At 41.2% G+C, this 72,089-nt stretch overlaps 1 protein-coding gene across 2 annotated transcripts; it reads right to left on the bottom strand.

The window, feature by feature from the left end:
• Positions 1-12,328: 12,328 nt before the first annotated feature.
• On the bottom strand, positions 12,329-53,516 carry KIAA1211L (KIAA1211 like). 2 transcript variants are annotated; one of them, XM_008934179.4, is made up of 12 exons: positions 53,263-53,516; positions 53,117-53,180; positions 35,951-36,027; positions 34,852-35,017; positions 32,070-32,205; positions 31,495-31,659; positions 30,809-30,877; positions 27,386-27,604; positions 23,771-25,352; positions 15,473-15,666; positions 13,628-13,763; positions 12,329-12,802 (listed from the first exon to the last, which is right to left on the bottom strand). In XM_008934179.4, the coding sequence occupies exons 3-12, from the start codon at positions 36,015-36,017 to the stop codon at positions 12,657-12,659; spliced, it is 2,880 nt and encodes a 959-aa protein (XP_008932427.1). In that variant the 5' UTR covers positions 36,018-36,027; positions 53,117-53,180; positions 53,263-53,516; the 3' UTR covers positions 12,329-12,656. The 2 variants fall into 2 exon arrangements, with proteins under 2 accessions (XP_008932427.1, XP_017939888.1); XM_018084399.3 differs by having other exon boundaries at positions 12,329-12,799.
• Positions 53,517-72,089: the final 18,573 nt, after the last annotated feature.

Here is a 72,089-nt window from a genome sequence, read left to right as displayed (position 1 = left end):
GGAAGGGAAGGGAAGGGAAGGGAAGGGAAGAGAGTTTTTCTATCCTCTCCCTATGAGTAGGTAAAATGGTGTGTGCATGACAATACAGAATGTTTTCCGATCTCACAGAGATTTCATACTCATGCAAATTCAGATTTCATCACAGTTTTACATACATAAGCTGAACCAAATGAATGGTTCAGTGGCTGAGCTAGTTTGCAAAATACAGTTTCTGGTTTGTACTGTTGTAAACTTATTTTACACACAAAACTGCGAGATGTAGAGTTTGTGTATTAATGTGTGACTTATGCAGCACCTGTTGTAGTGCTAATACTCAACAAGGAAAGGGACATTGAAAATTTCATTAAAATATGATTGTAGATACGAATTCTTAGTAGTCAAAAAATGCTGCATTTAGGTAATCTGTATTCAGTCTTTTCTGTGCCTACATTATGAAATTATCTTCTGCTATATGTTATGCTGCTGCTTTTCCACACACAGCTGTGTCTCAGTAAGACGTCAGGTGTGATGGTACCATGCTTTACTAATAGGTAAATTTTTGTTCCACTTTAACAAGAGGTGGGAGAGAGAGCAAGTAATCTATCCAAGAAGTCTTTTGGGGAAGTAGGAACAGAGCTTGATCTCCAAACTCATAGAATCATAGAATCGGTCAGGTGGAAAAAGACCTTTAAGATCATCAAGTCCATGTTTCTTTACCCTCACCCTCACATCACTGTCATTTTATTCTCTGTGGAGATTCTGTTGAGCTGCAAATGCCTCTGCCATAAGCTCAGAGGTGATGAACATTTACATTTATTCATCTCCTTCTGAAGGCAGAGGCTTTTAAATGCATTTGTACTATTACATAAACATGAACCTGGTAACTGTGAATTTCATACTGTGCCAATATTGCTGATGGTAGCTGACGTCCAGTGGCTGGGTAAAGAGCAGTCAGATACAGTTAGTACTGAAGAGATCGTCCAAGCAAAAGGAAATCACATTAAGAATTAAGGATTTTGATTGCCAGCTCATTTTCCACTTGCCTACTTCATGGTACCTCTCTTCTACAATTAAAAGAAAAAATTTCTGGGAAATTCTGATAACTAGACTTCACACTTTGGACATCATCACTGTGAGCAAAACACACTGTGAAGATGTCTCCTTTAACTTATCTTGGGGTAACTTGGTGGATGGTCCACTGGCGGCTGGGAATCTGCAGTTAAAGGGAAGTCTGAACTAGGTCCTCAGCAAGGGTAGGTTTCTGAAGGTCTTCTTCTTCTGAAGGTCTCTTTCACTGTTTCCTAGCAAAACTAAATATAGGTTCAGACAACACAGGGAAAGAATCCAAGGTAACTTGCACAGGCTAAAATAAGGTATTTTAGAAGGGTCTGTCAAAATCCAGCACATTGCCTCACCAGTAGAAGTTTTGAGAGAGATTGTGGCTCCTGTATAACTCTTAATTACTTTATGCAGAATTGTTATGAACTATAAAGATTTTCTAGCTCCACCCACTGCAAATGCTCAAATACCTGATTGATGGACATTTAAGACTCTAGTATATTTTCCAAAGATATGGAGATTTGTAAAACCTGAGCTAAAATCTGCAAAACCAATGCAGATCTAACCTTATGACTGCCAAGAGACACAAACTACAACTTTAAACTCCAGACTTCTGGCACATGCTCCCTGCCAAAGAGTGGGCTGGTTGCACATTAGTCTTTGCATCACTGCCTTTGTCTCACCTCTCCTCTTGTCTAACCCAGCCTGCCTCTTCGTCACCAATCCTCCTTCCCACAGGAAGATGAGGTTGTGCAGGACGTGGTTCAATCCACTTTGTTAGAACCAGATATTAAGGAGTCAGAACCAGATACCAGACTATTGGCTAAAATATAACTCTGGGGCATGTAGCTCCCTCCTATTCTTACCCTGTCACCCAGCAGATGTCTGATCAGTGGGTGTCTCTTCCTTCCACTGCTGACTGAAGGGCAGATGTGGGCATCTTTTGCAGACCAAACTGCAATAGAGCATTTGCTGCCACATCCCTTCACTTTATGCTCTGTTTCTGATGGGGGTCAAAAGCCTGAAAAAAGCCACATTATGACAAGAGCTCTGCAGATGGAGGAGCAAGAGGAAAGCTTCCTGTGCTTTCTTGCACTGACCTGATCTCTTTCTTTATAGAGGGGGAGCACTAGGATGAACTTGGTCCACATGAAGGGAAGAAGAAACAGATTCATGAGCACCTTGATGAAGCATGATCCTGCAGCATGTATCCTTCTAATCATGTCTGCTCATCAACTTACTTAGTCTAAATTTCACCCTGAACAGCATATTCACTGTGCATATCATTCCATACCACAGCAGGACCATGGACCAGCAGACTCAAATCCAGTCCAGGGAGGATGAGAGCTGTTATTCGAACCCACGGTGTATGCCAAAGTGATTCTTTCAGCTGCTGATTTGAGGTAGTGGAGAGGGAAAATGAGTAAGTGAATTATATCTTTAAACCCCCTTGCTCGACTTACCTATGGTACGTATCATTAACTTGTATCCCTCCAAGACACAGCAAGTGTTAAGACAATCCCTGTGAGCCTGTGAACTGCAGAACTGAAAATAACTATCAAAGCCACTCTCTATTTAAACTAGCAGAGCTGTTGCTCTGCTGTAATGAAAAGATCTCATGCTTTGCCCTATCACAGCAGGGATCCAGGCTGTATTAAGTCATTCTCGCTGGCCTTAAAGGCTTTAGTGATGTTTCTTTCATTTGAGCGTTATCTTTCTGCCAATTTACAATCCCATCTCCTCCCCAAAAAGCAAACCTGTAGTTATCCAAGCAGTAGTGGAGGATATGTGGCAAGGAAAACAGATAGGACAGGACCAGTCTTCACAGCATTTAGAGATAATGAGTGCAATTTTCCAGGTCTTAGGACTTTTTAGACCGTGGCTTTAGGAAAAGGAGAAATGAACCTTAAACAGGAGCCCTAACTGTACAGCTGGAATAGCATGAAAGTAGCAACAAGCTGCACTGCTGCAGCTTCAACAGGCAACAAAAATCATAGTAATAACATAAGAGCCTTGGGACTATCAGACAGCTCCCTCCCCCAGGAAGGACACTGAGGACATACATTTTATAATGAAGCAGTGTATTTCTTTCTTCACCAATTCAAAAGAAGCTTTAGATTCCCATCTCCACATGCAGACTAGGTGTTCAGCCTCCTCTAAATTGCCTCCAGATTACTCTCCTGGCAAACAATGGGAAAACAGCAGTTTAAGAACAATGTGTTGACATTGTATTTTATTCCCAAAAAGTACTTTTCATTATGATAGCTCTTAGTGTGATCCCACGTGCTGTGCAGCCACGTGGGCAAATGCTAATTCCACCCACCAAACGTGCAGGTAATGAGAGTGAATGGGATAGGGGTCAGGGGCAGACTCCAATCAAAGCCATTAAGTACTGCTGGCAGATGGAGCACACTTAGCAGTTGATAAACCCTTTCTGAGGCTTGTACCGTGTGGGTGATGAAGAGTTTGATAACTGCAACAGCTGTATCAGTAGCATATTGCATGTCATGCATAATACTGCTGTTATTCCCATCCTGAGAGAAACAGAGCTGTAACAAATGACAAGGTTGACATATGCAGAATCATTTGGTTTTTAAGGTGATTACAGGCTACAGAGCTAGGCACATGTGTACTGACATGTTCCAAGGACGACTCCTGTTTATGGATAATTGAACCTTGAAACCATCAAGGGCTGAGTGTTGTCCCTGACCACCAGAGCCGAAGGGGGAAAAATGCAAGGACAAACCAAAGAGTATTACAACGGGCTTAAGTGAAGTGGACTTGTGTGGAAAGCCATGGCTTTCCTCCCTGTCTCTCCCATGCTGCAGGATGTGTCTCCTCTTCCCTCTGAATTTAGGTGAGGTTGCCAGGTGCAAAAGTATGAGCCCAGAGCTGGCCTTGTTCCCCAGGGAGCACAACTGGGATGGTATGTGGTTCTTGGAAGGAACACATCTCACCACCTTTGTGCAGAGTGTAGCTGCAGCCTGGCCCTCAGGCTGTGCTTACCATTGTGTCCATCTTGTTTCATTAGAACCTGTTTACATTTTTAATACTGTATCTTCTGCTAATTACAGCCCAACAATACTAACCCAGTGTGCAAACAAGGCCATCATCTAAGTATTGTTTTGTGTAACCAGAACGCTGGGGTTGCAAACATTTGCATAATGTTTAATTATTTAGTCAAAACATAAAATTTGTCTTCCTCTCAAAAGCTTTTTTGTGAAATGTCTCAATAAATAAACACCACTATGTTTATTAATAGCAGGGAAGATTCATAAAATGTATTAGTCAGAAAAAAGCAAATAACTGCATCTCGCTAGAGTAATCAAAATATGCCACTCCAAAATAAGTCCCCAAGCATGGCAAACACCAGCATGAACTTCTTTGTGCAACAAAGCAGAAGACAATTAAAAGCGTAACAGTTCAGCAGCTGTACCTTGGAGGGGTCAGTAAGCCAGAATTCAATGGCTTCATTCACTCATTAATCAATACATAACATTTTGAGAATACTGACTCAATTATATTGAGTCAGCTGAAGTGACCCTTGTAACTATAAAAGGTAAAATTTGGGGTCAGCTGGAGGGCCATGCATGGTGCCACAGCCTGAGGAAGGCGTCTGCAGGCTCCTGCTCCAACATGCTGCCCATTGGAAGGTGTCAGGGACATGCCCCAGGTGACAGGCCCATGTTTGCACCCCTAACGTGGGACCTGGGAGCAGAGGTGCTTCTTCATGGAGTTCCTCTAGGCAGTACTTAACAGGCTGAATAAAGCAAAACAGGATCTAGTGAAGTAGCCAGAGGTGCATAATAAAAACATCTGCCTTGATGGCATAGGAAAGGGGTTCCTTCTGCAGCATTTCTGCACCACTGCTTGCTGATAGGGAAGAAGGGCTGGCTCTGACTTCAGTTGTTTTGGTGTGTAAATAGAAAAATTCCCCTAAAATAAATTGTCAGAGTCAGGGCTGAAGTTGCTGAATGTGTCAGGGCTGGTGTCCCACTCAAGACCAAGAAGTTCTTTCAAGCAAGTAAAACTCACAGGCTTCAGAGGAAGAGACAGACATTGGACTCCAGTTTGATCAAAACAGTTTCTGTGCCCAAGTATAAAAGCTCCAAATTGTACTGGGTTGTTTGAAGGGAAGGCAGAATTCAGGACCTGAAATTGTTTCTTAATTAAAGCAGCAATTGCCCACTAAATTAGGAGGAAGTATGTCTTACATCTTATGTCCTGGGAACAAGCATTCACGTCTAAAATCAAATATTTTAGTAATTTGAAATTATGAGCTTGCATGTCAGAGAAGCATAAAATTAAAGGGTTATTTCATTTTATTTAGACAAGATGGAGGTTTTTATTATCTCTTTTAAATTTGACTTTATACTTCAGTTGTATTTCAATAATGTTATGCAAGAAATTAGCCTCATATCCCTCTGCCCTCTCTGAAACTTGTCTGTTACTTGCTAACAAGAATTCCAAATTACTCAAGCCAATTTCTGAGACATGCATATAGTTAAGAGAATCCCTTTTTTTCCATCAATTATGTAAAAGCTGCTGAGGAAACCAACTCTTCTCCTCCGATATCCTTGGTGTAACTTCCAAGACTCAGTCTGAGTGTTACTGTTCTGTGGCTCTGTGCCAGGGTCACACAGGATCTGGAGAGGGGATGGCTTACTTTGGTAGATGGGTTTGGGGAGGTGTTTGAGCAACAGAGTAAAGCAAATGGGGAAAACAGCATAAGTCTACCAGCTTAAATAACCACCCTCTGCTTTCCCCGCATGAAAACCTAAGCCCACATAAACAGGCTCTGACAGCCAACGCTGCGTTTTTGCTAAGCCAAAGCAAAACCCTCCTTCCCATCCTGCTTTAGGGAAGTAGGTCACAGTAAAATCTGCCTCTCCAATCTCTTGTCCATGATCACAAGGTAAGATAAATTATACCCTCATATTAACTGGGGAAATTGTGGCTTGAAAAGGCAATTCAGAGGCTCAGTGTCTCTCTGGAGAGCAGCTGACAGCACCATCCACCATCAGAAGTGCCTTGCAACCCACTGCCCTGGGCTGCTCATGCTCTGCACTCCACTGACTGACCGAGCTCAGTAACTGGCTCTGTGGGGAAATACAGGCACCCCTGGGTGGCAGGTGGCTCTCTGCAGGCTGCTTCAGCACACCTGGAAAACAGAGAATCACAGAGGAGGAAGCAGCAAAGAATTCCCTGCTGGGGTGGAAAGGTTCCTTCCATTATCTCTGGCTTCAACTTCTTTTCTTTGCATTGCTTCCTTTTCCTTGTGAGACTGTAACACTGCCATAAGCAGGCTGTGCCCACCACAGTGCTGTGCTGCATAAAAGCAGGGGCAGCACATCCGGTGTCGTGAGCATGTCCTGTGAGCGCTGGAGCTGGATTTACTGCACCATTGAACCACCCAGGGGTCTGAAGGAGCATATGAGCAAGCTTTGCAGTGCCACAAGGTTGGGGCAGAGGAAGTGACTCATGACACTACTCCTCTTACTTGGGAGTCTTCTCTGGTTCAAAATGAAGGCATGAACCAAACCACAGGCTTCATTAGGCAAAAAGCAATCCCTTCTGTGCACTTGAGGTGACTGCTGCAGGAAGAGGCAAAGGAGTTAAAAGAAAGCGAGTCTTGTTTAAAGGAGTGGCTGGATGGGGAAGATGATGTCTGTTTTGCCTGGACAGGCTCAGGACCTTATTCTGCTGCCTTGTCTGCAGGCAACCTGCCCATCAAAATTATCTCCGGTGCTGAGTGCAGTGAGGACGAGCCAACAGCTTATTAAATAGGAGTCTGTGTTATTTCTGCTGAGAAAGGTGGCTTTTATTTTCCTGAAGGGTTATTAACTGAATTCTTCTCTTGTCATAACTCCGCTTGTTTTTCTCTGCGTTTTCCAGACCATTCTCCTTGGTTCTTCATTGTAGGCAATGGTTTGCAGGGGTTTACTGGTAGTCTTGTTAAATTTGGGGCAGTGGGAATAAAAATAATATGAAAATCAGGTTTCTTTGTGAGACACGATCACCAGAGCATGACTTTGGGACAAACTCGGCTCTGCAGTTCAGCGACTTCCAGTTTCTGATACAGTGTTGAAATCTTTACAGCAGCTTGGGCTGCCACTTGCACAAACAGTCCTGTGACTGGAGTTGGAGCCCAGAGATATGTAACTACTGTTGCCTCATCTCAACATGGTCTGGTACCAACTGCTGGCTGGGGAGGGCAGCACAGATGGTGGTTTGCAAGAGGAGGGGCTTGCTGGGTTTTTCTGCCTTCTCAGCATCACTGAAGGCACCATAGTTTTCCGTGGCCTGGCCCAAGAGCAGCATGAGTGACCCGTTTGCTTTGTCATCTCAGAGCTGCCAGCACCGGTGACAAGTGACAGTGTGGAAGGCATGCGCTGATAATCATTGCAGGACTCATTGGTGCAAAGTGCCCTTTTTTAGTGGACAGTGAACAGAGAATTCTTTCTTTTTTCCTTCTTTTTAATTAGAAGTTTCTCAGGAAGAGCTGACTCTCAAAGGCAGGGTAGTAATTTATGTGTCAATTCTAAACTTGAGAAATCAAACCATATTTGGGGAAAAAAGGGAACTACTTGCAACCATTAGTTAAGATACCACAATATCTGGCTCAGCATCCTTGAATAGACATCAGTAGAATTATGAACCTAAAACATATACCATTTCATACTTATTTGTATAAGTAAACAAACAAAGCAAAAAGAAATCAACAATAAAAGTACTCAATGTGAAGGTGTGTGAGATGGAAGGAAGAAAAATTACTCTCTATCACTTTGCTTCAGTAATATCTTACATTCTCTTAGTTGCATTCCTAACAGTTTTAAGAACTGTTTGGGATCAGAGAGTGATTTGGTATCCTGGAGAGGGAAATAGTTCACCATTGCCCTGAACGATCTCCATTTAAGCTGCCATAGGTGAGCTAGAGTGGTTTTCTTCTGGGAATACAGCCAGTGTAAATAGAGAGTTGGAATCTGCAGCAAAGGTGCTGCAGGATACTGCAAAGGAAGAAGATGTGAATAGTCTGTGAATACGTGTACCATCAGTCCCCAGCTTCAAAGTGTAACATGATGCTGGGAATTATTTGGGACTAATAGTCCATAAAAAATCTTTATGTGATATTATTTTGTGAAGTCAGACAATAAATGATCCCACAGTATAAAACCTCCATGATTCCTGTCACTTACTGAGCATCTTGGCAAACACTGAATGTGAGCCTGAGACCTGTGCCCACTTGGAACTGAAATGCCTTCTCCTACAAGAGTTAATCCCATGTAGCCACATTGTGCAGGATCACACAGGGCTACATTTCCCCCTAGGGTTTTTAATGATGAGCAGCACTACCCAGTGTTCACAAATGGATTTTTTTTTTTTGACTCTGTAACAGTACAAAATTATCTTCTAAACACAAACACAAAATCCTGTAATTAAACTTTTGTTACCCACAGCAAAGTGCTCATCATGTATACCAAGCAAACATTTTGGCAAGTTTATTGTGCTCCTCGAGACTAAGAGGGAATTAATGGCATTGCAAAATTACAGCAAGCTGCTTCTTATGCTGCTGCTGGATATTTTCACAGGCAACAAAATTCATTTTGAAAAAATGCAACAGATTTAGTAAACATTTTTACTGTCAAAGGCACCGAAGTGCAAAACACCATATCAAAGTAAAGGCCAGGGGGATATTTGGCCTTAAAAAATTATTGCATATCGCTGTCTATTAAAAATTATTTAGTATCAATTTTTCATTTAAAATTACTAAACATTAGGAGGTAGCTGGTTAGGATAATCCAACAAGTAAACTGCATAAGTCATGAAATTTAGAGGGTTTGCACTGAAAGATGGCTGATAGACAATTTCATTTGCATTGTGTGAGGCCCTTCACCCCTGGGAAGACACCTTGCTTGTTAAACAGAAAGCCAAAGATGTCTCATGCAGCACTTCTGGGAGAGGAAACTTCTATTTTTCAAGTCCATTTTGTTGTTCTTTGACTGTAATTCCAGCTCTGTTAGTTTATGTGCATGAGTCATGAACAAAGGGTGAATTTTTACATTTTATTTTCATTAGATGTCATATTCCAACGGTATATATTGCAGCTGCATGAGCAAAATGGACCAGCTGAGTCAGTTATATTGCTTCGCCACTGGAAAAGTACAGTGACGTCCTCAGGAAAGCTGATCAGATCTGAAAGGCTTTTCTGGTGGTACTGAATGTGAAACAAAAATCACTGTTCATACAGAGGAGAGAACTACATTTGTGTTTCCATCTTTCCATTTTCACAAATGAGCCATTTGACCAAAGAAGAATACATGGGCTCTAAAAGTATTTCCTGTCTACCTGTTGACAAGACACCTAGAGCAAGTCCTACCTGCATGACCCTTTCACTTAGAAATCTGGGTACAAACCAACACCGTGAGAAATAAAAATTCACCTGGCCATCATATCAGAGGTTTAAGTAGGCAAGTGTCTTTGCTTGCACAAAGGCAAGGCACATTGGTAGTGCTAAGAGAACATGAAGAAGACCAGTGACATTGCCTGCCAAAGACACAATATCCCAAGCCAAGGCCCCACTTTTTGTGTTGAGCAGCATTTGATGGGTTTTGTCTTCACTTGTTTGCCTATCTGCATTCTGAAGTCAATTAAACCTATGGCGTCTACAACCTCCTGTGGCAATCTGTTCCAATGTAACTCTGCATTGTGTGAAAAGAAGCACATCATGTTACTGCTCCTCTGAAGCACATTTTGAGACACTTGAACTGGTCTGTAATTATGGCAGAATTGGTCAAGATCCTGAGTTTGTTTCCGGTAGGCCTGAGCAGCCTGTGGGGCTGCAGTCCGTTCCCCTGAAGGTCGGATGATGGTCATGGGCTTGAAGGAATCCACAATGCTGGCTGTCACCACTCACAGCAGTCATTCTCACCCACTTGGCACTGAAAACATGGAAGTGAGAAACCCTAAGGCAGCAATACTTGGACCTCATCACAGTCAATGGCAAAATTGTCCAGCCGATGGTTCCTGCCTCAGCATGCTCCCAAATCTAGATCCCAAATGGCACAGGAGGTGTAGGGCAGGTGTGGCACAGGGCTGTGCTCCATGAAGAGCTGGTTGTCCATTCACTTCCTCTCCTTGACATGTCTGCAAGGGAGTTGGACACGGGACTTGTTCCCCTTGACACAGTGCAGGGCTTACCACGATACCTCTGCCTTTCACCTACATTATTCCTGAGCATCTGTCTATGAAAATAGGAGATAGTCCAAGAGATTTGTACTCTTCCCCATACACTGCACAGGTCCTGCTCCAGGAATTCAGTTGTGATTCAACACAGTTTTAACTGTTTTAAACAGGGAGGGAATTGTAAGGAGACAGACCATACCTTTAACTACATTTCCTGGAAACAATGTGCTCTTTTCATGGGGTGACAATAACTAGAGAATACAAATTTGGTCTTTTTTAATATAGTATATTCCTTTAATACAGAAACTATTTGGTTTTTTTCAAGATTGCTACAAAAGGTAACACCATATCTTAAAATTATACTTTATGCTAATTAGTTATTTATTACAGAAAGGGTGTTTTGGAAGGACAGGGAGTTAAAGATGGTTTTTATTGTATCTGAAAAATGTGCCTTTTTCCACTGTAGGTCCTAGAGTATGATTTGAATACCACAAAAAAAATCCAAAAGTCATTTGAAATAAAGGATGCTTGCTCGTGGGGGAGCAGTGTGGAAGTTTTTGCAGAACCAAACTTCAGATAGTTGAGCCCAAGGTTGCACGTCCTGTAATTAACTTCCTATTTGTAATTAAATTACTATTTCTGGTGTGGATCTGTTTAACAGAGAGCTGTCTTGCGGCTTCTGATTTCAGTGGGTATCCCACACTGCTTTCTGTGATCTGCAGGAAGGAGAAAACCCTGGGACAGCTGGCAGAAACCTGTTTGGGTGGGGACCACTGACAGCTGCTGTGATGGGCTGGAGCAGGTCTGTGCAGATGCCCCATCAGGCCTCCAGCAGCCGTGCAGGCGGATTTCGGCAGTGATGCAGGCTGACTGTCTGTGTCCAAAGGCCTTGACAAACAGAAAATTTGTTTTCCCTTCTGGTATTTTCAACGATGAAAGACAACCTGACTGAAAACCTTTAGCAGTGTGCTGGATATTCACATGCTCAACTCTCTGTTTCTTTATTCATTACAAAATGTTGTTGTCATTACCGAGAGGCTTGGGTTTTCCTCCCCATCTCTGAGGAGAAGACAAGGTTTTGAAATTGCAAATCCTATATTTCCTAAAGTCTGCCCACATTTTTCCAAAAAGAACATTAATGTGACAAGAAGAACAAAATTACTGATACAAACATAAAGCCAGGGAGTACAGTACTAATACAGGAGTATTCACCCATGAAATGCTTGCCTTAGCAGTGGGGCATCACAGGGTTTGTCCTTTGCTTATTTAACTCACAGGGAGGTCTTAAAATATGTTCAGAGTGACTTTGGTCAATCGGCAACAAATTATTTATATTGTCAATCTCGTTAGACAAGTGGAAGTGAAGAGCCTAAGAGACTTCATGGGTGGGAGTCCCAAACTGGTGGGGGAGATTCAGGTCAATGAGCATGAGAATCTTATATAAAGGTAGTCAAGTACAGACGTTCTATCTGTATGTTACTGATTTTTATTGAGAAGAATTAAGATTATGTAGGGGATGTTATGTGAAGCTGACACTATGATGAAATTCACAGTTTTTCCAAGCATTTCAGTTTGGACTTTAGTTCAAGGATTTTCAGTTCTTAATTAAATTCATATTGTCCATTGCTACTAATACCATCCTCCTAACTGATTACAAAGCTTTCACAAAAAGGAAAGCCAGTTACAACCAGATAAATTCATGTAGGAAAGCAACTGTGAATGCACTGCTGAGCTTCCAACTGCAGTTCAGTTTCCTTACTGCTCACTTGCTTGCAAACACTGTGCAACCAAGGTTGCTCAGAGAAGGAGACGAGGAATTTTTATTCGTGGTCACGCATAAATGTGGGTATTTGTGCCTCCTGAAATGTAACCCAACCCCAGAAACTGCACCATCGGCTCAGCCAGGCAAACACACCGCTCAAGCAACACGTTTTAATGGAGCACTCGCTAGCAGCTATTGGTGAATACCACCATGGGCCTAACAGCTTTGGTAGGAAGTGTGTCAGGCGATTCCTGTGAAACACATCCACAGAATCGGGCTGTTAGTGCACAATTTGTAAATGTAAACAGAGAAACCCATAAGAAATGGAATTTTCCCGCCACAACAGAAGTTCAGCAAAGTTTAACAAAGATTCTGTTTTGATGCAAACATAATTAAAAGCAGAAAATGCAGGAAATACGTAAGGCAAAAGTTTTATTTTCCAAAGTATAAGTACGTCCTTAGCATAACCGAAGTAATCCATTGCCATTGCAATCCTGATTGCTAAAAAGTTGAAGGTAAACTTTTTGACTGCACCTATTGCACACTTTCTCCACAGTTGTATAATAAAATCCTTCTTCCTTATCAAGAGATTCTTCACTGTGATTAGCTGGTATGTAGAAGTTCAGTTAAGTAGTTGACTTAATTATGAAAGATGCTATTTGTTTGCATCATTCTATTTTATAATCTGCGGCATATCACTCCAAGCTTGAGATTTCTTTTTGGCCAGTTCCATCCACGATGGCTCATCTGGAGCAGCATTGCTAGCTTTCTTCAAGTGGCCTATTTCCTCCTTATCCACCAGTGCAGGTGATGGAGCTACTGTGAATAAAACACATGGGCATTTTACACTTGCTTGCTGTGCAGCTAAACACCCGAGCTCTTTTACTAAATACTTTCCATGCATTGCCCTATGGTAGAATATCTTTACATTTCACATGGAAGCTTCTTCTTCAATAAGTTATTGAGGAAATTACCATTTTGTACTCTAAGTAATACAGTGTTTTTCTTATCACTAATATCTTTTGATCCCTAAATTTACCAAAACACAAACATGATGACCTGGATTCCTTGCTGGGCCCTGTGTTAACGCCCAGGCCAAAGAACAGAGAGTCTTTTCATTAGCAAAAGCATTCACTTGCAAATTCCTTCTTTACCCAGCATCCAACTCACAGGAATTTTATACCTTTCTGCCTTCTTTCAAATTTTAATTTACCAAAGAGATGTACAAAGTTATTGTGGGAGGACTAATGGTCAGACAGTTTGTTATCACATCATTTCAGCTCGCTGAGGAAGTCACATTAAAATTGAATGCTATTGAAAATATTTTTGCTTACATTTTACAGTGGGATGGTGCCTTTGGGTCCTCATCCAGTAAAATGGCCCAGCATTCTCAATTCACCTTACTCGAGTTTTGGCTACTCCTTGTTACTCTTTTGTTTGTAATCAAACTGGTCAAAAGAATATGCCACCCAATAAAACCCCAGATGTTAGAGCTGAGAAAACTCTCTGAGTTTTCATCTGGCTGATGTGGGGCTGAGGAGGAGATTAGGATCTAGCTCCTACTCCTTTTGCAGCACACTCAAGCACACTTTTCTGACAAGGCTGTGAGATAACAGCCAACATTTTAAGCATTTTGTTTCCTACCAGGGACATAATGTGAAAGTGAATTGGTTCTCAGCAGAGGCTCCTTCTCTTCAGACTTTGTGTCTTTCCTCTGCTCCTCAGAAGCGCTTTTAGCTGCCAAGTAGGATGTTTTGCTCCGTTGTTGCTTCGCTGACCCCTAGGCACAGAGAGGGATAAAATCTAAGTAATGCAGGGAGAATGAGTCCAGTTTGGAAGAACACAAGCTAATGGAGTGGATGTGGTGCTGGCCACATTTCAACACACATCGGTCCCAGTCCTCTCCCTTGGGCTGATACCTGTTCAGAACGTTCTAGTGGTTTCACATTAACGTCCATGATACTCAACTTTACAAATTAAAACTATCCATCTGTATCTCTTATTCATAATGGTATCTATGAGTAAGTAAGTATAGTCTTCAATGCAAAATGTATTTCAAGTCCTTTACACATCTCTGCTAGCACATATAGGATTTGGAAACACTCTCGTTCTCTCATGTTTCCCTTCCACCTCTCAGATTTTGTGGGTAAGGGCACTGTATTTTGGGACAGTTGATGGTAAATGGATTTTTCACAAAAAAGAAATCAAACACATCCTCCCATAGATTTTCTTGCCAGTATCAAAAACTATCCTGAAATGATAGTGCCTGGTGCCATGTGGGAGAAAGAGAAAGTGGGAGTAGCACAGTGGCACCAAGCCTCATATGCTGCAGTCAGGAGCATCTTGGCATGTTTCTCTGTTAGCTGCTATAGAGAAATAAAATGCACAGCATGAATTTAGAAATCATTGCCAGATAAAATCTAGAGTTTCTAGTTCTGACATAGAAACTGTATTTTGGGTTCATTTAAGCCCTTGTCTAAGTGCTGTGACCATGTTAGGCATTACTGCAGTTCATAAGCTTGCCTAGACATCTTATTGGGTACTATTTCTTATTAATCTAACCACTGCTATTTTTCATCATCTAGAAATCTTCTCTTATTCTGGGATATGAGACAGCTGCTTGGGTTTCTAACAGTGAAGCAAGAAATGTGAAGCAAGAAAGTAGGCCATTTGCACTGGGAATGCTATACTGGTATAGGACACACATGTTCCTGTATCAGTGCAGGGTTCTTCTTGTGCAGGGTGCAAAACAGGCAGCACTTGCATGCTGCTGCTCCGTGAGATAGTCCAGTACTAGGCAAGCCTTATTAGTGTTCTGGATTCATGCCAAGCACTTCTGCTGGCACAGCTCTGTCATCTGGGAAGATTGCTTCCTACAGGTATCACCCTCTTTTGCATGGGACCTTTGAAAAAGCAGTGTCAGCCCATATTCCATGGCACCACATGTGCTTCTGAATTATCCATATACAGGGAACCAGAATTTATATCTTGGCACTCTCCACAAATACAAAAGTTATTTTCATCCTATTTCAATTCTCAAGGCTCTAAAAATTGTTACCTAGGAGCTTCTGGGAACGAGCTCTTCATTCAGTGTTAAATCAGTCAGGAGGAGGTTCAATGAAATGCTGTGCTTAGAAGGATAGTTAAAGAGAACATATTTCCTCTGCTTTGAGAAGGATCAGAGACTACAGTTTAGCACCTCATTTGCAATATTTTAGCATCCAATACACGTCAGATCTGGTAGGTATGCCAAGAAATTTTACACACTTCACATAGTTCCAGGATTTCCTGGAAATACACAATTACATATCTGAAAAATCAGAGAACTCTGAATCTGTAACATATTTCTGAGAGCACTGTCTTTGTTACTTACGGTTATACTCATTGAGTATCTGTAATCATTACGGCATGACTGCTAATATAGCAGTAGATTCAAAGAATACTATAGGAAGGTGATACAAAAGCATCACAAATTTTTACTATAAGTACCTCTGTTTGTTCCTTTTCTTTATTCTTTTTCTCTGTATCTGACTTCATATCTGGAGCCACAAGCTTTTCTCTGTCCTTCTCCTGCTGCATGCCCCTCTGCTTTTGCCTTGCAATGGAAATCCAGGCTGGTTCTGCTGGAATGCCAGGATCTCTTCCAGAGTCTCCAGTAGCCACAGGGGAAGGCACACTTTTCTCTGTTGACAAATTATTTATGTACATGGTTATAGGAAAAAGAGTTGTAATCAGCTTCAACTCACACTTGCTCAATACTCTGATTGGTCCAAGGACGTGAAAACAGCCTAGATAAACAGGAATTCTGTTTAGTTTGGTCTCCAGAGAGCACTTTTCCTGTGCTTGCTTGTTTAAGTTATCATTCTACTGGTGAAAAGCACTTTGCATCTTTGTTCAGCTGGAATCGCAGGGTCACTGCCCTCATGTGAGGGAGATGCTGAAACATGAATCAAACTTCACTAATCTACCCATTTCCCAAGGTCTCTCCTTCTCTTCCCTCTTCCATAACCTCTTAGAGACTAGCAGATGCTGATTCAGCGCTGGACACAGGTGGACTGTGGTGTTGCAAAGGCAACTTCTTCCCCACTGCGGCTGCCCTCAGCTCCTGTTCTTCTGGAGAAGAGGAGACTGAGGGAAGACCTCATTGCAGTCTACAACTTTCTCTGAGGGGAAGAGTTAGGGGCAGGCACTGATCTCTTCTCTGTGATGACCAGTGACTGGACCCAAGGGAATGGCCTGAAATTGTGTCAGGGGAGGTTTAGGTTGGATTTTAGGAAAAGGTTCTTCACCGAGAGGGGGGTTGGGCACTGGAACAGGCTCCCCAGGGAAGTGGTCACAGCACCAAGCCTGACATCCCTCCGTTTTGCACAGCATGTTACTCCAATTCTCTGCATCCCACCTAACTCTTTACATGACAACAGCTGCTCCTCCCATAATCTTTTTCCCATTGCCAGCTTTTTCTGCCTTTCAATGGCTCTCCTTGCTTCATTTCTGTCTCATTTTACAGGATAGTAGAGAATGAGGCTGGGAGAGATCTCAAGATGTCGTGTAGTCTATCCTTCAGCTGCAAGGCAAGATCAGCTGAAAGATCAATAACACATAAACTGTTTCCTCACAAATATTTATCTATCTAACTCTGCAAAGACAGGACAGGTCTCAGTCTCCCTAGGCAACCTATCCTATAGCATGGCTCTTTTTTTTCTACTATTTTTTTTTTGCCTATACAGTAAGTTAAATCTTCCTTGTTGCAATTTAAATCCTTAACTACTTCTCCTACACACTATGGACACGAGCAGATTACTCATAGACTCCTTGCGGCAGCCTGTTATACATTTGAAGACTAACACAATGTTTTCCCTATTTTTTTAACTATGTTGATTAAAAATATTCTCTAGATCGCTCTTGCTTTTATAGGAATTGTCCTAATTTGGTTCAAATCTTCTGCAAATACACTGCTCAAAACTGACACTTGAGATGAAATGGTGTTAGCATCAGCTGAAGTGGAAGGCCTATGCCACTTCATGGTTTCTTGAAATGGTTTCTTGTACGCATCAGTCAGTGCCCCTTAACTTCCACAGTTCTCCAAGATAACCACTAGCAGCTTAAGGACTGCTAGCCCATCTTCTCTGAGTATCCTAAGACAAACTTCTTCATAAGTTCACCCACAGAGTTGAATTGATGTGATATCTGTTACTGCATCTGCCATCACATTCCCTCCTTTGCTTGCAGGCCCTGCCCTTAAACTCACCTGCACCTTTTAAGGTGGTGAGCAATTTGGGCAGGACCAGGAAAACCAGGTGCTAAGCTCCATCAGTTCCCAAAGCACTACACGGGTATGCAGGTCAGTGCCACTACTGAAGGTGATGTCTAGCATTCCTCGGAGCTGTAAAGAGCTCTCTGGCTGTACACACCACCACACACAAACTATTTGACCATCTTTTCACCTTCCTTCGCCATTTGTAATGTCTTGGTCCTCAAAAACTCCAACATCTTTACCCTGCAAGCCCTTTTCAATCCACTCATCAACTTTTCAATGATACTGGGAACCTGGTATCTCCCTTGATGCTGCTAGTGATGTACAACAGTCATTGTTACTCCAAATCCCCCTTTGTGTTTTGTCCCATTTTCTCTGTCACACCACAGGAGCTTTCTGTAAACATCAACATTCTTCCTCCCCTGCTTCTACCACACAATCAATACCGACAAAATGACTGCTATGTCCAGGTTCTATTTACTGTTCTACATGTAATGGTCTTATTGCTACCTGTGCTTCCATTTCTCTGTCATCCTCATGAATTTAGGATTCATCTTGCTGTTATTTCAATGTGCACTGCCTGGCACAACAGGGTTCCTAGTCCTGCAGCGATATGTCTGGAGGCTGATATTACAACAATGTTTTTCATAAGGCAGATACTCTAACGAAGGCATCAAGCACCTTCAGTCTTTAGAGAAATCTCTCTGATAAGACGCCAGACATCCTAGTCTTGCCAATCAGAAAGCAGCCAAATTAGGGGCAAGTATCATCCCATAAGAGATGGTATCAGAATGCCCCTGTGACAAAAGGGAACAAAAGCTCTTTAACATAATCTAAAAGATTTTATATGTATCTGTATGGGCCTGACTTAGGACAGCAGAGTAGTATCACCTATAGAGGATCAAGAGCTGATCTGCATCTGGGAAAGGCTTTCTTGTATCTTTGAGCAATTAGGTTCTGCCCTTGTTCTTGTGAGATTCTTTGCTGCAGAAAGCCAGAAAGGCAGGCAAAGCAGAGGAAATGCCTTATCTTCAGCAAAAAATCATCACATGCAACCCACGCAGGATTTGCTACCTCGTCTGTCAGCCAGAATTACTGTAAGTGGTAGAAGAGGCATATTCACTATTTATTATCTTTCCCATTGCCCAGAGGTGCTTTACATCCTCCCACCTCCAACTAGATGAGGTTTCTTGGCAGTATACATGCACCATTGTTCCAGCCAGAAGGATGAAAGGTGGTGAAGTAATCCAGGAGATAGCATGGCAGTTGATAGCACGAGTTGGCAGTTTAAGGTGACCTGAGACTGTCGTATGAAGCTCTTGGTACCCTAAGAGACACCAAGAGACAAAAAGCTTTCTCAGGAAATGACTGTTCTCAAGAGAAGTGCTGCTTGCACATCCTCCTCCATTCATAACAGCCTGATCACCTTGAACAAGCTCTTTTAGTCTTATCTCATCCAGTCATGGGATAGCCCCTGTGCTTTTATGATTCACCACGTGGCAAAACACAGTGTTTAAGGAATTGTGTAGCCAGAGTGGAACTAAAAGTACTCAAAAGGACAATTTTAGTTCCTGTTTCTGCTGCATGTCACATGCTCAGCAACAAGCACAGAAGCACCCAGCTGATCAATGCCACTTTTAGGGAGATAACACAGTACAAAATGCAAGCAGTGGCATCCTCTCTCGGAAGCTGTGCAAGTTCAACAGACCACAGTGTTTCACTTCTCCTCTGGCAAAGCAGGGCCGAGCCTCCTGTGTCTGCCTTACACTTGGGAGATTTTCTGAGTAAAACTACAATCTGAATCATATTCTTCAGTTTTTATTACAACGTTATTTTAAACAATGTGCTATTCAACTTGTTACTTAATAACTTCATAAGCTAATAAAGGACATAGCTGGCAGCAATTTTTCTCTCATTCACTCACTGTTTTAACCTCATGATTGCATCTTTCCCTGGTTTCCTTGGAGCTGGCTTGGCCTCAGGCTATTTTGAAAGAGAAAAGCCCCCTCCTCCCCTTGGGTTAAGTTACCAACAACGGAAAGATACCAGGTCAGAACTTGTCAAGCCACTCTGTGCATAATGTCACCAAATATTAAAACCAGAAATTAGTGTAGACTACTAAGGTCTTCTGCTGCCACTGGAAACCGTGCCCAGAGGCTGCTGAAGCTTCCCTTCACATCTTTCCCACAGCCACCAAACACACATGAACAGTCACAAAACCAGCTGCTCTGTTTGCATTCTTCACCACTTCAGTTCCCTCCTGCACATCAGAATCCCCCGAGCTCCCCTCCACTGGTCTGACAGCAGCAGGGCTGGCTGCCTCAGTAGTCTTCTAAAGGGGGAAATTCCCCTGCTGCAACCCCATTTAATGCAGGCATCTATTTCCCTCAGTATCTTATTGAAACAACTTACTTTTTTTTTTTTCCTCAGACTAAAGTTCTGGTCTTACAAAATTTCTTTTGCTTAAATATTGTGGAAATGAATGTGTGCACTTCTCATTGATAGTTAGATATTATCACGCAATATGTGTCAGATTGGTTGTGTGAAGAAGATGAAGATAAAACATTAATCTTTATGTGCAAAAGGAGATCTGTGACTGACTAGTTATTGTGCATCAGTTTATACACACACACAGAGAACGTGAAAGAGAAATACATACCTATTCCTGTCTACTGACAGACAGATATACTCTGTATTCAAATGTATCTCTGTGTGTGTGTTGCTTACATGGATAACCACAGCAAAGACATATTCAAACATTACCCTGAGATTGTCTTTTTTAGAGATGGCCTCAGATATGTACCCATTTTCTTTAAATCTAAAAGCCTCTGTACACAAAGATAATATAGCAGAGGCTCTTTATAACATTTAAATCTCATACCTGGAAAAGAACATTCTATATCTGCAAGTACTGCAAAGAGTGGTTAGTCTTGCTGTATATCTGTGCAGGGGAAAGGTCAGAGGCAGAATATTAGAGCCTTTTGAAAGTCAAACTATTAAAAACAAGCAAAGCTAGCTTGTGATTCCCTGAGTGTTTTAAAAGCAAACATGCTCAAAACTAATCCAAACAACTTTACACAGGGAGATAACACCCTCTGTATGCAAGTATCATTGTTTTATAACACTGCTTATGCATGCATATTTAATTCCACACTGTTTTATCTTTACTCATTTATAAAACACCAGTTATTTAAAGACGGGCTTTACAAATGCATATAGCATGTAGTATATCCTGGCCTACATATTTCCCTTTGTTTATTAAAGCACTACATGCATTTGTTTCAGTACACAGACCTGATTCCTTAATTTCAAAGCTATTCTAAAAGATTTGGCTAAGTATTTCTGTCACTTCCTTCTTCTCTAAGCTGCTCTGTGAGGTATTAGACTTTTGATTGGATCTATACCACAGATGCCAGGAGAGTCCTTTTTACACAAGAAACTACTGTTTGCATCAAAGTGTATCTCATGGCTGGAATACAGCCACGTTGCAAAACAGACTGACACAACTGAGAAAGCAAATTCTTTTGGAAAAAAGAAAAAAATAGAAAGGAAAAGAAAAAGACAGCTTTGTTTTTAGCTGTAGCCAGGACAGCATTAAAGCAATGTCTTTTTGATGTAGATAGAAACATTTTTCTTGTAATTTCAGAGCCTCTATTTACCAGACAATGCACACCAATTTCATTCACTGTTACATCCATTGTCCTTCCCTGATGTCCTTCCTCCTCCTTTTCTCTGTTTAGAGCATGTCTCCCACTACAGCTCCTCAGTGGCTGATTTTTATATATCCTAATATGCACATTCACATAGGTATTGCTTATGGTTTTGCTCTTGTAATAACCTGTTAGCATATGGTAATTGTTTCTGCCCTTTACAGGATTTATAGCAAAGTCTGTCAACTACAAACAACACAGTTTAACCTTTTAAATCTTGCAAGGACTCGTGCCTTTAGCTCTAGAAACTTAAAAATTACTCCTCCTGGGGTGACTAATCACAGAATATTCACACATCCATTAAAGGGCCACCTTGTAGCCCAACAGAGGCCAAACAATCCCCAACTATTTCCTCAGAAAACTCCATGGAGCAGGAGTGTTGCTTTCACCTGCAGTGTTACCAAATTGCTCCTGCTGACCCCATGACACAGCAAACTTTTTCGAGATGAGTATACATGAGAAGGGAACTGCACCCTCTTACATCACCATTTCACAGCTTGTCTTCTTGTTCAGCACAGGGAATTCCTAACACAATGTGGAAAGACAGCATAAAATGTCTCCTGATGGTGACCACAGCTCTGTGAAAGGGCTGATGAACTCAAGGACTAGGAGAGGGCTGGGTGGGTAGAAGGTAGTGCTTGGTCAGATGTCTAAAGAGAAAGTTCTGCCATGGGATAGGAAGGACCTCGAGTCAGTTTGGAGGAAACTGCTTTGTATTTAGAATTAAACTCTGAGTCCTGGCATGCCCTTACATCAGAACCTATTACCAAGCAACTCAAAGCTGGAGATAGGAGGAAACCTGTAGCAGCTCTGCTTCAGTTGATACAATAAGATCAGTGGGGCAGTATATAAGAAAAAAAACTAGTTACCATCACAGACCAATCTGAACCATCATGTTAAACAACCCCAGGTCATACAGATTTGGTGTAATACTCTCAGTACATGTTCAAAACAGGGCTTCTTAACCCTGTTTCAGATTCCAGGTGCATGCACCCCTATCAGGGAGACTAGGGCATGACTCTTGCCCACAGATCCTATTTTGCAGAGGGCAGTCCTGAGCCTGGGAGCAGGAGTCTCCTTCACCCTAGGGCTGAGGAGCCACAGGAGAAGCCTGGAGGAGATATGTCTCCCCAGCTTCATTTCTTTCCCTTCTCCCTTCCCTCAGCACTAATTGTCTCCTGCCCCACTCCATCAGGAGGCACCCTGGGACTCAGCAAGAGGGAAGAGATAAAGGGCTCTGTGCAGGAGCACTGGTGCTCCCACTGCTTTTCTCAATACCCTGCCAGACCAACCTGTGCTAGGTCTCCTCCTCATTGGTTCCCAGTACGACCGTCCCCAAAATCTCAATCCATCAGAGATGTGGGCATCACTGCAAATAATCTACTAGTCAGGGCAGCAGAGAGGGGAAAATGCTTTTAAAGGGAGCACTGAGATTATATACATATGTATTACACACACATATATATGTGTATCTCTTGCCTTGCCTGCAGGATGTGGGGAGGCTCTGGTTAAATGGCTGTAGGGACTCTTACAGCTGTGGATGCCAACGAATCCCCCCCTTTATGACTGCTGGGAGAGCAGGAATCTCTAAACATGGCCAGAGTCTTGCAAAAATATCTGCGATGCTGAGGCAGACGACAGCTGGAATCAGATGCCACTCAGGGCAGCAGCAGTCTCTGAGGCCAGGAAGAGACTTCTGTCACCCTATAGGACAAGTGGCCTCTTGTGCCCTGAGGTCTTCTGCTGCTTGGTGCTTCCCCACTCCAAAGCTCAGAGACTGACCCCAAACAGAGAAGAGCAACCAGAGTAGGGGAGCTCTGCAATGGCACAGAGAAACCTTGTCATTTGCTTGTCCAGCATCTTCTCCTCACATTCTTAACATCAAACCCATGACCAGACACGTCCAGGGCAGGGAATAATTTTCTCCCATATATCAGAAGACCTAAGGATTTATTTTTTCCTCTCTTGGCTGTTCTCTGAAATGAAGAGCAGAGGTCTCCTGCTAGAATTGCTTGAGCGTGCTTCACCGAACTTGTTTACTGTCATTGCAAAGACCTCAGACACTAGTGCCACTTCCAGTCTTCTGTTCCCTGCCTGCAGCCCACAGCATATCAGTCTCCAGAAGACTGATTTTTTTTAAAATGCTAATCCAATTATATAATAGAGACAACAGGGTGAAATTTAAAAATCTGCAGCAGACACAAACTTATGGTCTCTCCTGGCTTTAAACTCCAGGAAGCTGCAGGGTTGTTAATTTTTGTTTTAAACAAGCAATGACTAATGATAAAGGTGGATAAATGAATAAGCAAAGCTCGCAGGAGGCAATAAGTAAATGGTGTGTTGATCATGGAAGGCAAAGATGGGCCTCATTGCATTTCTGTCTCAATGCTATGGTGAAAAGAAGGTCTAGAGGTCTGAGTCACTCATCCCACACAGGACACTACACGTAATATGCACTCCTGGCTTTTGAACTGCCATGCAGCAGCTCTAAATGGGGACAGTTAGTGGTCTGGTATTTCCGTTTCCCAGTACTTGCTAATGCACTTTATTTTTTGAGTGTCACTTTGAACATCCCTTAAACAATGCCCTGAAATGCAAAAATCAGAGGCAAAACCATCTTATTTTGTCTGCTGTTTCTCGCCTGCTGTCTTTCTGATAATCTTTTCAGCAAGGGAGAATCATGGAGTAACACCACTGAAGGCAGAGCCATCAGCTGGTGCTCATTAGTGTCGTGACTGACACAACAGTGCTGCCTCTCACTCTCTCAGGATAAGGTCACTCTTTGCAAGTGAAGGTAATTTTAGAAAATTCTAGGAGTCTTACCAGGCACTTTACCAGAATTTGACTGTTTCTCCAAGTCTTTGTCTTCACTTCTGGATTTGGGAGAATGCATAGATTTGTCCTGCTTCTCCTTGTTTGCAGTAGTGTTTGGGATGGTTATGTTTTGCAATGCTGGCTTTTTAGGCAGTGGAGGTTTGCTGCTAAGTTGTTCAGAGGACTTTGCTTTGGGTTTGATCTTTTCATTTAAAGAATCACCAGTATTTGTATTGGCTGGTTTTTTGATCTCTGCCTTATCACCTTTTAGAAAGGAAGTCAATCCCTCATTTTCTAAATTAAATTCTGCACTGTATCTTTTAATCTCTTTTGATTCTGGTGATGAGTTGTCTTTATGTTTCAAGGACAGTGAGGTGGATCTAAGTTTCACTTGAAAAGGACTTTTATCTTTACAGCTTGGCTGATTCTGGGATACCACCGAAGAATTGCTTGGCATCAGCACTGCATCAACAGCCAGAGAAACATAACCAGCCAAAATCTCTGTAGGTTCTGTGTTCTCAGAGTCAGACTCTGCCAGCGAGGTCTGCTTTTTGTTGCTCCTTTTTTCCTCGTCCAGCTCTGATCCCTTCTGGAAGTCTTCTTTCCACTTCTCATTTCTTGAGGAGACCTTTTCTTTGGACAGGAAGAATCCAGTATTTAATGGGCTTTCCAACTCTGATCTTTCTGGGAAGTGTAGGCTTCTGGTTCTTGGTCTCTCTCGTGCAGAGGAAACAGAAAACTTTCTGAAGGCATTGAGTTCACTGTCTACTTTTTCAGCTTTGTTCCCCAGTAGTTCCTCTTTGTGGACCAGTGACTGACTGTTCTTACCAGAAGCAGCTGCCTCTTGTGCAGTCTTTATTTTCTCTAGAGAGCAGGAAGTAGATGATCCCATCCACACTGAGGAAGCAGGATGTGAAACATGGAACGAGTCTGTGGGTTGGGAAGAACCCACAAAAAACTCCTTGCTGGACTCTGACAATAGAGTAAACTCTTTCTTTGCCTCTTCACTACAGGACATTTCCACAGGTACCTGATCATCCTTCTGTATATTTTCATCTGACCTTCCCAATAATACAACACTATTCTTACTAGTTGGAATATTTTCTTTGGATGGTATTTTATTTACTGGAAACACAGTAGGATGCTCCTTATTTTCTCTATTTAAAATATTGATTGACATATCACTCACATCCCCAGACAAGAGAACCAGTGTTTCTGAGGAATCTTCTTGCCTTTTTACTTTTCTGTCTGGACTGGAGTAGGAAGAAGTTGCGGGCTCTTTGTTTTCTATCAGCAATGAGGACTCAGACTCTTCACGTGTTGTTTCCAGCACTAGTTGGCAGTCCTGTGGCTTATTATCTGGAAGCAGGGCTCCCTGTACAGCAGCAGGCTCAGAAGCAGGCTGAGTCATCACTGGTCTCAAAGCAGGGGGGAGGTCCTCAGGCATTCTGGGCTTTGGCCAGGAAACAGCATCCTGCGTTGCAGCTGCGGTCCATGGCAGTTCTTGATTGCTGGGTTTGAATACAGCATCATCCTCTTCTTCTTCTTCTGGGGTACAGCTCAAATCAGTCAGAGATTCAGACTGGGTCCTCTGCAAGAAAGAAATTCAGAAAGCCCCATCACCATGTACAGCTTCACTTTTTTTCTTATTCATCATTACATTTACAATCGAGATCTTAGAGAGGAAGGCAATACTTGCCTCTGACGCTGAGCTTGCAGTTTTCTTAACCTACAGACTGTATGCTTTTTTACTTAAGCACATCCTGCAATAATGCATTTAACCAATATAAAAGCAATGACTGACACTTCCTTCTGCACAACTAGTGCTTTCATGCCTTTGTAGATGGGAAGTTCATCAAAACAATGCCCATTGGACTGTCCTTAGCAATTGATTCCCTAGAGCATACTGCCTGTGTTGTGTTGCTCTTAGGCAAAAAGTAGCACTTGAAAGTCCCTTTGTATTTTGCTACTCCATACTAGCATTAAAAATGAAACAACCCATTCCTTCTAAAGCATGACTCTGAAGAGGGAAGAGTATACAGAAGGAAGAGCAAAAGCCTAACAAACTCATCCATGCCAGCTGAGTATCTGCCCCATATGGCAATCTTGTGTCTAATCCCACTGCCATGCGGCATTACAACCTTGCTTCCTTTGTGTAAAAGTCTGCTTTTTTTTTTTCCAACAGTTATACTGTTTGAGAAAAGTTTATAAATTCATATGTAGTTACCTGTGAGGTCTTGTGATTAAATTTCAGGTGAGTACTGGCTAAATATGCTGGATTATTTGAAAGCACAGTATTAAGCTGCTGAATATGCTTTTTTCATATGGTGCCTGTATTAGCTCACTGGTTCACTGCAGTTTGTTGGGTAAATATATACTTTGGATGTAGGCCCTAATTCTAAGAACACAAAACCTGCACTTTGAAGATATTTTAGGGTTCTTCCAACTTCTTTTTTTTTTAAATGTAATTGCAAAAAGAGTTGAAATGCCACCTGCATTCACAATCCATATACATAGGAGCATAAAAGCAGAAGACATCAGTTAGCCAGAAGCAAGGTGCACAGATAGAGTTGGGCAAGAAAATATTAAAAATTGTATTATCAAAACATGTGAACGCTCTCCATGGAAAACCAGGAGGGCTCGGTCATCTGGCAGTTTATAGGCAGTCTGGACAAAGCAATTGTATTTTAGTAACTGTTAGAATGGAAGAGGAGGTTTGACCAGTGAATTATTGCTTTACGTGCTTTTCTAAATAATGGGCCTTATCGTTCTGTTGCTCACAGCAATGCTTTACTGAGCTGAAAGGACACTCACAGATTTTGGGAAATACAGAATATCAGCCAAGTCATATTTTGAGACAGAGGGAATAATATTTCTGGTAATAAGCAAACTAAATTAATGGGTTTACTGTTTTTAAAAAGTGGAAAGCCCAATGAGCAATAAAGCAAATATTGTAATAAGAGCTGCAAACTTCAGTGATAAAAGAGAAGGGAGAAAGAATAAAAACTAAGCTATGCCCTTCATAAGATATGACAAAGAATAAGATAAATGGTGTTTAAAAGCATGGTTTAAAAAACAATTTTTTTTAATACTATACAGTTTTTAATGTATTTTTAATAGTATACACTTTGCTTTCCATTGTGCTTTGTTTTTTGTTTGTTTTTGTTTGGTTTGGTTCTTTTTTTTTTTGTTTGTTTGGTTGCTTTGTTTTTTTCCTGTGAAAACTTATTTTAATTCTCTATAATGCACGTAAAGGATTTACAAGTTTTGGGGTGGGAAGATGTCTGAATTTAGGACAGTCTTTATGTACAGAATTTGGCTCCAATTAATAGGTCAGACCAGCTTCTGCACCACAAATAGGATACTAAACTGTATTGCACAGTAAATTTAAGAAGAAATTGTTACACAAAGTGCTGCATCAAGAGTTAACGGGTAAACTCATAATAGTTAATCTGTTCCTAATGTCTACTCCCGATATGCAGCCTCATTAGATAACAGCTATTAAAACCCAATGAAACATCCATGCCACAATATGATTTTATCATATCAGAGTTTGAAATACAAAGTCCAGTAAGAACCTTCTGGGTTTGTGTCAAAGGTGACACTGATTATTTTCACAAGTACCTGAGAAAATCTTCTCATTTTACTGGATCTCTGGTTCCGGGGTTTTATTAAAAGCTTATGTTTAGCAGCAGAATTATCCAAGAAAGTGGAAAGTTCAGGTGGAGTGTCAAAATTGGCTGTAGGTGAGACGGTACTGTCAGATGTCTGCAGAGATCCACTTCCATGCCTAGTGAACAGCTGACCATCTGTAGCACGAACTCTAGAAGGATGCAATGTAACCTGAAAAAAAAATCCCCAAACAGAGAATCAAGCAAAGAAACAAAGACATGAAAATAAAAATTCTACAAATACATGCCCATGTTTATTCGTATTTTAACTGTGCCTCTTTTTCTTTTTGATTCTCTTTAAAATACATTGCATTTCCTAATGTTGCACGTGATGTACTGTTAGCAATTCTGCATTTTTAGCTGTTTGAATATCATGATGTACTATCCAGTGGGAAGGAGCAAGTCATATTTAACTGAAAGATTTAAAGCACACAAATACATGGCCAGCATGTTTTAGAAGACAGATTTATGAAGAGTACTCTGTTACAGAACCTAAAGGGCCATTTTCCTTTCTGGGTGTGTCCTCCAGCATCTCTGTCGAGGCTCCTACACACAGTTGTGCTGTGCTGAGCAACTTTAGCTTCCTGTATGTCATCATGTCCCTTCAAACTCTACAACACCCTCCTAAAGACAAAAGAATCGAACATTAGTGGCACTGACACTTAAGTCAGTTTGTGTTTTCACCTCATGTACCATGGTAGGCTTTGCGAACGAAGATTTGGGAACCTCATGTATATGTATCTGCAAAATAACTAGGCAGTTTATCTGAAATGTAAAATTTCATTTGTAGACTACTCTGGGGAAGGAAGTGATGGACAATTCCTACTTGAGGCAAATAACCCATCCAGAAACAGCTCCTGAGTGCTGAAAGAGGTGTTGTACTTTCATGAAGCTGGAATCCAGCTTACCTTTGAGCTCCATCAAAAACTACCCTAGTCCCAGGGATGATGCAAAAATGAGACTGGAAAATTTATGAAAAATTACTCTGAAAAGAGTTCCTCTTTTCTCTCAGATTCAGTTTTGCAAATAGGCAAAATGTTATTTCCAAACTATCTGTCACAGCATTAACATGATCTCTGACAACTGTGATAGCACTTCCTTTGTAGGCTTAAAATTCTAATTCATTTCCTGCTTTGTCATGCATTCTTCTTCTTTTCTTCTTACTTTTTTCTCTGGAAGTGGTATTTTACTAAGGGGGCTGGATTGGAGATGGGGAGAGCAGGTTAGTGTTTGTTTTATTTTGGGAGAGAAAAAGCATCAGCATTTCCTGCAAGTAGAATTCTGCACTATGCACTGTAGCCAAAAGACACTCTGTAGTGTAGTGAGGGCCTGCTACAGATTCCTCAATGGCCAGGGGAAAACTCCCATTGATTTTAACAGAGGCTGGATCCACAGCTTCTGATCATACTTTCTATTTAAGAAAAAAAAGTAGCACAGCCATTCTGAATAATGGATGCTCTCATTAATTTTCACTCTACAGTATCTGCAGTCTAGTACTCAAACATGACTAATGTACAACAAACGATACGTGGCTGCATTATACGTTAGCACCTAACAGTGAATACATTGACATTTCAGCTCCATGATAAAGATGCAGCACATGTTCTCTTTTAAGGCACGTCATTATTTGCCTGCCTTTCTTCTGGCTCCTGCTTTTCCTTGAGAACTTTGCATGTCTTCTCATTGGCAGTGCTCAGTGTTGGCCATTACGCTGGAAAATCCGAAATCTGGTTTCTTACTTAAATTAAAGCAGATTGAGTGAATGCCAGCTCTGAGCCGGCTGCAGAAGTTGCTGTCCCACAAAGTCTGGCTCTGGCAAAGCCTGCTGAAGAAGGAAACAGCTGGCAGACCCCTTTCTCCAAATCTCATGTGCACATGGCTCAGCTGTCCGTCTGTCAGCTGGTCATGGTGGGTGGTACAAGGTGGGAGGCCGTGAGGAAGCCCCAACCCCAAAGCCTAGACAGGACACTCACAATTCCTTTTTCCTTTCTTGGATTCAGGAAACCTTCGAAGATACAGCAAGGTGTCTCTGCTGTCCAAAACCTCAGGGCTGCATTGTGCAAAATTCCTCAGCCCTGGAAACTAGTCTCCTCTGACTTTTAGAAGGAGGGCTAGTCTCTCCGAAATGCCGCTCCTGTGGTTTGGGAGGAAAGCCTTCAGATGGAGCTACATTCTGGCTGCACTCTGCAACTGGACTGGGATGAAGAGAGCTCTGAGCTAAATGATGGGGCATATGGAAAAAGCTAAGCAACTGTGTAGTCACTACCATGCCTCAGGAGTCAGCAAGTGAGTCAGAAAGTGATGTTAATGGAACAACCGGGAGACGTAAATCCTCCTTTAACAAACATGCATCTGGACTGTACAAAATTACAGTGAGCCCAAATCAGTTTTCAAGAAATACCTTCTTCATGAGTTTTGTTGATTTTCTTTGAAAAATATTAAAATTTCACTGCATATAAACAGGTTTTTTTAAACAGATTGATGTGGAATCTAAAATGTATGGCCAGCAATCTTTGCTGAGCCCTGCTGCAGCTGGCCTTGAAATGCATTTTGCATAATTACCAAGAAATGGTCAGCTCAGGACTAGCTTCTCTATTTATTTCTGCAATTCCCCTTCACCCCTCTTCCTGTTTCTAGAAAACGCTCTTCCCTCTACCCCCTGTGTTGTTTCCACCATGACTCCAGCTGTGGACAGCTAAAAGGGACTCTTCAGAGCTTTTCAAAACAGCCCTTTAATCAGCCAGAACAGCTGGCTGATGATTGAAGAAAGTCATCCATCTGCCTATACTCAAGCCCTGAAAACATCTCTGCAGCAAAATTCACAGCCAGAATCCTGCTGAAGGCTGAGCCTCAGACTCCTAAGCAGTAATGTCAGCCACTAACATCAGGCAAACACTTTCTGTATTAGTGCAAGGTAATTCTGTTCTTAAGGCATGGTCTGGGCAGATTTCAGATGACCAAGAGTTGGTTCACATCTCTTCAATAAGCTTTCTCCCTTACCCTATGCATCTAACTCATGCAGCCTTTACTGTAACTTCCCATCTTTAAAAAAGGGGGATACTGTTTCAGTGTCTGCGGCTCAGAGATTAAATCATATCTGTAAAGTTTGCTAAAGGATATGAGCTATTCTAGACACCCTAACTATTATCAACAGGAGATTACGTGGCATCAGAATTATGTTGATAAATAATCATAGCTTTTATCTTAGATGGACAGGCATTAAAAAAGCACAGTAAACAGACAGATATGCAATTACATACATACGAAGTTGGTTTTTTTGCAGCAGACAGGCAACAAAATAATATTTATGTCTTAAATTCCTTTAAAAAACTACTGTGGGTAATTGCTTGTCCCTTAATACATTGGCAGAAGTTACCTGTTCTTCTTCTTCACTGCCTGTTCCAGCTAAACTCAAAGAGCTAAGGTGCTTGTGAGAGTCAAAGAACTGTGGGATGGAATGAGGAAGAGATTCAGTAAAAGATGACAAACAAGGTGGATATAATCACAGAAACAATCTACACAAAGTGCACAAGGGTACTGACAATGCACATTGTTTTTCTCTATAGTCTTAAAGATTAGCAAGGACACTGCAAACATAAAGTGTAAGACACACAGATAAAGAATGAAATAATGTGTAACAAAATTATCATTAAAAAAAAACAGCTTCAAATTATTTTGTTTCTTTTTCCAATGACACCCTAGAAAAACATTAGAGAGCTCTCTTATCAACATACTCAAGGGGGAATACAGATTTTTCAGCCTTTTTTTTTATGCCTGGCAGCTCTCTGTAGTCTCTATAAAAACCACAGCATTCCCATGCATACACACAAACACATCCTCTTCTTCCTAGTTCTGCATTTTCTGGTGTGATATTTATATTTTAACAGGAACAGAGATTCTAAGTAGCTGTTTTCTAAGTAAGCATTTTGAGTAAGGTATTTCTGAACTGTTCAGCGATAAAATAAGGACATATACAGCAAACAAAATAACTTATTTTGCCTTCCACACATAGGTAAAACAGGTCATTGAAAACTGATTTTTGTCAACACTGGAACCACTCACTCTTGTTCTTGTGCCTGAGTTTAGGCTCTCATGGAGCAAAGACATTTCTGGAGGGCTTCTGGGTAATCCATCATCTTCAGAACTGGTCCCAGCATCCTCTGTTCGCTTTGCATGAAGTCCAAATGGAGGTGGAGGTCCCAATTTCATGGTAGGCTGGAGTTTCAGCTTCAGTGTGGCATAAAATACATTAGCATAGTATGATGGATAGTATAGATAGATATGATGGAGGTTTCCCCAGAACATCTTTTAGCTCAGGTTAATGAGTTACCATTATTTTAACTTCACAATTGAATAATCCAGAGCACAGGACATCTGATTTTAGATGTTCTCTTAGGGAGCCAAACAACCTATCCAATTTTCAGCTATCATTTAAGTAAAAGATATGATAAGGCTGTTGAATTAACAAATGTAACATTCAAGTAAACTGCAGACAGATATTACTTACTAATCAAATGTTCAGCTACAAATATTAGCCCCAAAAAATCAAGACATGTGAAGTACTTGATAATAGTACATTCAAAAATGTGAAGACATTCCACCTGTTCCATTTGAAAAAATGATGTTGTGTAAATTACCTGTAAAGCTCTAATCCGGTCAGAAATGTTTTCTTGAGAAAACACTCTTACTGGCCTTGCAGGCTCTTGCCCAGTCTCAAGGATGAAAATGCTATCATGTGACAAAGCTCTGCTTCCCATAATGCCTTTATGTGCCCTAGAATAATATAACAAATTAGTGAAAACATATAGACTTTTTTGCCACTTCTTTTAACTCAGGTAGTCTGTTGAATGTGGAGTGGGAGACAGGTGTGCACATCACAAACAAGATTCCAGACTTCTCCATGAATACAATACACTCATTCAGGCTAATCTAAGTAACACCTTTAAAAAATCAAACAAGAATTTGCAAATGCTGTTATCTGTCACATTAACAAACTGAATCAAGGTTAAATGAGTTATATCTTATGGAAAAAGCTACTGCCCCTTGGCTGGAATCCAGCAGCTGGGTGGTGTGACAGTGCCGCGGGCAAGACCACGTGCAAACCGAAGGAGTTCACACAAATGAGCCTGTACTAGAACTGGACTAACTTCTCACTAACATCAGAACGTGTCTTGCAAATGACTGATCATTACCACAGGAAGAATAAGTATCTCTTACTACCTAAATGTGGTACAGCGTTTAATGCTTCTCTGCTGTACAAATAATTAGCAAAAATACTTCAGGCGATGTAGTTCTCACAGAGAATCATTTGCATAAATCCTTACAAGATCCTTACAAGGTGCTGCCGTGCTTTATATCAAGACCCCTGGGATTTTCTCTTATGAGAGTGCAGAATACAAAACTGTTTGGGTTCATGTAACTGTCAAGTTAATTGAGCAGGTATTCTTAAAAAAAAAAAAAAAACCAACAAAAAACCAAAAAATCTGTGTATTTTTGGATCTTAGATACCATCATAGGGACATTCAAGACAAACATAAACAAACATGGCAAAAAGTAACATTTTTCTCATAGTGGCTGCTATAAATATGTTTGATAAAACAATGGCAGGAAAAAGTTCATCTGTATTCTTGCTGCAGAAGGAAGGAAAGCTTCCTACTTCTGCTTAATGCATTAGAGATATTAGAAGAACATTTTATCTAAATGAAAAGGTGATCTCTGCAATGCATCCAAGGTCAGACAGATCTATAGCAATTTGCAAAGTAGGTGCCAGTCAGGGCTGCAGTGGCTGCCCAATTCAACATTTTACAAGGACTGTGACAGCACCCAGATAAGCAGTGCACATTTATCCCAGCATGCTATCCTCATTTTCTCCTTCTATCAGATGCATACCTCCCAGATGCACAAAGGAGGTACCCTGCATGTCTCCTCACATTATGAGTGTTCAAATTAATTTCCTTCCTTTCAAAGAATTTCCTGGTCTTTGTCTGTCTAAACAAATATTAAGAAACAATAATGTAACAACCCTTCAATTTAGGGCACAGCAACATGGCCAGAACAGCCAAAGATTGTACCCACTTAGACATGACTTCGTTAAGTCATTCACAAGAGAAAGAAAATCTCATCATCCCTGTCTTATTAAAATGTTGTCAAACAACAACACTATAGACCACCCGGTGCTGACAGCCTAGAACTCCTGGGGCTTCAAGATGGACTAACATGACTGTTGCCAATGCCACAAAAGCAAAACAAAAAACCCCAAAGAAACCCCAAAACAAACTTAAAAAAAAATTAATTGTTAATAATTTCTTTTGGTTGTTTGGCGCTGCCTGGTGGCCACATCGTATAATGTTTTTAATGGACAGGATGGTTTTTCTTTCCCATCCCTGAACACAGCAGCATCTCTTGCTTGAGGACCAGGAGGCTTGTTCTGAAGGGCAAAACATCCACCAATGCAAGGACATGCTTTTTAGGCAGCCAAGGGACTCTTCAGTCCCTCTCTCCATCCAGGAACACATTTGAACTTTAGACTGGGTTCCTTGGGGTTCCTCGTGATTACCTTTCATAGTGGGTAACATTTTTGGCAATGCCAGAACGAAGACAGGACTTTCAGAGGCAGATAGATACACAGGTTGGGATTCATCTGGTCTAACTTCAGACATTACACCACAGGTATTTACATCAGAGCTGGTCGGCCCTGGCTCCTGTTTACATTCAGTGGGGAGATACAGGCACTTCTTAGAGCCTATTTCATGCACAAGGATGATACAAGCTTTCTTAGTAATGCTGACTTCTCTCTGATAACTACAAAATGCTGGTGATTAACAATCCCTGTCCATGGCAGAGGGGTTGAAACTAGATGATCACTAAAGTCCCTTTCAACTCAAACTAATCTATGAATCTACGGATCTATAACTCAGACACAGATATTTGTCCTTTGGTCAAATGAATCCCATGTAAACAGGGGAAATAAAATCTTCAGAGCCTCTGGTTCCTGCTGACTTCATTTGCAGTCATCCCCTTACTCCTTCCTTGCTTTCAAAAACCTGGCATAAATGGTTAGGCAACTGAATTTCTTTAAAAATCCTTAGGAGTTATATTTTAGGGGCATAAGGCAATCCTGGTAGGATATAAGTTGAGTATCTAATTTTTCAAGATGGGAATGACATTCTTTTGAAATGACAACCAAAGCCTTGTTTATGATTAAAGGAAAGCTTTTTTAGTTAATATTTCTTGCGGCACTCTATCCAATTACCTTCTGATTGGTCTTGCATCAGCCATTTTAATTTGCACTTTCCTAGAAAAAGGAACTGCTTGAAAATTCACCATGCTGAACAAGAGAAGGCAATTTTGGGGTGTCTTAAATCTACAAACATTGTAGCAGTTTTATATTTGTTTACCAGGGAGAGTCCAAAGACTTACTCAAGTTCATCTTCAGAGTCATAATTAATGCGCATGTCGTGAGAGGCCGCAACATCACTTGCTGACTGGCACAACTTCAGATTGCTCCTTGCAGAAGATGGTGTCTCTTTCCTTTTCTTTTTACCAAAAAACTTTTTGAAAGATTTGAACTTTGATTTTTTCTTTCCTAAGTGAAGAAACATAAATAAGAAGCAACTAGCAGCGTGTACAAATTTTGGAACAATGATAATTCCTTTATAATTTCCTGGAAAATGCAATACAGTCCACTCTTGCATTAATGTCTTTCAAGACTATACTGTTAGCATGAAATTACTATTATCTTGAAGAATAGACTGCAATGTTTATGAGACATAAAAAATAACTGATGGTGTAGAATCATTCCTAATAGAGTTTCTACTTGCTTCTTCAGGTAATTAAACTGTGAAGGAAAAATTTGGTCTTAACAGCCTGGGATACAGAAAAGAAATTACAACTCCGAAACTCACTGCCTTTGTTCAGCAAGCTAAACAGTGATGATAAGGGCAGTGCTACCAAAACCAATTTAAATGTAGAAAAGGCATACATAGGTGAATGTGCACTGTCGGGAGGCAAATGCTTTTAAAGTGTTGGTTTTATAATACATCCCAGAATATTTTGAATGCTAATTACAAGACTCAGTGGATCATAACTAGAAATCAAGCAATAACCTTGAAAAGCAATTCTAGTCTGCTCAGTGAGGAAAGACCTGAATTAGGATCAGTTGCAAGCTCTGTGAAGGAAACTATTTAAAATTAAATCAGTGTTTTGCATGGGACATTCCAACAACTTGTGCTTGTCCCATTTAAGTTGGCATGACAGCCCTGTGAGGCATCCCTGTCAGCATTTCACTTACTCGTGGATCTTGCTGGATAAAAAAGTTAGCTTCATCACAAGATGCTACAAAAATCTTATTTCAAGCCACTGAAAAGGTAAAAAAAATATAACAGCTCTTGGAAACAGGAGAAGAGAAAGGCAGAACGCATTCTCTAAACAAACAGATTCACTTCTCTGTTAGAGCTAAAGCCTTGAAGCTCAAGAAATCATAGCACTTTTTATTCACTGGGAAAGGGCGCAATTCTACCTGAATTGTCCTCTCCATCTCCTTCAGCCTCTCGCATCTTAGGGTCCATTATCCTCGAGGAACTCATGCTACGATCACTAAAGGAGGTGGAAAAAAGTGTTAGTCATATCAACAAAATAACAGTACTTCACTATATATGTGTGTACATACATACAGACAAGCTACTAAAATATAAAAATATAAAATAGAATGTGTAAGTTTACATATGTCTACATACATGCCTAAATATATGTGTGTATATAAATAAATATACATAAAATGTAAAAGTATCCCATGTGATACTTATTAGGCTAAGGTATAATAAATTCCACAAACTATTTCCACTTTCAGCAGACAATAGTACATGACAGTTCAGATGACCAACTAGCCCCTCCGGTCTGAAAACTGGTAAATTCTGGAATGCTTCTAGAAATACACATCAGAGGAGGTGGGCTTCTTTGATTCTCCCTTTCTGAGCCTATTCAGGACCACAGACAAAATGATAATTACAGCATATGCTTAAGTGTACAAGTAACAATAGTGAAGAACCCCATGTATTCTTCCTTTATTTACAACCAATTTGAAGCATTCTACAGATTGTAGTTTTCCTTCTTTTTTAAGCAACTTGCGAAAAGGTAACGACTCTTCCAAATACTTCGTACAGACAACAGAAAAATACAAGTAAAACAAAACAATTAATTTTCTTATTTTCTTCTCTCCTCTTTGGTTTTTGGAAGTAAAATATCACTTTGCTTATCAAGGTTCCTAAATTAAAAAATATTTCCAAAATTATACATGTCCCAAGCCTGAAGACAGTTTATCTGTAATTTAAACTGCATTTCCAGAGCAGTAGTCTGTTTGTGTTTTCTTTTCTTCATCTGAAGAGTCATAATTTCATGGTCAGGGCAGGATAAAGTCATAGATGCCATTGACTGGGTAGTGAGTTAAATGCTGCAGTCACTGTTTGGGCTGTTGTGGTGACAGATGCTCATGCCGCAAGCTGGATAGGAGGGTGAATACACTGTGGTTGTTTTGATCCCCTGAAGTACCAGGAGACTTAAGTAACAAGGTTCCTCAATTCAAAGAGTTAGTGAAATGGGAATGAAACATTTATTACTCAAATCTAAAACACAACACATCACCTGAACCATCAGCAGCCACTTGAGCTGGCACGGCAGCCACAGCAAAGGCCCCTCTGCTGCCCAGAGGCTCCAGGGCTTCTATGACAGCCGGACCCACACCCTGGTTGTAAAACACCCCTTGCCACCACCCGTTGGGAAAACAAATCAGAATTAAACACAAACACGAACAACTTTTGGTTGGAAATGTAGGGAGAATTAGTAAGGAACCGACTCTAGTGGTGAGGCACTGGACCAGGTTGCCCAGAGAAGTTGTGGATGCCCATCCCTGCAAGTGTTCAACACCGGGCTGGATGGGGCTTTGAGCAACCTGGTCTAGTGGAAGGTGTCCTGCCCATGGGAGGGGGGTTGGAACTAGATGATTTTTATGGTCCATTCCAACACAAACCATTCTATGACTCTAGGATACCTTTATTTTTAAAGTAAATGCCCACTGGGAGGTGAAAGATAAATACATGTTGTGGGCTGCAGCATATCCTGTCAGTTATTCAACAGGGTGTCTCAGATTCATGTTGTCACATTGCAGTAGCAATGGCAGCGTGTAAATCAGTATCTTTAAAGCTTCAGCTGTCATATGCATGCCCTGTAGCATCTATAAGCTACATGCATCCAGAACTGGGATCCTACAGTCAGTCTCTATATAAATTATGGACAACATAACTCACATCCCCATCTGTGGCCCACTGGCAGAGCCCCACTGCATCCAGCTGCACTCAGGTGAGGGTGTTTGGGTTTTTTTTATCCAAATGTTCATATACCATACTTCTCTAGTGCTCAATAGCAAAGCTACTGGGGGATAAATACCCACACAATGAAAATGTTAGTTTGAAACATGCAGGCAAGTATGAACCAGTTCCCTCTGGCAAAATTCAATCAGATAGTATATTACGTTTCTGACAAATCAGAATTGTGTTGCTGTCCTATCACATCCCAAACCTTGGCAGCCAAATTTCTAGAGAATAAAACCAATTAAAAAAAAAAGTTAGCTCCACCATAACGTGTGAGAAAATTTGTGTGACTGATTTGTGACATTGAGGTCACAAAGAATGTTTCCACTGGGTGCCCCAAACATTCAGGGACACTGATATGTGGCCAGGGGTGCAGCACACATCTCCCCACTTAAAAGAAACAGAAGGACATTGAACCCTTATGAGCTCTCCCGTTGCCAGCCACGTGTCTTGAAGCAAGATCCTCACCCTTCTGTCCTCATGCAGCAATTCCTCAGGTCTGCCACGTTTTTGCTGTTTTCTAACTTTTTTTTAAGAATTACTGTGTCTTCCCAAGAAACACCCAAGACTCAAGGAAGGCAGCCTGTCGACACTGAGCTTTTGAGCATGTCTCTAGCAAAGGTGCAGAGCTGGAGCATCGGCTTGTGAGAAGAAGTGAGGTGCTTGGCCCACCTTGTGCAATTTGGTAAACTGCTCATATAGAACTTGTTTAGCATAACTTGCTGAGCATCAGGAGCTAAATTTGCTGAAGCCTTAGGCCGCAAGCTGTGAATTTTCACCTAGACACGTTGAACTTTATCTAGTCAAGTAAAAGAAGGCCGCAGAGCCAGGTCAAGACAGAAGATACAGAAGCTACTTTCATTAACAGAAACTGCAGCTTTAGAGATAAGAAATGTCTCGCCTAGAGGCAGTGAAAGGACACAAAGCAGAACAGGAAGACCCCAGGCCCTAATATTACTACTGATTTGAACTGCTGCATGAAGGGTGAGGAATTTAGACTGCAAGGGTATAATTGCCCAGGGGTTTCTTGGTTTGAGGTTCCCCCTTTGGAGGCATCCAGCTCAAGCTACAGTTGCATTAATAAAAAATTACTTTTATAGAGAAATCTACCTCTCAGCTTATCAATTCAGCAGAAACATAGAGTAAAACCCTACTATGATGGCTGGCATGTATAGTTTTCGTAAGTCTGGCAATGCAGTGGGACTCTAGGCAACAGCCATCAGATCCTCTGAGTGACTTCACCTGGGAACTTATGGGATAGGAGGCACCAATCAGTGAGTGTTAAAATTCTGCTACTAAATTCTAGGTGTTCTGGGTCCAGGTGGGTTTGAGTCCCACCTTGGAAGCATGCTAGGAGAACTGTGGCAGGTCTTATCCTCATAAGGTGCACGGATTTTACATACAGTTATGGGGAACATACCCAGGACAGAGAAAGGGATGCCCTCAGCCAAAGTACCAGAAAAATGAAGGAAAATAGATGTCACTGCAGGTCTATCAAAAAAATCAGCAATAACATTGCATAAGGAACACTGGCCAGCACTTAGAAGAGCGGAGGTATGGCCCCATTAAGGACGTTTTGAATTTAAAAAGGTGGCTATGCTACAGGAAATTTTGGAAAATGAAAAACTGCAGCAAATGGATTATTGGTATGTATGGGATAATTGGGCATATGACCACCATGAAGAAGATGGTAGGAAATGAATATGAAAGCCTTGAGGAAGAACCTTAGCTGCAGCAATTGTAATTTAACCAAGATGCCTGCAGAGCCAGTCTCAGCACCACCCTACACTTCTCCCTCTGTATTGCTTGCAGGTTCCTCACCAATTACTTCTGCTTTCCTCAATGCTTCTGCTGGGCTTTACCCTGTGGTGTCTAATGTTACCCTTAATCCTATCACAATGGAGCCAGTGGTGGGGGGGTGCATGTATTTTGTGTGAAACCTTCCTCCCACACCTCAAATGTTACATGTGTACACACCCATCACCCCTGGAGTCCTGGGGATTTGGTTATGTGTGGAAATCACATGCCTAGGTTAAGGCTGATATGCATCATTATTTTATATTAATTGTTCTGGATATGATCCATCCTGGGCCAATGCTGGCCAGTTGCTGAGGGAGTTGTTCCATCTACATGAGCAAGATGAGACATTTGAAAAAAACATGAAGTTGACCCTACTGCCAGAGGCTGGTCAGATTTCTGGCCTCAGGTTGATGCTGGTCAGGCTTGTAATAGTCAGAAGTAATTGCCAAACAGTGTTTGGAGATCTGATAAATGTGATTAGAGCTTGTGAGGAGACGAGTAAATTCAGCTGAATTACAGGAATGTAGACAGAGGCCAGAGGAACACTTAGCAACTACTGAGAAAGACTGTAACAGGTTTTGTTGAGGAATGACTCTCCAGAATTTTAATAATATATTATTATTTACTGGAATAAAATACAGCAGCAAGTGTATTTGTGGACCAAGCTGCCTCTGACAACTGAAACTATTTTAAGGATCACATGCCAGCGTGATAAAGAGAAAATTAGAAAGATAATATACTACCTGAGGTTCTAGACTTGTACAATACGTAACTGATTCATCACTTGCCAAGCAAGACACATGAAGATTGTTTGAAAGATACTGTTTGTCCATATACTGCTTTAGCAGGTCATCCAGGGATTTCTTTGTTTAAGGACCTTCTTGGGAGATGCCCAGCTCAGGCTGTAGCACTATTAATAAAATGTACTTTTATAGAGGAGTCTCTCAGCTTATTGGTTCAGTGGAAAACTAGTCAAAACCAGTTATGGTGGCTGGCCTGTGTAATTTCCATAACACCAGATCCCACCAGCACTGCTAGAGTCATCCCTCAACAGCTCAGTGTCACCTGGGGCAAGATTTGTCTGCTTTGCTATGGGAGAGCTGCCAAAGAGACCCAGGCTGCGTGCAGGGAGGAAGGCTGTCCAGGTAAAATAATTCTGGAGTGAAGCAGAAAGCAACTCAGGGTGCAGGTCAGTGGCACCCAGAGTGCAGGAGGCGACACAGGGAGCAAGCACCAGTGGCCTTTGCCTCCTGCACAGGAACCTAGAGGCTGATATCCCCAGCAAGGAACTGGTTATTTTAAATTATGGTCCCAGACATTTGGGTCAGGTAAGCAATACTGGTTTTGCAGTGGTATGACTGTAAGGCTTTTATAAAAACTACCCCTCAACTCAGCATGCAATTGTAAGGATTTGGTTTTCAGCTGAAAAGGCAAGTTTCCAGCTCAAACCTGCGGTTGGGTGTGACTCTCCCAGGCTGATGGTGGCTGACACGGAGGAGAAGGAGGCAGCAGCCCTGGCAGCAGTCATTATGTTGTGCAAACACACACTATAACCAGGACAGTGAGGCGTGGCCACCTGCCCTGCACCAAGGGTGAGGGAGGAGTTTTGTGGCTCCTATTACCAAGGGGAAATTTGTTTGTGTCACAGATTCTTCCTTAACCTGAGGATGGTGGCAGGGGGAATCAGCAGGCAGCAGAGGGGACTGGAAGAACTTGCAAAGCACTTGGGCAGTAGTGTGCTGGTGGTCAGGTTTTCAGAAAAATCCTCAGAAGTCAACAAATCCATTTTTAGCAAACTTTGGTTTTAAGCAAATACTGAAGCTGAGACAACCACTTGCTTGAGAGTTTTACCAAGGGAGGTTTCCATAGGAGCAATATCCCAACACAGTGTAAAGAGATACTGGCCCCCACTGAGCATCCAGCAGCTGCCAGAGATCCCTCCATGATGCTCTGCAAGCAAGCGCTGCCTGGCTTAGCATCTCACCAAACCTAGCTGTAGACAATCATATGCATTTCTACCTTAAAATTTATGATAACATTTTTATTAACATGGGGGAAAGCTGGTTTTCCTTTTAAATGCTTCCTTTGTTGAACACTGCAGAGGAACATTGGTTTTCACCTGTTCAATACCCACCATCAGGAGATAACTCTATTTTCTTTCCCAAATATATAAACTCAAAGAACTGTCCTATCTATATCTTCCCTTTTTTCCTTCAGTTTAATGTATTTTAACAATATCTTTAGGCAGGTTTTCAATCTTTCAAGCTTTTTGCTCAACGTCTGTAACAAACCCTCCAGTATTAATACATTCATCACAGGAAAGATTTGATTAAAATGCAATACTTAGGAGGAGAAACAAAAAAAAACCCAAAGTCCAGAATTTACCCTTGGTATGACTATAACTGCTTCTCACTTTCTTACTTCCCTGATGTAAAAGGAGATTTGATTTTTTGCTCTGGAGCTAAATTTTTTCTTCCTCAAAGCTTTGTTTAAAATCTGTGATGGTCTACAAATTTAACAGCTGTGCAACAAAATAACTGACAAAATCCAGCAGCTTTGAAACAGCACCCACTGGGATGGGGGGTATTCATTGTGCACTTATGCTTGGATCTAGAGGCTTGGCTGCACAGCAGGACTGCCGAGCTTTCTCATTTCCAGTTTCCCCAAGGATTTACTGAAGTCCATCACTTAATTAAATCATCCTGTGATCTGAAGACTCAGCAGGATTTGCATCCTAAAGAAGCAGCCTGCATCACTTCTCCCATGTTAGGAAGGGCACGATTTACCACACCGCTGGCAGTTGCACCCCTTTCCTCTTTTTTTCCCCTCCCCACATTATATGTGTGAATTTTTTCACAATGGAGTACCAGAGGTACCTGGTTTATCAATTTATTATGAGTTTTTATAAGCTAAAAATGTCTGACGATAAATTGCTAAATATTACCCATTTATAACAGTATGTTTTGCTATATTGGGCTTCTCCCAGCAGAGACTTTTTCCACTTTCCTTCATCCTTCTCAGGTCCTTTCTAGGTAAGCTGTGACACAAGAAATACAGCTGAGACTATGTTACCGCAGAGAATAAAGATGGAATATAGCAGCACGACGGGTTTTTATTCCCCTTTCTATCCCTCCCAAATGCCAGTACACTCAGGAGTGTGTATTCAAAAAAATCACAGTTTAACCAAATGATTTACACCTTTCATTTCTTTGTTGTATAAGAATATTCCTTTTCTAGTTGACAAAGAAACACAAGGAGTTAAAAAAATCTGAATTTACAGAAATTATTTCACATGAGAGGAAGACCTGGCCTTTTCTCATAAATTCCAACTGATATTACATAGCCTTGACACTTTCTCCTATCAACAGAGATCCCAGCATCAACCCCTCCTTTCAAGCTCCCAAACAACCTTCAGTGCTCCCAAGTGATAATGCTTGAGGCCTAGACAAAACTAAATCTCTCACAGTGTGCCCAATTATAAAATCCTTTCCAAAAGTCATCCATCATCTTGAGCTTATGTTACTAAGATAAACATAAACCTCTCCTCTCTACCCCTGTTCCAGCAACAGAAGGTCTAGGAAGCATAGTGAAGTGCTATCCCTGAGCTAGCAGAGCATATATGAGTCCAAGTATTAGGAGTGTCCACATGAGTGAGAGGCAAGTCTCTGGGAATCCAATTAAGTCTGTAGAAACACATCCAAAAAGCTCACAAAAAGAACAGGAGAATTTGATAACAACTGCAACCCCATTTCCAAAGCCATACATCTTCCTGCTCCAAGCCTTTCTTTATGTCAAAGGAGTTTCACTTTTCATTTTTTATTCTGTCTCCAATTTTTAAATCAAGTGAACAAATGCACCTGAGTGCATGCTTACACACACACAGCCATCCTAAGAGTTATATCCAGACTCCCAGCACTGTGACTGAAGGGTCACCCTGCCTTTCTACCATATGTCAGCACCTATACAGGATCTGTACATATTCTAGCTTTGTCCTCATCCTTTTTGGATTATTAAAAATAATTTAACTAAAGAAGACATTTTCTGAGAAAACTGCATTGGTTTTCACTACAAAATCTATATAAACTATCAAAAATAAACTTCATGCCAAACCAAGAAGAAAAACACCCTTTCACTTTTTGTATATGACTTTGACTTTTGTTTTCAAAGTTGGGCAGACAATCACTTTGTTCCATTTTGTTCAAAGGTTGTGAATTAGCAAGCAAAAACTACTACTTTCCAAAGTCTCTGACTTCATGTGTTCTCTGCTTGTTTTAATAATTTAGTGCAGATGCTGTTAGCACCTACTTGTTTATGCCAACTGATGTCCATGGGGACATCATCTTCAGAATATAGTATTTTCACAAATGATTTGCTGTCTAAATGATTGACAGTTTGCTATCCATCTTTATCTGTCTCACACTGAAGCTGGTACACTTTTCCAATCTTTTCCTATCTGCATTATTGGCAAATAAAAGGTTTTGTTTGTTTGCTTGTGACTAACATTTTTCTCCAGCTAATGCTACCCATGTAGCATGCTCTCATGTTAAAAGAAAATTTGCATATTGCACAACCACACTGGTGTGGGGAGAGCCACTCCTCGTGCTCAGAGCAAGGCTGGTTGCACATAGCTTTGCTGCCAGCATCCTCTCCGTGGCTGCACAGGTCCTAGGCCAGCATCCAAGTGAGAGCACCCAGCCTGAACACAAAGTCAATGTTCTCTTTTAAAACTCTGCCATTTAGGGATCCTCCGATCCTGTTCCCAGTCACTGTCAAAATTAATAGAGCTAGCTGTGATTGATTTGCCCTTTCTTTCAGAAATGGCTAACAAAAGTTAGCTGCACCAGCACATAATCTCTTCCAGTCCTGTTCCTTGTGCCACAGTTTGCTACTTCTCCACCCCAAACATTAGTGGAGGTGGAGGAGTAGGAAGCTGTGGCACATGGACCAGCTATGAGTAACTACTGACACACTACTGACTTTTTGCACCAGCCCTTGCCTTTGCAGTACTCGCATCTATCACTCAAATCCCTGCTGCATATGGTGTAAACATAAGGTGGTGCTGGATATCCCTGTGATCACTGAGAGAAGAGATCACAGGATGTCAAGTAATACAATACCTCCTAAAAGGAAGACAGGATAAAGTTTGCTGCATGGCAAACATCTGAGCCTTTGTGCAAACAGGGCAAGGCCTGCCATGAACACCATGTGAGGCTTTAGAGGCTACAACAGGAAAAACGGAAGATGCAGAAGGTGCATCCTCCCAAGCCTTTCAATGGGCTTTCTGGGTATTCAGTTGTTTTCACGTGCTTGTTTCACTGCTCTTGGGCAATGTGTGTTTTCCTTTGTCTTACCACCCCAAACTCCTCTCTGGTGCATCTGCCTCTGTTATTCCAAAGGCTGTGCAGATTCTCTTGCTGGATCCTCACCAGCCCTTCTGCCACACCCCTGCCAACAGCGCATTCCTTTCTCTATTACAAGAAAAATGCATTTCCAAAGGATGGGAGGGAAACCTTGCATTCCTACCTGTTTTTTTCTTCAAGAATTAACAGTCCTTCCTTTCTCCAGCATTTCTGGGAGAAGTGAGAAACACTCCATAAAATAAACTTTTCTCCCAAGCAGCTTTTGAATAGGGAGCTTTTTGTTTTTAAAACAGTGCATTGCTACAGAAAGCACAAACATAAGAGGTCAGAAGGCACACCTAGGATTGCCCAGTCTGATGTCCTGTACAGAACAGGGAATAGACCATTCCCCCCAGAAGGGTGAAGGGAACTTTTCTTCCCTGATAGTGCTCGGTAACTTGAGGGTATACACCTTGACAAAGGTCGTATTTCATTAATGGGAAAAGGCTTACCTTGACTTGCATGCTTTCTTTAAACAAACGAAAAAAACCAACAAACCAAAAACAAAGCAAAGCAAACAACCATACAGAAGAATTACAGGAAGGGGGGTGGGGGATGGAGTTTTGCATTGGCAAATAATAAAGCAAACTCATGTGAAATGTCTTATTCCTATGCAGTAACCCTTTCCTTCTTGCTTTCAGTTCTTTATTTTTTGTGATTTAATAAAGGGGCCAGGAGATCTATTCTACCCACATGGAAAGCACTGTTATTAAGATCTGTTAAAGTAAAAAAAGTCACATTGGCTCTACTTCTTCCTCAGCATGCAGGGATAATAAAGGCATAGCTGTTTCACACAAAGACACAAGACCTCCCCCAGCTAGCTCCCTACCAGAGATCCTCTGCTATATTTAGGAGCACAAACAGCTCAACATACTACCGGAGTTTTAGGTTTGTACCAGCCATCTTTACTGACAGAAGCACAATCTGTATTTTTAACTTAAATAATACAGAGTGTTCACATAGAGTACTTTGGTTAATAATGTTCTGAAGAAGTTCATAGTTTTTGTACAATAGCAGGCTAACGTCACTCAGAGTCAAGGGTCAGTGGCGTATTAAAAATTCACTGTGCCTCTCCTTGGAAAGCAATAAAAATAAAGTAAAATGTCTTGCTTTGGTTGGAACAAAATTACATTTGATTCTACACGTCGCAATTGCAATTACTGTTGAATTCAGCATTGGGAATGTTCCTGAAGCTATTTCACAAAAATAATTATACCAGGTCTTTTGGTATTCAGAATGAGTAGGAATACCAACATTGTTATAAAGGTCTCAGTGCTTTTAAATTCAAGGAAATATAACAGGGCTTTCATTGATCCTTCCTTGCTTTTTTGAACCACAAATACAATTAATTGTCTGTACACCTCTGTACACACACACTTACTTTGTGGTAAAGAAAGAGAAAGATTCCCCTGCAACCACAGCAAGCTCTGAGCAATGGCTCGCTGACACCTGCTGCCCCATTAATTAGCCTAATGTAAGTGTGTTCTTGTACAGTGCAGAGGTTAATGGGAGTTTAAGATGCAGAAAGTGTTTAGCAGTACCCGGAATGACATCCCTGTTCAGCTTTATCTGCTGTTCTGAAGGCAACTCGGTGGGCCAAGTTAACCAGACAAGGAATTCAGTTGCTAACATCTAGAGCTGAACTTGGCCCAACTTTCGCAGGTATATAATGAGTGGTGTAGTCAACAGTGTCATTTTAACAGTTTTATTAAGTTTCTTTGAAAGTTAATGACAAATCTTTTAAAATGTCGTGTTCATTTGAACACAGAATATAGTTATATCCCAGGCCTACTTCCAAATATTTTGCTGTTAGTGTGATTAAAATTAGAGTCTGCTTTGGGCAAAATTAAAAAGGAAAGTGAACGAAATAAAGAGACTAAACTGGGCTTTACCAGCTTCCTCGGGAATTCCTGTGCGGGAAGGATGAAATAATTATTGTGATCATCTATGAACCATGTGCAGAATAGTTTTAATACTGTATATTTAAAGTAGAAGGGGGGAAAAAAGAAAGAAAGTAGGGAATGCAAAGAGAATTAAATAAATGCTTCTAAGAGAAGCCAGAGCCCTTCCAGGCAGAGATACACCAGCCAGCCAGCTGAGACTAGCCAGAACATAAGCAGGTTGATTTCCAGGAGCTGCTCGTGAAAGGTGCCATCAGGGGCCCTCAGTCCTCAGCTTTACCTCATATCAGCCCACACCACTCTGCTGAACCAGCTGCAGTCGTGTGCTAACCTGGAGTCACCTCGGATGCAGGGATAACAAGAAGCCATGTCTTCAGCCCAAGGACTGGTTCACCCTCCTGGGTCATCTTAGCACGAAGGAGCGGCAAGGATGGAGTAAGATCCATCTGAAGCCACGGGATGGCAGCAGGACATGGTGGGGAAGGGGAGCATCATCCCCTGCACTCCCTCTGTACTCTGCAGACTCTGAGGCCAGCTTCCTCCCCTACATCCACACGGTCTGTCCAAGAGGTACAGCCACTGTCAGCACAATCTCAATCCTCTGAAATTTCCCCGGGCAACAGTGCTCACATATTTCAGCAATAACTGCTACCTTGTAAACACATTCCACATTCCTGTTGCATTAAACCCCACAGGTCAAATGCAAAGCTGAACAGCCTCTTGTCTGACTGTTGTACAAGCCTTGCTCTGAGGCAGTACATGTGGCAGGGTCTTATTTGGAAAAGACCTTCTTTAGTCTCTTTTGACTCTTCCTAACTCAGGCCCTCTCAGCTTTCAACTGATAATCATTTTCTTGAGCCCTGATGGGAGACAGAGGAGCCAGGGGCTCCTTTATCTTTCTTCCCTCTGAGTAAAACTCAGATCGCTTCCAGAAAAAAGAGCATGAGATTTTTAACACAAGGTCGCAGTAATATATGACTACCTCAGGGATTTCAGGTAGGAGTGCAGTTGATTTGGACAGTCTTCATAACCCAAATAATTTCCTACATGGAAAGACTGGAAGGTTGCTTTCTGCCCACACCACAATAAACGTCATGGCTGAGTCCTTTCATCATTGTTTGGAACCTTCCTCCACATTCTACAAGAAAAACAGGATTTCACAAATGTAAGTACCCTAACTTTTTGTCATTTACTCCCTCACAACATGTACTTCCAAACTTTTAATTCTTACTATCCACTCAGGACATATTTGTTGTCATGTGTTTGAAAGACAGAAAATACTTTGTAGCTTTTGTCTCCTCATATACTTGCAGGTCTGTGCTCCAAACCACAATCTGTGCTGCAAAGCAAGGATATAAGCAAATGGAAATAACTGCCACTTGCTCAGATTCTTGTTTTCTCCTTTGCTCCTTCCCTGCAGCAATAATCTCAGCAAATATAACCTCTGGCAAGTCATTCTGCATGTATAACCTCCAGCTGCCACTTCAGAGTTACAGACTTTTGGAAGTCAAAACCCTGAATAGCTTAATAGTTTTTACTGCCACCTCAACAGAAATCTAGAGCCAAGTCTCCAGTGCACCCTACACCACCTGCACGAGCGCACTCATTCCCCTGGACTGGGAAATAGAAAGCATTTCATGGAATCACGGAATTATTAGGGTTGGAAGGGACCTCTGGTCCAACCCCCCCCCAGCAAGGCAGGGTCACCTAAAGCAGGTGATGCAGGAACATGTCCAGGTGGGTGGGTTTTGAAAGTCTCCAGAGAGGGAGACTCAACGACCTCCCTGGGCAGCCTGTTCCAGTGCTCTGCCACCCTCAAACGTAAAGAAGTTCTTCCTCATATTGAGGTGAAACTTCTTGTGTTTTAGTTTATGGCCACTGCTCCTTGTCCTGTTGCTGGGCACCACCAAAAAGAGTCTGGCACCATCATCTTGACACCCACCTTTGAGATATTTATATGCATTTATATGAGATATTTATATGAGATCCCCTCTCAGTCTTCTCTTCTCTAGACTAAGTAAGTCCAACTCCCGAAATCTGTCCACATAAGAGAGACTAAATGCTTTTCCTAATGTTCTTCAAGCAGCATGTCTCAGAGTAGGGACCAGACAGTCTGCCATGCAGAAGCAGTGCTCAGCTCCAGGCTGAGCTTTGCTGGAGCCAATGGCATAGACTGAGGCACCCTCTCTGGTCTAGGGCCCAGCTCTCCATGGCACCCTGTGATGTAGTGAAATGTAGGAGGCTAAGGGAACTCGATCATGCTCCCTGGGTCTCCCCAGGAAGGGGTTCCATAGACCACTGGTGGGGAATACACTGGGAGAAATGTCTCCCTTCTCCCACATCGACACTCACCCTCAGTCGTCTTCTCATTTCTGCCACTGGGACAGAAGTTCTCCCTATCCTCCTCTGACCTGAGCAGCATTTTCCTTGTAAAACCCCTCACTGGTTTAAGATCTCTGGCAGAAAGCGCTCATGTGCACATTTGTCCCTGGCTGCACCTCCCTCTAGGCAATGGAAAGAGGAAGACACTTCAGGAATTAATAAGTCTAAATCACTTTACTCCAAGAGACACCCCTGTGCAGAGGGCATCTCTTCCTTTCTGCCCCTTCTAAACGTGATTTTCAGGTTCCTGTATAGCCTTTGGGGCTTACTGGCACAGGGGGTAGAATGGTGGCGATGGGAATGTAGAGCCATTTGAAGACTTATCTCACTTGTCCCCAGGCTCCCTTCTTTGAATATACCACAAATGTTTTACTACAATTCTCAAAAGCCTGATGAGATGCAGGTTATTAATTCATGACTATGACAAGATTATTATGGTTAATTTAACATGTGCAGGCACTTAACTAACTACTGTTGGGAAATATTTGTCATTAATTCAAAAATGTCCTGCCTGTAATTTGGCAGATATAGTGCAAGAGTGCAGCAGAAATCCAGCATGACATAAAGAGCACTCATCTGCCATCACCTTTACTTGTGCCTGTACAATGCCTGATTTAAATGAGCACAACAAAACGTACTGCAGCATTCACAGATTAAATGGCATTGGCATTCAAACACTAGAAGGAGCCCAGACGTAGGAAGTGGAACAGAGAAGCACATAATCTCCCCATGGGGAGTGAAAGGGACACCACTGGGAGAGAGGGCAGCAGAGCACTATTCCTAATCAAAGCTCAGAAAGCAAAGCTATGCAAACAAAAGCTGCTTGCATGGGCTTTCCTCCCACCTCCTGTGGGTCTGCTTTGATTCCTACCAAGGCAGATGATGCAGAGTAAAACCAGTGAAGAGGTTTCATTTAGGAGCAACCTGTCTCTCAGGCATGGCACAGACCTCCAGGGTCATCCCACCACTCTTGGGGAGGGAACTCCCTGCTTCAAAACTGCTATGCTTTGCTTGCTTTCCTAGGGAGGCAGGTGAAAAACCTGTGTGCACAGAGCCAGTTACAGCAACAAATTAAAACCCGTGTCCAAAGTGACCAATCTCACAGCACCTTTGAAGTGTCCCAGCATTTCTCAGCCTTTTCTGATCCCTTGGGCAAGTCCAAAGGCAGTGATGAATTATTTTGCCCACAAAGGCTCTTTACCTCTGTGTTTTTGCAAGATCTATCACTATCATATGCGTCCCACCTATTAGCCCCTTCCTAGTGCAGGGACTCCATGCATGGCCTGGACTTTTTCAGTTCTCTCATACGGTAAACTCTCCTGAGGAGCAGCATATTTTGGTGCACTTACATCTTTGAGTTTCATATAGGTGTTTCAGGATAAAATTTGGGAACAGAGCATTGAATCCTCCGTTGTTGCTGGCAAACAGTCCATATAATCCCTTCACAGGCTGATTAAAGTCTGATTTTGAAAATAATTCAAATTCAAATGCTATTCAAGAACTTTGTAACTCTTAAGTGTTAGAAATTCCCAGACTAAATGACCAGTCTATACCTGTTTATTTTTGTGTCAATGCAATACTTTCTTTGAAACAGCTTTTCTGTTCTGCCACAGGTATTTAGAGAAGATGGCCATCTCCCCTTTCAGCCTTGATCTGCAAAGCCAAACAAGCCATGGCACCTTAATTTCCTCACGGAGATAAGCTCTCTATTACCCTGGCCATCTTACTTATCCATCTTTGCACCCATCCTACTCTGAGCTCATCTCTTCTGGCAGTCAGATGTCCAGAACTGGACACTGGATCCCAGGCAGCCTCAATAGCTAGATGACACAAAAGTCACTCTTGGATTTAAGCTCCCTAGCTCCTAGTTAAGCTTGCATATGTTGGCAGACAAACACAGAGGAAAGCATTTACCTGCTTCCTCTAGTCTGCTCTCTACTGCAGAGTCCAAGGACATGTTTGAGCTATTTATTATCAAGAAATGCTGTTCAATGTAAGGACAATGTTCCAATAACCTCCCCAGACTTGGCTCTTTTCTATGTCCAAGCACCCAGATGCTGATGCTGGCTGCCAATACTAGACTACAGGACCCATTCCAGCTCCTTTTCAAATCCCGAAGTGCCGGCATACGCTCCTTTGGCTGGATTTGCAAGGGCCCAGCCATCTGTGTATCTGCAGAGTGTCTCTGATGTAGGTATAACATGAAAATATTTAGCCTTTCACATGCAGCTGGCAAATGCACTAGCTCAGGCTTGAGGAAATTCTAACCTTCTTTGCTTAGGGGCCTCCTTCCTTTCAATATTTTTAAAAATATTTGTGAGTCACAGCAAGAGGTAGGGAATGATATGTCTAACAGAGCTCCCAGCTCTGTCAGAAAAGCATTATTAAGAGGACACTATCAGGCTTTGTGAAAAGAGGAAAGATCAGGAACTGCTGGGTGACTTAATCTCTTGTGTCCCACCTATCCTATGAAGGTGCTGTTTTACTAAAACAGCTAGATCAAAGCTCCTAAAGAGGTTTCTGCTGTTAACTGTCTCCTGAAAGCTGTTGACCTTGAGACTGGAACAATTAAATGAAATGTGAAGCACCTCCTCAAACAGATATTTTTCCTTCTCTGTCCTACATCACCTAACCACACAGTAGTATGAAGTTACACACTTGGGAGAGCTTTTTGTAATAAAGAACATCCTGAACTGCATGAAGATACTGCCCTGATACATATTTTTTTCTCTCGTCTTAAGTAGACACATACCTTGTAAGTCCTAGGAATGAATGTATGAGCTCTCCCATAAGTATCTCCCACATGTATGATAGAGACAAAAACCAGATTGGACTGGCACACTTTGAAAAGCAGCTGCTGTATCAGGTATGCAATGTGAGACTCTTGGAACTGTTTTTCTGAATACTAAATGTGGAAAATATCAATTGAAACTGCACTTAGTCCCTCTGAAGAAATCAGCTTCTGAATGCCTTCAAGTCAGTACTCAAATTAAACAGCTTCATATTAGAGATAATTAAAATATATTGCTTAAAAATAATCTGATCTTTTATGTCCCTATTCAGAATCCACCACTACAAACTCCTGTGCAAAAAACTTGTAAGCATGCTTGCAGTATACATGTCCTAGAGATGTGCAGCCAGATCTTTGGCTGATGTCACTTGGCAGGCCTTTGCTCCAGTTAACTGGAGCTGTACCAAATCATATCGCCGAAGAGCTGGAATATACTGCTTATAAACTTCTGAAAAAGGCAAGTTAAATAGCTTGTATGCACCTGGAGAGATTAATTTCCATGTTTTTCAAAATATGAAAACTGTATTTTCTCTGAGGAGTGGTCCTTCACAAAACTATTATGCCAGCCCTGTGCCAGCACTAGATACAAATATACTCTAGTTTAATTCCCACCATCTCTGCTACCTGTGAGTAGAGAAGATATGGCACAAGGAAGACAATTTTTTTTTTAAGTATTTTTCTTAGAATGGCATATCACTTTAATTTTTACATTTGACAAAGGGCTTCTACTTGTAATCTATCAGAAGAAAACAAAAAGCAGTAACAAATCCCACTGTGTTACCAGCCAGAAGCAATGACTGCCGGCCTCTGCAAACAATACATAGTTAGAGGAACTTGCTGTGTTCCATTTTGTAAACGTGGTACAAGGAGTGAGTTGCAGTGAGAGCACAGCAACCAATAACTCTTGATCACTAAAAGATTTTTCATTAGCCAGTTCTACAATAAATTAACTAGAGAAGTGTAAAGGTTGTTTTCAACAGTTTATAAACACCCACCACAAGGAACTAGGGAAGACAGTTCATCTTTTCACTTAACTTTTTTACTTACCCTCCGATGAAACTTTAATAAGTACAAAGGCTGGTCAATACTCCCAGAAATGAATGCTGTGCACCTGTGTAACCAAGAAACACATTTAATCTGTCAGAAAACAACTTTTAAAACACTTCAGACATAAACTTCCTTCAGCTGCTTACCTGTGTAGGTTCCTGTTTGCCAGATTCAATGTACCACAAAAGGCTACTGGTGTTTCAAAAGGGATCTGTCACCTTGCCAAACATTTAAGTGGTAGCAAACCCAGCAGAGGTACTTTCAAATTTCCCCAGAGAATTCTGAAAGTCTTGATTTGGTTTGACTTCGATAGTGCACCCTATGTCTCATCAGTTATCCAGCACGGGGCTACTATCTGCCTTCCCAAAGCACGAGTTATTAGCACTGCCCTGATCCTTTCACCAAGTGATCCCTGTATCTAACGCGGAAGGAGTCGGTCAGAGGAGAAAGCACCAGTATCCCCCAGTTGCTAGGTAACAAGCAGGGAGATCCTGACCTGAATTCTTAGTGGAGGCTGATGTTGCTCAGGAAGCTTAGCTGGGTCCCTCCTGGAAAGGGAGGGCCATGCCAAAAAGTTCCTCCTGGCTTTGCAAAGGCCATGGCGTAACATCCCGCAGGACAAAGGGACAGCAGCTGAGCTATTTTTATGACAAAAAGGCACCTGTTCTGAAAATAGGAACACATGCAAAAACGGAGGGTGAATTTTTTGCTCCTTGTGCCAATGAAACTAGAGTGTTTTTAACATTAAAATGATATTCTTCTATTTCAAATCTGGACATTAGATAAAGTGGAAGAAGCCACCCATCATGTGCACAGCCTCAACATTAACAAATGCAACGACAGAATATTAAGCATATGAAAGTAAAAAAATACAAGTTATCTCAGACATGTATGCTATGAACCATAACATAGAAAACTGAAGAGAAGCAAATCAGGAAGTTAGTGATGACAGAAGAACTCTGTATTTTCTGTCCGTGTAAATATTTTGAGTTACTGCCATGGCACTGTATTAATTACTCTATTCACCTTGCAAACTCCTTAGGATGTATTTTCAAAAAGAAGAAAAGTAAGGGCTGAGCTAGACCTGATGTTTCTCTAGGTCCCTTGAATGGGGTATACCTGACCCTAGTCAACCTGTATAGTGAGTGGAAGGAAATAATGCCTCCTCATATGCAGCATAATACAAATGTTGAAGACCCAATTATCTGGAAAAAATGCCTGTTTGCTTTCTACTGACTCCAAGGAACATCTTGGTAAATGAAAGCAATGCTGTGACCACCACGTGTGGCATGGCTCCCACAGGTTGGAGGGGCCTGTGAGGCTGGGAGGGCTGAGGGGTATCGGTGCAGAAACAAATCTTTTCACTCCAGCTGGCTGCTTCGCATCTGGGCACATTCTCGTGTGTGGGCAGCTCCCTCCTTGCTCAAGTAGGTTCTGCCAGTCCCAAACGGGAATATCTATGAGGACGTGCAGCTCAGCCAGGGCAGTAGCTCCCCTATCACCTTTGTAGGGCACACTCTCTGCAGGAGAGATTTGCAGTGGATATACCTGCCACGCAGCAACCACATGGGCAAAAGCTCTTTTAAAGAGGGGTCTCAGGCATAGGAAGACTGGCCTGTCATGTCTTGAGAAGTGCAGCTATGACCTTAAAAGGGAATTACTCCACAGCAACCTTTTATCTGGTAGAAACAAAGCAATGCTTTAATGGAAAGGAAATGCACACAAGTGTCTTTGCAGAATGCCAGCCCAGCTCAGCTATACGATGGCACATCTAATGCTTACTCCTAAGGCACATAGTGTGGCCCCAAAAAAGACTGTCCTTTGATATAGCCAGGTTCAGTGTGTTCAGCACAGGCTCCTGGTCAGAAAGCAGTCTCTTAGCTATGCTTGAAATCTCTCCCTCCCCCATAAATGTCCATATTTACCCAGGGAATCAGTCTATCCCTGCAGCAATTATAACTGTCCAAAAGCAGATGAGTATTAAGGTGCTCCAAGTACCTTTCTGAACAAGTGCCAAAACCCATCACATTAATAGGAAAATTATAGTTCTTTTGTTCATTTCCCTTCTCTCATTTTATTGCAGAAACAGGAGAAGCTCAGTGTTAAGTCCTATCCCAAAAGCACTTAAATTGTCAGACAAAATAGTTACGGATGTCATGACCTGAATTCAGCAAAGCTGAATTAATTCAGGCTTTAAATAGAGTCACAATAAAAAAAAAACCAAAAACGTATAGATAACCAAGAGACATTGGGAGGAAACAAACTGAAATTTTAAGATGTTAAATATATACTCACCTGCTGCTAAAGAAAAGCTGATCATGTAACAACACTGAGCGCAAATTGGACATCACAGCTCTGTGCAGTGCAACTGATTTTTAAGTAGTCCAGATATCCTGAAACAATTTTCTGACGAAAGGCCATCTTACAGATATCATCACCAGAAGGCAAAACAATGCAGAGAATCTGCTCATAGAAATATTTGTATTTTAGATAGCACTAGATTAATTTTTTTACTATAGATTCTGCTTTTTGGTACTTTAGTGCATCTTTTCCTACAAATTCTTCCAAATGGCCCTAATATACAGCAATGCAACAAGCTGACACTAAATAGCAGAAATTGGTGAAAACAGAGGAAGCTTGGCAAAATGAAAGGTGCAGCCAATATAAGCTTTTAATAACAAGGTCCTTAATAGAGACAAAAAGAAATTAAAAGACTCAAGTATGGTAGATTTGAGAAGAAATGGAGAATTGCTGAGCCCAAGAGAGAGGAAGACGGAAAACCTCTCAGGGACAAGAACTTAGATGTAAAAGGGGAGAAGGAAGATGAGAAAAATACTTCAGATTTTTCTGAACACAGACTGAAGGGTAATTGTGAAGACTGGAAAGAGAGCCATGGGAGATGCTTCAGGTAGGTGCCAGAATCCAGTGATCTCCTGGCCACAGATGAGCAAATGGCTTAGTCAGTGATTTGTCATTGACACTCTTGGCAAAGCTACTGTAGGGTCATTGATTTAAACTTCTGTGCAGAAAAGCGAGTGCGAATGGTACATGGATCAGAGTGATAGACAATTAAACAATGAGAACTGCAACACAATAAAGCAGTTTTATATAAAAGCTAAAAAAAGGATGTAGATGGTGACAGCTGCTGGAAATGCCGATTCCAGGGAGAGCCCAAACTGGGCACCTTTTCCATTCTCTGAACATTTCCTCTGATCATGTCTTGATCAGCAAAAATGGGTAAGTAGTAAAATGGATCAGGGTGGGGTACAGAAAATCCATCCCATGGTGTTAAAAATAACCTGTTACATCTTCCTGTTGTCTAAACTGGCATAACTCCATTGGCTTCCTATGATGCCAGCTTAAGATCTGGTCAAATGCAATGAGTAAGAGGAAGCTGGCAGTGCCCCTTACATGTTTCCCTTTGCCCACAGGCAGGTTTCAGCAAAGTGTGTCTATTCCAGGGGAAGATACTTAATAAAGGATTTAATCTTCCTGATGAATACGAAGGACGCCAGAGTACCAAACCTGTCAAACACACCTTGCAACAAAACACATTTTTAAAAATTTGCTTTATTCAGCTCTATTTTTGTAAAGTCATGCAAAACGGAGAATTCTAAATTGCCTGACTTCAACCACTGGAAGTCAAACGCTCCTGTACAAATCTCACTGCAGAAGTGTAGTATCACAGTAACTGAGATCTTATATAATCCGGTCACATCTCCACACACATCAGGAACACAGTGCCGAGAAGTCTCCCGGTTGTTCAGCCACAGAAGGAGCTGCGTGAAGCACTGATTCACGCTGATGAATTGTAACCAAGCAACACTGCCAGCATCTCTCCAACCCATTGTTCAACTGAGCTGAGGAGAACAGCAGCAGAACAGCACTGAAAATCTGCCAAACTTCGACTTCAATTAAAGAATACCATCCCTCTAACACTAGATATAGTAAATTCTTTAACCAAACTTTAACAGAAATAAACTGTTACTTCTCTCTCAGTAAAAAGATTATGTCATGCCTGAAGGCAGCAAATTAATTTCTGTGCATCCATGACCTCTTGTAAATCATCTTTACAAAAGAAACCGTTCAAATTCACTTTACACAGAAAATGAAGGGCAATGAATTATTCATCTGAGCAGAGGGACAGAAATACTGCCTTTTTTTGGTTTGGCTATTGGATGCTGAGGGAAACTAAAGACAACTTTCTCAGATACAGTAACTAATCAGCAGCAACACAGACGAGGTGGAAAGGAAGTAGATATTTGAAAATTTTGTTCACTGAGAGTTACCAACTTTTTTCCACCTAAGCATCTGAAACCAACAGTTAATGCACGTAATACAGCTACTACACCATTGATATGAACCTTATTATCAACAGAGGCATTAAAAAATTAGGTTGCAATACTGACATTTTTTCTTTTATTGCGGTTAAGTCTGAGGGGTTGGATTATTTGTCGTGTTTAATGCCACCAGCCTCGATAGCAAGAACAAAATTCACTGTAAAATTATCCATTCTTGCTCTTCATGGAAATAAGAAGACGACACAGTCTGCCAACAAGACTGTTGGTTTCTAGAGAATTTAAATTTTTTAGATGTCCCACAGTATCCTCATTTCACCAGAAAAAAAAAATCACATGTATAAATTAAGAATAAGATACAGAATTGACTTGTTCTTATAAAGCAAAAGACAGGCTTGCAGCTGTAGGCATTTCTCAGAGCACAAAAACCAAAAGCACTGACCTGTGAAACAGAAATAGTAATAACATCTGCTAGATTTCTGGGCTCTGAAATCACATTCCCTGAGAGCAAGTTTCCAAACTTATGTAAGATACCACTTCCCTTTTCAATGGATTATGCTTCTCTTTTGAAACTTTACTTAAAAGCCTGAGTGTAAAACCACATATATCTTTCTTCTCCAGGAATTAAAGTAGTAGAGCAAAGTTACAAACTGCCATGACATTGGCATAAAAATAGATTTATCAATGTCTCTCCAAATTTGTGATATCCTAGAATGACTTGGGTTGGAAGGGACATTAAAGATCATCTATTTCCAACCACCCTGCCATGGGCAGGGACACCTTCCACTAGACCCAGCTGCTGCAAGCCCCATCCAACCTGGCCTTGAATACTTCCAGGGATGGGGCATCCACAACTTACATTAGATCACCCTCTTTCCTTACTCCCTGCTTTTCTTTCTAGGCTTTATTTACAAACCAGGTTCCTAGATATGGTCTTCTCAATCCCACCATGGGGAAATCAAGCAGTCCTGTATTCACTGTTTTGCATAGAGGATTACCAGGATTTCACACAGGTAGGAATGCTGCTGCTTGGGTTCTCTGTACTTGACAGTTTAGGGTCCTTCTTATAAGTCCTCAACACTGCCACAGGTTTTGACACTATACAGTATACTCCCTAGAGGGTCAAAGTCTGCTCTCCCTTGGCATGAGTGTGAGCAGATATTTAAAGCAGAACTTGCTCTCCCCTTCTTCTTTCCCCTCCTATGTTTGCCAGATGCCTTTATTTAATGTCTGTTCCCTGGATTGGCTCTTAGATTGATTTCTTCCCTCTACATTTGCCATCTGCTGGTCCAAACAGCTAAACAATATACTTCTCAATCTCATAGCATTGATTCATTCTTGCTGTCAACTTGGCATCCAAAATAGTATGGCAGGTCTGGGTAAGGCCTTGCTCCACCAACAGGAATTTTCTCCTTGTACTTTTGCAAGCCGTTATCGCAGAAGCAAAGTTTTTAAGAGGGAACAAAGCCAAAGTGAGAGACAGGTACCGAGAGGAACTGAACCACATTGTCTTGATAACAGGAAGTGGTCTGTGTTGTGGCTATTTCTTGGAAGCAGGATTTGCAGCCCAGGCAGCTGGGTGTGGCTTTGTACAAGAGAAGACATCAAACTGTATAGCAGCTAATGGCATGTGCACTTCCAAAAGAAACAAATACTTTGTGGAAAAAAGCTTGACTTAGAGCCTTTGCATCCTTTTCCAGAGTCTTCAGCAACTGTCTTCCTCTCTCCAGTGAAAATTTATGAGGACTCCTGTGAAATAATTGGTGTGAATATGGGCACCATGCCTGTGCTCTGCAGGGTACACAGCCTGGGCAGCACTACAGGGGGAAGGTCAGAACAAGGGTTTGCAAAACTGCAACAGCAGCTGGCTGGGAAGGGTGTGAGGAAGAGGACAGAGGCAGCACAGAAAGAGGAGGAAAGGAAAGGTGCCAAAAAGTCTTGTTATGACCCCACCTAAATGCTTAACAGCAAGGTATTACTGAGTTGCCTAAATGTGTGTGTTTTACCCGTCCTGTTACATTAAACTCAGAATGTTTTAGAGACGAGTCTGTCTCTTGAGTGTTTGCACAGTTCAAAGCACAATAGCTCCTTGTGCTTGCTGAGTCCTTTGAATGCTGCAAGAATACAATTAAATAATAGGAGCAGTAAAAAGCTTCATCCTATTCATACTTGAGAAGATCTTGCATGGCTCTGGACAAATCGCAGCCACAGCAACACTCAATAAACACATTTTCTAATCCTCTCATTATTATCGTTGCTTTCTCTTAAAGGTATTTTAAAGAGAGAAAAACCCATTCCTTTCATGAAAAAATATGTATTTCATTTAATATCTGAATGCCACAAAAGACTAACAGTGTAAGTGAATAAAAGCTTGAGAATTCCTGGTTCAATGCTTCTCCGTATGCTTAAATTTGCATATACACTTGCCTTTTTATGTTTCTCCTGTGATTTTGGTGGCTCAGCTGACATCCAAATAGCCTGCCTGCTCTCAACTTTGCATCCCATGGTGAAGTAAGTGGGAACAGTGTGAGGTCTGCAGGGTCTCAATCTCTTAATGTTTAGATAAATGCTGACACTACAGAGCTGGTCCTAGTTTTCCAGAGCTTCCAACCTGTTATGAATCTAATAGAGAAAACCCAGCACTTCAGTGTTCTTGGTCTTAGCAGCTCTGATCCAATGCCCGTTGAAGCCAAAAGAAGGGTTCCTTAATTACCCAGTTAGTGTCAAATCAAGCTCAATTAGACTCAAGTGCCATTGAAGAACAAGATGTAAACACAAATTCCTTCACTGCTGAACTGTACAGCACCAACCTGCCTGCTCCAGGTCTTCGTGTAACCTGATACTTCATACACCACCCAGCGTTCAAGGGAGTGGTGCTGAGAAACACTTCCTGAAATTCCCAAGCTGCTTTATCTCCTTCACGTTGCTAGTTCACAATGAGATTGCTGGTTGTCACCACCATGAATGGAAGGATAAAAATTCAGTGTTAAGTTATGAAATGTTACATCTGCTCAAGAAGGCAGAACCACCAGCCAAAACCAGTGTGTCACAGAAATGTGTAAAACAGCACCAGATTTAGCCAGATCCAGCACAAGCCAGGTTTATATTTGAAAGCTGCACTGGTACAGATGTTAGTAGGTGTATGAATAAAGGAGCAGAAGATTGTACCACCAGTCTGCATATCCATGGTAACAAAGAGAGGATCTCCTGGAAAAGAAGTTGTGAGTGGGGTAACAAAGGAGCTTTATTCTTTTCCCCTTTGCCTTAAGGCTAAATAGCTTTCACACTATCTAGCAAGATTATTTAGGCCGGGGCCATGTTCATCCCTGGATTACAAGAGCAATGAGAAAAAAGAACAATATGGCACCTTCAGCCCTCAGAGCACTTGTCTAGCTTGCACTGTGGTCCATGTCTCTGCATGTTCACAGCTGTTGTTCCACCTAGGCTGAAGTTGATGCAAACACACCCAGTTACACTACAAACAACCCTCTATAGTAGACAATACAGAACAGTACCCAAGACATACACTGGTGAGTTGGGGTGTGCAAGCTAAAGAAAGAAACAGTGGCCTGCTATGCAGCTCTCAGTATACAGTATTTAGGCATGAATCGTGGAATCGTTTAGGTTGGAAAAGATTCTAAAGGTCATTGAGTCCAACCACTAACCTAGCATTGCTAAGTACCAGTATTGCTCATTTCTCTTTGTATATATATGTTCTGAATACATTTATGATGACACAATTGCATCCACTCTAGGCCAGGTTTAACAACTTTTACTGTCTTGTAACTACTCATAAAAGTTCTATTACTACTGAAGGACAATGTCCAGAGAAAGAATGACCGATTGCAGAACCAATTAAGTTACTGGGATTTCCATGCAACACACAGGGATACCAGTGTCCTCACATGCGTGCCTATTCCATCACTCATGGTTCAAAGGGCAACTCCTTGAGCTCCCACTCCAAACTACACTCACATCTCTGTCCATCTCCTTACAGCCATCATTTGGGCAAGAGGGAGGTGCTGCAGCCGGCACTGACTGAGCCCATGTGGACTGGATTCTGGGTACCTGCATGCTGAGCTGCCAGGCAGGGGGTCAAAGAGAACAAAAGAAATAGGCATCATCTGCCCTACTGCTATATGTAACCTCTGAAGCAAAGGGATGAAAAATTGTTGCAAATACAGTTATTTTTAATAATCTCCTTTTTTTATCCTCCTGCCTCCAACAAAAATTCCAGTTTATCCATTTATGAGTCTGAAGTTCTCTGCACATGGTCCATTTCTCTTGCTCCTTCCTGGTCCAGTTTCTCCCTGGTCTTCACAATAGGCAAGAAAAAGTGACTTCAAAAAGAAAGGACGGCAGAAAGTAAACCAAGGCAAAAAACCCTTAACATACCCAAAAACTCATCTGAACATCCAAACAGGAGCAGAAAAGCTCCTTCTTCTTTTTAAATCCATCTTTTGTTTCTGTGCTACAAGGTATGTTTTTTAATAGTTTGTTCTAAAATAAGTTGGGCGTGGTCTTTTTACTAACTATTGTATGATTTGATAATTATATAGCAGAGCAAACTACTTTCCTAATCTCAAATAAACTCTTAAATTCTACAGTGCCTTTAACAAAATGGGGCTTAAATACCTTTTATTTTTTTCCAATGTCATGTATGCCTAGGAGAAAGCAATTTTTCCTCTATTTAAGTTGGTCTTGAAAGTCTTAGAATTGACAGTTGCATATAAACAATTTACATCCTCACTTTTACAGCTACATGAAATAGCATTAATTTATGCAGTACACAATGTCTTGATTTCCTGATTAACTTCCCTTCAGGCTTTCACTGTAAGTCAGTGATATTTTATTAGAGATGAGATAACAGTGATACTTGTATTAATTTCCTTCATTACATTCAGTTGCTTGTAACTTTGGTGGATGGTGTAACTTTTAGGTCTTTTGAGTGGGGGGACAAAAGGATTAATAGCTTGTGATGGTGTAATTGGAGTGTCCACCCCACAAACAAGAGGTAGGTTATGGTTGCACAATGAACCTTGGTTCTGACACGCTCAAGCTTGGGGTTTGACTCAGCAAAGTAAATAAAGCTCTTTTCAAGCAGTCTGCACAAAGTTGTCCGGGCGTTCTGGTTTAACACGCAGCACAATATCACACATTATACATGCAATGGAATTAATTAATACGTTTAAAAACTGTCAACTACCAGGTGTAAGCACTTCAATCTGCTGTTCCTAAGCAAAGTGGCTGAGAGTTTAATAAAAAACATCAGAAAGATTAGGTAAAATTTCAACATAATTTTGATTATGAACCTTCTCATATAAGTAGACCCCTTGCATGTTCCTGTTGCAGTAGCTCTCTCACCTCCACTAGCAAATGGCTTTTCCTTCCTCACCCTTAGCTATTAAAATAGATATTGTATCCAGATCACTACAGGCTGCTGTGGAATATAAAGTTTTAATGACACCACAGCAGACTCTTGGGCTGAGCTTATAAGAGCTCTCAGTTTTAGTCCAAATCTAATAGTAAAGTAAATAGAGTTAGGATGATGCTCAGTGCTACTGTAAATTCCAACCACATTCCATCTTGGAAAATGAATGGAGAAAAAAAATGGTGTAACCACTTATAAATGTTATGATGAAAACTAGATTGGTCACTTTTATTTTGCCCTAGGCTTCGGAAACAGAGGCCATTAAAATAACAGCTAGTCTGATAGAAAAGCTAGGCAGAAATGAGGCTTTATATTGTGGAGATACAGCAGACAAAATGTAGTGCTGTAGGAGCAGACATGGTTTTAAAAAACAATAAAATACTTTTCATCAGAATTCGCAAATTCATTTTGTGGAGATGGAGTCAGGAAGCCCTTGCTGGACATTCCCACCACCACCAACCACAGATCCAAAGTCCCCATGAACCCAACAGAAGGTTCATACTGAGCTGCACCTATTTGCACACATGGTCCTCTTTTATACTGTGACTGAGCTACAGCTTGTGATTTTGTTCAGAATAAGACTGCAAAGCAGCTAAGCTGGTTACTAAACCAGACTGTTGAAGCAAGTGTGTAAAAATTACAGAGTTCAACTTAAAGGTCACAGTCTAATTGCCAGTATTTTACTTTGAATAAGGAACTTGCTGCAACAGGCTCACTCCAAGAGTTGCAGAGGATATTTCTGCGAAGTTTCAAGAAAACTGACTAAAAATCTCTTGACAATTTAGTGTTCTCTGCTCACAGAGTCATTTTGCATCAGATTCACAGGACTAGCTTTTACTAAAAAAAATCCTCTCGCCATGACAAAGGTTGTGGAAACAACCTCTTTAGAGTAAACAGCCCTTCCTTAAAGCACTCCATCAGTCCAAACAGAAACCCTCATATGCTTGTGCTAACAGTGTCAAGTTACACCAGAGATGGTAACCAGTTTTAAGAGCGTAATTTTGTCAAAACAATAGGCCAGCTACCATTATCCTTCCCTATACTGTGGACTCACTGCAAATGTCAGAGAAGCCAGACCATTTACCTGGTTCAGATATCTCCAAAGTGGACTAACCTTCAGTCCCATAAAACTGAACTTGGCTTGTTCAAGAGTTGAAGCCCACCTGGGGATCCTGGAATATCAGATATGTGGTACTATATTATTACAAACCCAGGATTTCAACTTGTTTCTAGGAAAGAAATGTCTTTCTTTTTCTCCTATCTTCTTCCACTGTTAAATTTCAAGCTAATAACCCATTGTTGTGACTGAGCAAAGCATTGCTGAAGCAATGGCTACAATTCAAAGCAAGTGTAAAATGCAACAGAGCTTCCTTATCCATGAACATAATGAGAGCAACAGAACCATCATCTGTAGATGCATGGCAAGACCAAAGAAGCAACTGATGTTGTGGGTCAGAAGAGACTTCCCTTAAGATTACTATCACAAATGCAGGTATTTGTATGGAAGAGATGTCTCTGCAGGAAAGAAGAAAGCAAGGAAGGAGAAACTCTGCTGAAAAAACAGTAGTAAAGTCAGCAGAAAGTATGAGAGAAAGGGAGAATAGTTGTAGAAAAAAATTCCCTGAAAAGGCCTAATGACAGCATTACTTCATGAGTGGCAGAACAAAGCAGTAAGTGATGCTCAGAGAAGCCTCCCTCCTCTTCGTTGCATTCTACTTCATCCATGGAATCAAGGTTTGCTTTGGTTTTTCAATTATCAGGATTGGATCTGGCTTCATCAGCAGATTAACATTAGCTAAAAGTTATTAAAAATTGCCTGGTTTTGACCTAAGTTTTTACAGCCTCAGATCTCAAGCAAATCCAGGGACACAAGCCCAATTCTGACCTTGCAGCAGTTCCTTGTTCTGTCTTGCCCACTTACAGTTTTATTCACACACTTTGTGTTCTCAACTGCTTGTGCAAAAGTGGAAGAAGTAGCAGCAGCAGAATGACTTTCAGGTGGGTTTTGTTGATTTCTTTCACAGCTGTGGCAAGAATTAATAAAGGCAAACTCATCAAAATACAGTAGTGAGCCTGTTCTACAGCCACGAGGCCAGAGACGGGACAACAGCTATGCACCATGCAAACCACTGGGAACCCACACTCACTTGAGCTGTGCTAGAAGGCCCCCTTCTCCTGTGCTGAACTCCATCCATCTTTCACACACCAGTAATGCTCCTTGCTGTATTTGCATTCCAGCTTACCAGACACATTACCTTCACTCCATCTCAGCACCCAAAACACCGCTCCTTTGACACGTATACAGGGGAAGAATGTACCTGAGAAATTCTGTCCAGCAGAGAGAAGGAGATTTCCTGAAGTCCCTTAGGCTTCTCAGCTGACTGCAGGATGTGCCACCACTTCTCAAAACTAATCAGCTGTTCCAGAGAAACATGCAACTTATGAGGAGAATGTGTCAGTTCATTCACCATATATGCTCCTTTACAAATATGTAACACAGATTGGAACTGACATTCAAGATGACCCACACCCTATATAAGCCTCACAAAAACTGCCTAGTTATTCACTTTTCCAGCTTGCCAAACTAAGCCTCCATACTCAGTGTCAAGCTAAAACATTTGTTAAAATAATTCTTGGCTTCCTTCCACTCCAAACAAATTCATCAGACAGATATTTCAACTCATTTTTGACTCAAGCAAGCAGAAGTAGGAAGGTACAAAAGAAGAGATGTAAGATCCTTCATTAGTTAAAATATGATTTTTTTGGTACATATTTTTCTTCCACATAAGGATAATGGAAGGTTTCGGCTATTTTTGAGGTCACTGTCTCCAATTAAGAGAAATGCACGAGCTTTAAACAAATCAGACAACCGTGGAACAATTTTAATCCCTGACTGAATAAATCCCTTGGGGGACCTGGCTGCAGAGAAATCAATGGGCAATTCTATTAAGCCTTAGCAGCAAATAAGGCACAATCTGGCTTCTACAATGGACCTCAAAGCCACAGATCCTGTCATAAGAATTTATCAGATTCGTGTGATCAGTCATCAGTGTACAGAGCCCGATTATACACAGAATTTCTTCTGCTTACAGCAGCTGTTGGAACAGCATTGTCTCTAGATCATCTTTGAGTGAGGGGCTATAATCTTATGCAGAAAAATGACAGTAATAAGTGTTAGCTGGGTGAATACTCATTTATTCCAGTGAACTCCTACCCTTATCAGCACCCTGCTGCCCATTGACCTCACCTCTAGCTCAGAAGTGTTAATAGAAGTGTCAGCTGTGACTGTGAGAAGCTCAGCATTTGCTCCCACAGCCTTTCACAGCAACGTATAAATGACCTCCTTTGCCCTACAGACTGGAAGTGCTCTCTCTAGCTGTGGGATCAAACACAAATCATTCATATCATACTACAAAAATACACCACAGACTGGCACAGAAGATAGAACTGTGCTTTTAAAAAAAAAAAAAATCATCAAAACCGAAGAGGCAACTTCCCCTCCTCCTCCATATACCTACATGCTGACCTGCTGACATCTCGCACAGCAAGGACAAAATCACTTTGCTTGATGTGATTGATACAGCCTAGGCCATATCTGGGAGCCTCTGCAGCAATACCTCGGGCTGCACCTGCTCTTGCAAATAAAACACCCTTGGGACTGCCCTGTGGCGCTGGAGACAGCGCTCGAAACCAGACTGCTAAACTCTCATGATCTTCCAAAGGGGCTGACTACATCCACTCTGCTTGTTGAAAACATTACCAGCCTATCCAACCAGGACCGTGTCCAGGGCTGTTCCAACAACGCAAGAAGACAGGTGATCAGTGACAATCTGACCCAGGAAAGTTCCCCACATTGTTCAGTAGCTGAGAGGCATCTTCCCTGTCCAGCTACCCAAACTGTTCAGATCTGAGGCATGTCCAAGGTGCATGACAGCTGCCTTCTCTGCTCACAGGACTAAATTTCCTTTCCTTGAAATCAAGGTATGTGAATAAAGAAAAAGGGTGAAAATAACACACATACAGCTACTACCCAGACAGAGCTGTGCTACAGGCATGGCACACCCAGTGCTCAGAGTTCAGAAGTACTCACTCCAAGCATCCACTCTTTAGTTACAGAGAGTCAAGTTTTCACAGCCATTAAATGCTTAAAGATAGAGATGGGAGCTATCACTTCTTGCAATGAATAGCAATCCTTACCCAATAAAATGCACAGTAGGATTTTTAGGTTAGGTGCCTCAATCCTATTTCGGTTGAGCGGAATTATATCCCTGAAGATGCTAAAAGCATCTGTATTGAGATGCCTCTTTTATCCCTTGGCACCCAAACACGTCTCTAATCCATTTCACTGGCTTATGAAAGAAAGAAATACAGAAGTAATACTGCAAGTCTTTTCCTCCTTCTCCTGGGTAAATAAAAAATATCCTCTGCATATTTCAGCTTTGCAATCTCACTTCAAGTCTACCTCTGAGCACTAAAATGGAAGTCCTGTGGAAGCTGCTGAGATAAATTTCAACACTGCCTGGTAGTATGAGACACAAGACAGGCAGAAATAGTTAAGTAGTTTAATTCACACTGGTTTGGCATTTGGCCAAAGGGGTTTTGTGGAAGTAATTAAAAAAAAGGGAACCTTAAGTCACTAGAAGGAACAAATAATTTTCATAGTGACACTTTACTTTTCTTCCCCAGCATCCTTTCAGTGATGCACGTTATCCAGAACTCTGTAATCTGCAAAATCAATTTAAAACACCAATGTACAGATATCACATCACTCTAAAAAACTAAATTGGTAAAGAAACATAGCAGTCTTCATCTGTCCGTTCAGCAGCAATCAGATAAACTGGCTTTACAGTCTGGACCATATATTCATCTCACACAGATGTGAAAAAGGCTAAGCTACAAGATTGAATAAAAACCATATATACTGTCTACCACAACTCCTATTATTTTGAATCGATTCACTTTTGAGATAAGTACATATTCTAAGTGGATATTTGAGAGCAGTAAACTGTACAGTATCTTAACAAGTGGCTGCCGAGGAACAAGAAACCAATATGACTTCACTTCGATAATTTTGGACTGAGTGATTTTGGGGGAAGGCATCAGGATAAGAAAGAAAGTGTATCTGTGCCCTGCCAAATGGGTCTGACAGGTCTTCCTGTGCTGTTAGGAAAAAACCATAATTCTAATTTCTGCTACAAAGCAATTAGCATACTAGGAGAAAATTACAGTACACAGTGACACGAGATAATGCTCCACATTAACTGTTCCTATAAACCTTAAAGGCAAGTAAGAGGGACAACAGTAAAAAATGTTATCCTCCTTATTTTAACAAAATATGTCTTTTTCAGAGTTAACTTCCATGTACTCATGTTTGGAAGCCAGATCTAAAATACCTGAAATAGCCTCCATTTTCACAAACTGTTTAGCATTCCTCTCACTGAAAAAAATCAGTCTTTAGAGTACATCTGCCTTCAGTGTCCCAAAGACACTAGACACTTAGGAAAATTCAGGACACTTCACTGAAATACACTAACTTGTCTTTCTTCAAATATTCCTTTTTAAAATTCTGGGAGAACAGAACTGATGGGAATAGCATTTTCTTTTTCATGCTTGCATTATGTGCCAGTATAGCAAAATCCAGCCACCACTGGTAGCTTGAATGCACCAAGCAAGACATGGAGGAGGATCTCTGCAAGTCTGCATATTCATTCATGTTTACAAAACTGAGAACACAAAGGTCTAAGAGACTGATTGACCTATTTGAACTATTTGCTTAATTGACAATCAACTCCAGGTTTCTTAACTGCTCTTTCTGATTCACTGTCTTGTATATTTGTTCATGACACACTGTTGAAGGAACTAAGGGCTGATCTCTGGCTACAGACATCAAGTAAACTCTATTTTACTATGATACCTGTAGTCTTTCTGAACACCCCACTACCTCTGCACAGTTTTGATTTTTAAATTTCTAAAAATGGCACTGTTTTTCCTTTGCTAAAGAGTTCAACATCACCCCACTCACCAAGAGAAATGTCAAATAAAAGGTTTGGGCAACAAGCTTTCATCATCTTTCCTCTGTGATTTCCAGCCCCACCTAAAGATCTTCAGATGTTTGCCTGCCCTGATGTTCTCTGATGAAGACTCTGCTGTCAGCAGGTCTGAGAACAGGCAACTCCAAGGTGAATATCTAGCAAACTAGCATGAATGGTTACTTCCAAACAACAGAGAGCATGCCTGAACACACTACACAGCCAGCCTACACTGCAGAAGACAGGGATGGAAATCAAATCTGAAGTTTCTATGAGGCCTACTGGAGAACTCTCACCAGATACTTCTATATATACTTCATTTATGTTCTACTTCTGTACACTGATTAGTACCAGTGACATTAATTCTCTTCCTCTTCCAATGTTTTTCTGTACAATAGTTTTTTTATGCTAACCTATCATTAAATTAAAAACAGATCTCAAATAGGCCAGACATATATGTCTTTCATTGCAGAGCAACACACAAAGTGATGTAAATTCATAATCTCTCTGTTTTTTAGTCTTACAAGTCAAGACCTAAGCCCTATGGATGTTTTGCTCAGCATTCCTAGCTATGGAACTGTCAACTCAATGGCGATGCATTAAACACTATATCAACTCAGAAGGCCTGTAGCTACAGAAATTAATTTCTTCCATTCTTATTTCCAGGAATGGAATTAGTTAGAAGGACAGACAGACGAGTGTCTGTCCCTCCTTAACCTGTGATTTGTCCAAGTACTTATGGAAACTCTTGCATATTTCCATGGTCAGCTGATACCGTGCAGCCCCTGAATCTGCCCCACCCCCTAATGCCTTGCACAAAGCTCTGTGAGACCGATTCCAGTATTAAGGAGAAAATGCTGCAACCGTAAGGTTTCACAAATTACTAATTGTGATGGCATACAGTGCCCCGAATCCTTTAAGTTCAACGTTATATTGTATTTACAGCTTCTTTGTTCAGTTCTAGAATATTTTCCATTTTAAGAAGGAAAGAAATCTACTCAAGTTTAGAATCAAATAAACCCCACAATTCTAAAATACAGTTAGCTGATAGCATTTTATAGACAACGAGTTAGAAGATTAAGTGGTTCCTCTGTTATTCTATTTTTCTCTACATTGCAGAGTTGCCAAAGCTGATCTGATAAAAGAAGAATGACATGGAGAACAAGAAACTGTAATCTTCCCATCTCGCCACTTTCAGATACAAAGGAATAAAACTGGAACCTGTCTCCCCTGCCCAGAATTTTTATGTGCTAAAAAAAAACAAACAACAAACCAAAACAAAGTATGCTGAGTTTTTAGCTTTTCAGGGATGCAATATTAAACAATGTCATTAAAAATAAGTTGACTTTTTAAAAAAATAAATTCCTTTGCTGTTTAAAAAAAAAAAGCAAAAGCAGAGCTGTTGTATACTTTTATCCATAGAACAAACAAACTGTTTATGGAGACTGTAGCTTAGCAGTGTGAGCTGAAGCATTTTTTATAACACTGTCAAGAGTGTGTCTTGCCTGTAAACTCAGCCATCATACCTAAACCCCTAAGTGTATCCATAAAACAAAAAGCTGTATTGCAGTACAGTCAAGATACTTTCCTTGAAGGATTCCTTTCAAAGCTAGTTCTGCCTTAGCTTAGCAACAAACTTCATCAGAAAAACAAATGGTAGAGGACACCACTGAACGTATGTCCCAGCTTATACACATGTGGGTTTTCCATACTCCTGGAGCTGACTGATGAAGTCTGCTCTGAAGATGCTGGGAGCATGGAGAACCATGGGCCCAAGAATTCTGAGAAACAAAATGCACTAGAAGAAATACAAAGAAATCACTGTCCTATTTTATCTCATTCTCTTTGAACATCAACTAACAGGCTAAAAAACTTTGCCCTAAATCAATACTCCAGTAATTACACTTAACTAGACTCATTCAAGGTCACAAAGAGTCAATGGTGTCAAACTGCTATAAAATCCCACTGTATCTTTTATACCTGTTTTGATACTTATCTCTCTGAGTCATTGATTTAATCTTCCTTTTGAATTATTTCAAAATTCGTCATAATTTAAGGCATCACCAATGAGTACAGTGAAATTTGCTCCCAGGGCATGTTTCAAACATGCTGTACTAAAGCAGATACACCATCTGCTGTTTAAAGGGCTCCAAGACAGCTTTCTGTTAGTTAAATTCCTACAACTACTGGATAAAGTACTACTGCCAAGAGGAATTCTGTTGGCTCCCTCTGAGGCTATACAGGGTACAGGCATCAGGAGTAATGGGACTTGCAAGAGGTATGAACAAAGTAAAACGTTACCCTTGAAATCAAGACAATGATTATTTAAGTCTGAGCTTCAATAGAAACATCACTGCTGATTGTTTTCACAGAAACATCTACTAATATATTTACACTATTCTCCCAAACTAGACTGCTGTCTGTGTTTTCCCACGTGCCAGTAGACCCAGTTGCTTGGCTTTGAGCTGCCAAGATTTTTAGTTTCACCCTGTTATAACTCAAACAGATGTAGGCATTTTACACTCAGAATTTTACAACCCATGACGTTCACTCTTTATAGACACCAAAAAATGAAATATTGTAGAATTACTGTACTGATTGCATTATTTACTTTTATGTTTAACTGTAAAACTTTCCATTTCAAATGTATTTCAGAGTGGTCAAAGACCCCTTTGCCTCATATTGCAATGTTCTACCCATATCCACCTCCAAAAAGTAATCAAATTTGATAGTGTATCAAGATCTTTCATGACACAGATTTTATGAGACTGTCTTAGCTTAGCCCTCTTCATGTGTAACGATGGAGTGAGAGAGGCTGCAGTACCACACTGAGAAGGCACAGAGGAGGAATTTGTGCCAGTATTTGCCAGTTCAAAAACATAAACTCAGAAGACCCAACTTTACCAAGCCAAAGCTGAATGATGGAGAAATATAATTCTGAAGGAGTTCTGCTGACTTTGGGATGAGTAGCAATCCACAGAAATGCTTCAGCACAGATAAAGCCATCTTCCTTAAGTGACAGTGTTGTCCATGAATGGATGTTTCACTGTAATAAAATGGGTAAACTAAATGGTCTCCTGCCCTGGCCGTTTTTGCATAGTCTTTCTTCTCTCTTTAATAATATAGAGCCATAAATCTCCTAGTAAGAGAAGACTGTATATTTAATACCTTGAAGACATTACATTTTATGACTGAATTTCCATCCTTCCTGTGAT

Source organism: Manacus vitellinus, unplaced genomic scaffold (genome assembly GCF_001715985.3).
Source record: "Manacus vitellinus isolate BGI_N305 unplaced genomic scaffold, ASM171598v3 scaffold_7_pilon, whole genome shotgun sequence".
NCBI classification, from domain to species: Eukaryota; Metazoa; Chordata; class Aves; order Passeriformes; family Pipridae; genus Manacus; species Manacus vitellinus.
Note: the sequence above shows the minus strand (reverse complement) of the source record. Positions and strands in the feature narration are given on the sequence as shown.

What these genes read in the sequence shown, in the direction of transcription:
- KIAA1211L (XM_008934179.4), bottom strand. Translation starts at nt 36,017, where the DNA reads ATGAGTTCCTCGAGGATAATGGACCCTAAGATGCGAGAGGCTGAAGGA. An exon ending in AGATGGAGAGGACAATTCAG is followed by an intron (nt 35,018 to 35,950) that starts GTAGAATTGCGC and finishes TTCTTCACTTAG; the next exon opens with GAAAGAAAAAATCAAAGTTC. An exon ending in AAGAAAAGGAACAAACAGAG is followed by an intron (nt 13,764 to 15,472) that starts GTACTTATAGTA and finishes CTCTGTGCCTAG; the next exon opens with GGGTCAGCGAAGCAACAACG.